Source organism: Cornus florida, unplaced genomic scaffold (genome assembly GCF_030987335.1).
Source record: "Cornus florida cultivar Cherokee Brave unplaced genomic scaffold, ASM3098733v1 CherokeeBrave_3.0.0_Hap2_Chr04, whole genome shotgun sequence".
NCBI classification, from domain to species: domain Eukaryota; kingdom Viridiplantae; phylum Streptophyta; class Magnoliopsida; order Cornales; family Cornaceae; genus Cornus; species Cornus florida.
In genome coordinates this window covers 22,346,437-22,418,525 of record NW_026775574.1, presented here as the reverse complement: position 1 = coordinate 22,418,525, position 72,089 = coordinate 22,346,437, and the positions used below count along the sequence as shown (strand labels likewise).

The window sequence follows — 72,089 nt, the reverse complement described above, 5'->3', positions numbered from 1 at the left end:
TTAATCTTAAGAGGATTGATCTAATGCATCACGATGCATGATAGTATGGTGCATGTTCGAATTTGAACCATGGATTAGGTTTGGTCGACAGAAGATTGATCTGGTGTGGGTGCATACATGTTAGCTCAAGTGAGCTAATCTGGTGTGGGTGCATTTGTGTGAGCTCAAGTGCGCTAATCCAGTGTGGGCGCGCTCACAGTAGCGTTTGAGCTCAACCAATTATTTTGCCTATTTGTGACATAAAATTAAAACAGTCATAACTTAGTCATCTTAAATCGAAATTGGGTCATTCTTAAGCTCAAATTCAAGGATTTTTCGTCCTCTTTCCAATGGTACCAATTTCATTATCATATTCCTATCATACTAAGAGATACTTATATTTTAGTGAAATGGTGTTGGAAATTTATTTAAACTGATATGGAGTATTTATGGGAAACCATTTGTGATGATATTTAGTGACGTTTAATTTGCGTAAATGTCATTAATTAATAGTTTGGTGATGGAAGGAGTTATATATATACTTAATTATATATGTGTATATATGAATTAATTAATTTATGTGTATGATGGAAGGAACTATATGTATATATATATATTCATTAATGTATATGTATATATGATTTTAAATAATCAAGGATTATTATTGAAGGTATTATACATATATATATTATATAATATATAGGTATATATATATATCATTTAAGATAATTAAATTATTATTCTTACTTGATATATTATATTAGGCTGGTTATTAAATTAATCTTATGCATATAATATGCATGAAATGGTTATGTGTGAATTAATTTATTTTTAAGTTTAAAGTTGATACATAGTTGAATTGTAGGCATGGATGAGTTGTCATAGGCGTAAGTATTTTGCCTAAGTATTTGTATGAATAAAATACATACACAGAAAGCATGGTTGAGTTGTTAATTTAAACGTATAAATATATATACTTAAAGGATGCATGGTTGAGTTGTCAATGTATAAATAAATATATTTATATTGGCATGGTTGATTTGCCAAATGTGTAAATAAATATACTTGTACAAGCATGGTTGAATTGCCAATGTATAAATAAATATATTTATAATGGTATGGTTTATTTGCCAAAGCATAGTTAAATTGCTATGTATTAGATGATTAAAATTTCATCTATGATTATTGAATGTGTAAGTTGGATTAGGATTAAATATTCTTATATTATAATAATCTAGTATTTAAAGGTTAGTACATTATTTTATATTAATAAAATAATATTGGTGCAAACATGAATGATTTGTCAAAACTTGATTATAGATATGTGATTTAAATAATGGGATTGGATTAAATATATTTTTCCTTTAATTATATTTTATTATTTAATGGTTTAATAATTGTTTATGATTGAATTAAAGTTAAAGGAATTTCTCTTTAAAAGAATTGTGATTTGGTCTAGGAATGATTATTAATTTAATCATTATTTAATGGTTTTAAATTTAATGAACCTATAAATGGATATGATTAGTATATTATATATAATTATTTATACATATGTGTATCATTGTTTATTAAAGATAAAAACTTTAATAGGATTGGTTTTGGTGAAAGATGATTTTCTTATTGGTTTTCAGAGGCCTGGTAGAGAGAACTTGCTCGCAGGGTTTAACCCATGATTTATTTTTCAGGTTATTAGAAGTTCAAGTCTCAGGGTTGAGGATCCGCAGCTGGAGGACATATCTAGTCTTTCTATTTTATTTCAAAGTAGGATATTATTACTTCAGTAATTATTAATGGACTTGTGGACAGTGGATTTTGGTTAAGGAGTCCTTGAGTTACGGGATTCCATAGTTATAACCATTGGCGAGTTATTAATGGAAATTTTTATTTAATAGTTTTTCTTCAGCGTATTATTTATTCTTTCATTTCATTTTGTACTCTGTGCTTGTTTAAATACTTTAATTGTTTTGATATCCCTTAGTTTTGTGCGCAGACTTGATCAACCCGTGTTTCGAAATTAGGGGGTATCACAGTTGGTATCAGAGCACTCCAGGTTCAAGTGTCCCTAGGGTGTATTTCGTTGTGTGATTTCCGTGTTGTATACTCTTTTACTTAGAGCTTAATTTAGGATTCATTGTATTATATGTTCAGTCCATTAGTGTGTCCTAACGTTTAATCGTTTAGTCTTATCAGAAAATGGTAAGCTACCGATTTGGAAGGTAGTTGAGGAAGAAGGAGCATATGCGCTAGAATTATATGCTAAATCAGTACGTAGGTAGACAATATTTATTGTGGAAACTGATTGAATGACATAGACTACAAAAGTCGATAGTCTACGTTCACATAGTAAACGTAGGTGTGGGATAGAGTAGATAACTGAATTGTAGGAAGTTATTACTTCTACACTCAGTATTGTTCAGGGAGGATGAATGTAGTTGCAGAATGAGTTTTTTAGTTCTGTTTTGAGGATTGGGATGTTCCAAGATTGTTTAGATCAAATTAGGTGAATTAAATAATTGAAATAGATTGATTAAAATCTCAGAATGCATAATATACATTAATATGCTAAGGACTTGAACCATATAGAATTTTAATTAACTTACATGTTGTGAATGAAGGATTTATTTGTTTAATATTATTCTAGCAATTTCAATGTTTATTTATGTGATTTTAATCATGTATTGGCATATAATATAATCATGTATTTATCAGATTTTAATTATAATTACTTCTGGATTATTTGAAGTATAATTATATATATTGCATGAAGTATGGGTTTTATGGATTTATACACCATTAAAATAATATAGAGGTATTGTAGGGACGGATTAACGAAAGAGTTAAGTCCTACCTATTTATTTATGGATTGTATGGTTTAATGCACCAATATGGGACAGTGGCATTTCAGGGACGAATTAACCAAAGAAGGTAAGTCCTACCTATATATTTATAAGGGAATGGATTAACCATAGAGTTAAGCCCTACTTATTCATATCAGGTCAACGGAATAGTTGGATGGCATGCCATTGAAATAATATGGTTGGATAGTTTACTTTTATGTTTGTATATAATGGATTATATATATATATGTGTGTGTGTACCACGATATGAGCTTGAGTCTCAGGATCAGTGGTTAGGATGGGGGCGTATATTGCCGATTGAGATGGGTAGCTGGATTTAAGGATGTGTGGGCCCTGGTAGAAGGAGGACTCGTGACCACCTTTGTGTGAGTTTTACATGTGATACCCACTATCCGGTTGAGACTGCTTTAGTCCAGTGAGAGTCTTTAGTGTGTACTTATATTTATCAATTATATAAATATGGAATTAGCTAATTACGAGATGTGTCTGCTAATTATGAATATGTGTAGATGGGTTAATTTCTACACGGATAAAAGGAATAATGAAATTTGAAATTAAATAATCAAAGTTTTCATTTCATGGATTCGTGAATTCCGAGTACGGAATTCCTTTTGTTAAGGGGGAAGGATGCAATACCCCGATATTTTAAAGGATTTATTAATTGGAATTAATTACTTTTATTTTATTTTTAAATGATTTATTTGATTTAATTTGAATTAATTGCGTTTATTTTAATTTTTAATTGATTTATTTTATTCAGTGCTTAAATTAATTGTTTTATTTTATTTATATTTCGTGAATTATTGATATGATGATTGTTGTGTGTGTGTGCTTAATTATTGATTGAATTGTTGGCGTATTGATTTTATTGGTATGGTGTGATTTAGTTGTAATTTATTATTTTGTTTATGTGCTTAATGTAATTAGTTTTTAGTTTTTTTTTTTATTTAAGTGTTTATTTAATTATTGGTTTATTTAAATTAATTGTATTTGAGCTTAAGGGAAGTTGGACCAAAAGATGTGGTCTAAGGCTTGTATGAAGCCTTATTGGGTTAATTAATAAAGGCTCATGGTTTTTTAATTATTTAAATGATCATTTTTGTATTAATTATATATATATATATATATAATTATATATAAATATAATTAATTAATAATTGTTATGGAAAGATATATATATTGATATATATAGGTATATATGATTTAATTAACCAATGGGTTAATTATGGAAGATATATATATATATATGTAATATAATATATGTTTATAGATATAAATTATTTAAAGATTATTATTTTAATTTATAATCCTAGTTGGAATAGGATTTGGATTTTAATGTGTATAAATATACACATAAGGCTTTAGGATTAAAAGTTTACGCATTAGAAAAATAAGGGAGATAGAGAGAGAGAGGAAGAAGAAGGACTGACAAGGAGGAGACCGAATCTGAGAAGGACGTTTGGTTTGGAAGAGACAATCAAAGCTTGAAGCGTCGGGTTCGTTTCGAAGCCTTCAGGCGTTATATATATATTTTAAAATCAATGTATAAGTGGAATTATGACCCAAGAGGATTAATTAGGGTTTTTATATTTTCTGGAATTTTATAGGATTTTCTAGAATTATTATAGATTTTCTGATGTATTTTTTTAGAGTTGTTTTATTTAATTTCTGGGCAAAAATAATAATATATATATATATATATATATATAAACTATTAAACTGTTAAGAGGCTTCTGTTCGTCGGCGGATTCCAAGGGCTTTGGATTCGGTGTGGGCGTGCGTATAAGAAGAGGGTGCACATGGTGATTTGGCCATTCAATTGTTTAATCTTAAGAGGATTAATCTGGTGCATCACAATGCATGATAGTATAGTGCATGTTTGAATTTGAACCATGGATTAGGTTTGGTCAACATAAGATTGATCTGGTGTGGGTGCATACATGTGAGCTCAAGTGAGCTAATCAGGTGTGGGTGCATTTGTGTGAGCTCAAGTGCTCTAATCCAGTGTGGGCACGCTCACAGTAGCGTTTGAGCTCAGCCAATTATTTTGCCTGTTTGTGACATAAAATTAAAACAGTCATAACTTAGTCATCTTAAATCGAAATTGGGTCATTCTTGAGCTCAAATTCAAGGATTTTGCATCCTCTTTCCAATTGTACCAATTTCATTATCAGATTCCTATTATACTAAGAGATATTTACATTTTAGTGAAATGGTGTTGGAAAATTATTTAAACTGATATGGAGTATTTATAGGAAACCATTTGTGGCGATATTTAGTGACATTTAATTTGCGTAAATGTCATTAATTAATAGTTTGGTAATGGAATGAGTTATATATATACTTAATTATATATGTGTATATATGATTTAATTAATTTATGTGTACGATGGAAGGAACTATATGTATATATATATATTCATTAATGTATATATATATATGATTTTAAATAATCAAGAATTATTATTGAAGGTATTATACATATATATATATTATATAATATATAGGTATACGTATATATCATTTAAGATAATTAAATTATTATTCTTATTTGATATACTATATTAGGCTGGTTATTAAATTAATCTTATGCACATAATATGCATGAAATGGTTGTGTGTAAATTAATTTATTTTTAAGTTTAAAGTTGATACATAGTTGAATTGTAGGCATGGATGAATTGTCATAGGCGTAAGTATTTTGCTTAAGTATTTGTATGAATAAAATACATACACAGAAAACATGGTTGAATTGTTAATTTAAAAGTATAAATATATATACTTAAAGGAGGCATGATTGAGTTGCCAATGTATAAATAAATATATTTATAATGGCATGGTTGATTTGCCAAATGTGTAAATAAATATACTTGTACAGCCATGGTTGAATTGCCAATGTATAAATAGATATATTTATAATGGCATGGTTTATTTGCCAAAGCATAGTTAAATTGCTATGTATTAGACGATTAAAAATTCATCTATGGTTATTGAATGTGTAAGTTGGATTAGGATTAAATATTCTTATATTAGAATAATCTAGTATTTAAAGGTTAGTATATTATTTTATATTAATAAAATAATATTGGTGCAGACATGAATGATTTGTCAAAACTTGAATTTAGGATATGTGATTTAAATAATTACAATTATTATTAGGGATTGGATTAAATATATTTTTCCTTTAATTATATTTTATTATTTAATGGTTTAATAATTGTTTATGATTGAATTAAGGTTAAAGGAATTTCTTTTTAAAAGAAATTGTGATTTGGTATATGAATGATTATTAATTTAATTATTGTTTAATGGTTTTAAATTTAATGAACTTATTAATGGATATGATTAGTGTATTATATATAATTATTTATACATATGTGTATCATTGTTTATTAAAGATAAAAACTTTAATAGGATTGGTTTTGGTGAAAGATGATTTGCTTATTGGTTTTCAAAGGCCTGGTAGAGAGAGCTTGCTCGTAGGGTTTAACTCACGATTTATTTTTCAGGTTATTAGAAATTCAAGTCTCAAGGTTGAGGATTCGCAGCTGGAGGACTTATCTATTCTTTCTATTTTATTTCAAAGTAGGATATTATTACTTTAGTAATTATTAATGGACTTGTGGATAGTGGATTTTGGTTAAGGGGTCCTTGAGTTACGGGATTCCCTAGTTGTAACCATTGGCGAGTTATTAATGGAAATTTTTATTTTTTAGTTTTTCTTCAGCGTATTATTTATTCTTTTATTTCATTTTGTACTATGTGCTTATTTAAATACTTTAATTGTTTTGATATCCCCTAGTTTTGTGCACGGACTTGATCAACCCGTGTTTCGAAATTATGGGGTATCATAGTTTAGTATACTTGTGTTTGTGTACTTGATTTATGAGTTTTCTATATTAAATGTATACTTGAGTAGATATGCTTGGACGTTACATAACTTATTTTAATATGGTTTAGTATACTTGAAAATGTATGCTTGAATGTCATATAACATGTTTTGACATTGTTTAGTATACTGAAGCATGTATACTTATATGAGGTAGATCATTTTAATTACATGAGTAGCTTAGGATGATCCCTGAATCTCACTTTGACATAGACGTTAGGTGGCATGATCATTTTGAATTGTTTCAAATTAATGTAAAAATCTGTGAAGAAATCGAGTCTATGCCTGCTCATTCCCTACGAGTAAACTTGTTTACTCACCCTGAAGTTACTGGGGGTTTTGTTCAAGTACGAAGACTTTTTTCGTGATGTTCGTCATTGCTTGGATGATTGTAGACTTGAAGGTTTTAATTCTTGTAAAAGTTGGCTTGAAATGCCACTTGTAGCCTTATTTGTCAAAATATGTATATTTGATTCCATTTATGTAATGTTTATATATGTACCCTCTATGCAATGTATTTGACTTGTATGTTATGAGGCCAAGGGTCAAAGACACTTATGTGATATGTATGCTAATTTTTAACTTCATTGTTGCTTATGGAAGTTAGAACATTTCATATATTGAAGGGTCATATTTTACATACAACATGCCATGAGGCGGTAGGCCATTATAGTACTTCTACTTTATCATATTACGTATGCTTGCATGTTCACTTTGGCACACAATACCATTCTTAATGAAATAAAAACTCAAAGTGGCATTTTTTTGAGTTTTTACCCTTTTTTGATCCAGGGGCATTTCAGGTATTTCATAATGTGTTTTTTTCTTCTTTTTTTTTCCGTCCACGTTGCCGGGTAGAAAACTCAATTTTGAGGAGGTTTCTTCTTCATATTTTTCTAGAAAATGTCGTCTTAGTCCCGGAAATTCCGCGCCAAGTTCATTTTTCTGGTTTATGTCATTTTCTTTAAAACTTGATATTTTAGTACTTGTTACTATTCATCGACTTTTTTTTGAAAAATGTGTCAACCGATCCGAAACTTTCGGGGGTCTTGTGGGTGTATTTTAAGATTGCATTTTTAATTTAAGCAATTTAAAAACCTCTCGAAGCCCCATTTCCTTTCCTTGGGCAGCAGCTCGGAAGGATTTTTACCCTCTTGACTTGATTTTCTTGGGGGCATTCTGGGCATTTTAAAATGTATTTTTTTTTTTTGTTTCTGTCCATGTAACTGGGTAGAAAACTTAATTTTATGGGGAGTTTCTTCTTTGAGTTTTTCTAAAAAAGTCCATTTAGATGCCCGTTTTTACTCTCAGTTGCAGCAGTAGTGGGTCGGCAGCACTGTAGCTGTCATGACCCTCTTTTTGTTTTTGACCTTTCTCCCTCGTCCGAACTCCAAATCGAGTAAAAAAAAAAATTGAACTTGACTAATTTTTCATCATCTATCCAAGGTGTGCTCGATTACACCTAGATCATTCTGAATAATTACCAGTTTACCCTTTTTGCTTTGTATGTCTGTTTTTCTTTATTTTGCCGTTTCTCCTTCGTCCAGACTCCGAATCATGCGATTCTTAAGTCCATCTTGATTAGTTTTTTATTGTATTTCTAGTGGTGTACTCGGTAGTACCCGAATCTATATTTTCATAAATGACCATTTTGCCCTTGGGCCTATTTTTGTCCGGTTTTCTTGTAATTCGCTTCCACTACTTTCTTTTGAGTTCCATGATTTCACGGGAAGTCATGGATGTGTCTCGGGAATAATATACATTCAAAGGACGTCATTTCCATATAAAATGACTATTTTGCCCCTAGGGGCTTATTTGTTATATTTTTAATCTTTTATTTCCGCGTCAGTTCTCATTGAGTTCCACGACCTCATGGAAGGTTATCAAAGTGTTTTAGAGGTGTGTTGTGCCTTGGGAGACCGTTGTCTTATTTCTTGCTTCCGTATTCTGGATTCGTCATCGGATCTACGTTCGGTTCATCACAGGACGCGCTGGCCTAAAAACCAGGACCGTCACTGTCTTTGAGTTACGGGATTCCCGAATTGTAACCGTTGGAGAGAGTTATTAATGGATTTACTATTTATTAGTTTTCTTCAGCGTATTATTTTATTCTTTATTTCATTTTGTAATCTGTGCTTGTTTAAATACTTTAATTATTTTGATATCCCCTGGTTTTGTGCACGGAATTGATCAACCCGTGTTCCGAAATTATGGGGTATCACAGTTGGTATCAGAGCACTCCAGGTTCAAGTGTCCCTGGGGAGTCTTTCGTTGTGTGAATTTTGCGTTGTGTATTCTTTTATGTAGTGCTTAAGGTTAGGATTCATTGTATTCCTTTACGGTCCGTTATAATCGTTCTAATGTTTATCTTTCTTTGTTAATAGAATGGTTAACGCTAGAAGAAGACGAGACATGCAAGGAAATAGGCAGCAAAGGAGAACGGCACGTAGGCAGCAATATCTCCTACAACGTCAACGAGTTGCGAAAGAGCAACAACTACCTAAGTTTCAGAAGAAGGATGGTCAGTTGCACATCGAGTAGGAGGAAGTACAGCAGACTCAGGATTCTCAGAATCAGGGCTACAATCGGGTTAGGGATCCAGAGTATCCTCCTCATATAAATGACCTCATTACTCGGGCTATAGAAGCAGGTATAGCAGCTGCACTTTGGAATGATCCACAGGTTCAACAGGCACATATACCAGCACCAGTGGTTCAAACAGATCCTTGGAAGAAGGCTAAGAGTTCTTTTACAAAGGGGAGCCTACCTAAATTCTTAGGTTCCATCGATCCGAAAGTAGCTCACTAGTGGAAGAAGGACATTGAGTAACATCTTCGCATAGTTCAGTGCACGGAAGTTCAGAAGCAAATGTTTGTTACCTTCAAGCTTGTCGGGAATGCACTCTAGTGGTGGGAGTTAGTTACTTTCGTAGAGGAGATGATTTCATTAACCTATGATCAGTTTAGTGTTTGCTTCGATGAAAAGTACTTTTCATATGCGATCAGGACCATTGTGAAGACGGAGTTCCTTAACTTAGAGCAGAAGAACATGTCTGTAGTAGAGTATGAGGAATAGTTTACACGCTTATCACTTTTGCTCCTGAGGAGGTGGGTACAGAGGAGAAGAAATGTACTAGTTTTGTTAAGGGATTGATGTGGTCTATTAAGCGATCTATTACAGGTAGTCCAACCTATACTACTTATGTTCATGTGGTGGACGCAGCTTTGCAGCTTTATTAGCTGAATGTGGATTTCAGATAAACTAGGGGCGAGAAGCGGGGTGGCAAAAACTCTGCTAATAAGCCAGAGAAATGGAATGATAGTGTGAAATGATAGAATGACAAGGGCAGATTCCAGGGCCACCAACCTTGGAAGAAGCACAAGGGTAATTCAGAAGTTCAGAGAGATAGAGTTCCTATTAAGCAGAAGGGAGCACCTCAGACTGGACAGGGATAACTACATGGTAATCACCAGGATGTGCTGTCAAATATATTTAGGGGTCATTGTTATAAATATGGAGATTATGGGCATTCAGCCAAACGATGTCCTGGGTTGGCTCAGAAACAGCATGGGCAACAGGGACAGTAGCAACCATTACCTACTCCATAGATTCCACGTGTGCAGGCTCAAACATTTCCAGCCTTACCAGCACCACCGCCACCGCAGAGGCAGCCTATACAGCAGTTGCATCAGGGCATGGTGTACAATTATAATGACTCGGTCATTTTCTTCCTTTTCTTTTTCCTCAGAATTTTACGGATGAATTTTTTTTCGTTGAAATTTCTTTTCTGAGTTCAGTTTCTCGTCGCTTAGTGTCATCTCGAGTGCTCGGAAATGGTTTCTGAGACTCTTTCCTTTGGATTGACGACTTCCTTTGAGGACCGATTCATTTCTACATTTTTCGTTTTTCGACACTATTCACTTTTCGTCCTTTTCCCTGTTTTGTCCTTTTCCCTATTTTGTCTTTTCCTCGTTTATCACTTTGTTGGCGTAACCTCACTCTTTGTATTCAGAGTTGGTTTTTGACTTCACGTATCTTCATTCTAAGTGATTTCCACGAAATACGTTTCTTTACTTTTCCAAGAAAGTACTGTGGTTACTCCCAGTATCCATAGGGGCATGGATGCAAAGTTCTTTGGAATTATTTTCTTTTCTTGGGGTGTTTTTCATAAATATCTTTTGAAGATATTTTATTTCGGGGGTTTTTAAGAAAATATTTTTGGGAGATATATTCATTCTGGGCCATTAGTGCAGTTTTCACTTTTTGGAGGGGCCATTGTGCAATTAATGAAAGTTATTACAAAATTGCCTCATTTTGATCCTGAATCTTCGTACGAGATTCATTTTCACTTTTCGTCGAGTCGTGTACTCATGGAATTTCCTTCTGGTCGTTTTTCTCTAGTTTCAAAGTTTCTGGCCCTAGTTGCCGCCGAACTTGTTCGGGGCATATCTCTCTGCTCGGAACTCAGTTTTTGACACCATTTCTTTCGTTGTTCATATTTTCTCATTTTGAATCTTTTTCGTTCATGAAGTTTCGCCGTTTGAGCACGTCTACTAAAATTTTACTTTTTTGGACCTGTTCGGAGCACTTTTTGAGATTTTCTATAAATAGGGGGACTTAAAATTAAAAAGTCATCTTCTCCCCTCTCCATGCACGACCAAAGCCTGGTATGGCAGCCCAAGGGGGCTGCCACCCTTCTTTCATTTGAACCTTCTTCCCTTTGTTAAAAAGTCGAAGTGCCTTCGTGTTTTGTATTTGTCTTAACCACGCGCATCTTTCCCCCTCATTAGAACTCGTTTTTGGCCAAATTTTGAGTTCGGGTTTGAAGTCAAGTTGTGATTTTGATGGGGCTTCTTGTGGGTTCATGTAGATCGTGTTGTCCCCAACAAAACCATTCGGTATCGTCAGATTCGGAGCACTTTTTTTTCGGTGGGCTTTTGAGATTTTCATCTCAAATTAATGTAGGGGATGTCTTAGGTTTATATTATTGTTATATTGATTATTTTATAAGCATATACAACTTGTGAGCATGCCTTGTTCAAGTTTTTAGAATTTATTTATTTATTTTCTTTGTCTAGGATTTAATTCTAATGATGGTATATAGTTTAGAATTAAATTGTGGCATGCTAGTAAATTAGGTCTTGGTGAGTTATGTAATATATATTAAATTTGGAGCATTTGAATAAGAATTGCAAAATTTATTTAATATTTATCTTTTGTGAAAGATTAATTCACATAGTTGTATCAAGCATGAAACCATCTTGTAATGTGATATTTAAGTAAGCCTTGGTGAGTTCTTTAACATATATTAAATTGAGGACATTTGGATATGTTTGAAAATCTAGAGAAAAATTAATTAATGAGCTTAATTAATTTTATTTTAAGTGTGTTGGTCGCTTAAATTGATATTGGAAGTAATAGGTTGATAATCCCTTGAAATGTAGTCTATTTAATCACCTTGTGAGCATGTTACTAATTTGATGTAGAATTAGTACTTGAGACATCTTGAAATAGTAATTGGACTTAGCATGATATAGAATATCATTGACTTGCATAACTTGTTAAGATATATCTTGTGTAGGTGTATACCTTATTAGAATATTATAATTGTTTACCTTGGAAGCTAGTTACTAAATTGGGACTTATTTAGTACTTGTGGCTTAGTGTGGTAATGTGGTTCAATTGTTGTAAAATATTCTTATTTTGGTGTATAAATTGCATATTGGAGGCTTGACATGTCATATATTATCTAAACTTGAATTTTAGGACATGGTTTGTGTGGATTCAACCTTATTTGTGCATGGAATATGGTTTTATGCATTAGTGGATTTGGTTTGAGTTTGGTCTAACTTATTGATTTTTGTATAAGTTTTGGACTTATTGATTTTGGAAAGCTTGTAAGGACATATTTCACGTGATGGCTAGGGTTTAGCTCTAGTACGAAGACAAAAGTCTTCTAAGTCATAAATGCGCACTAGGTAGTACCTTGTGGGTCATAATTGTCCGGAATAACTTATGCATGTGCGCACTAGGTAGTGCCTTGTGGGTCGTAATTACCCGGAAACACTTGCTTGGTCTAGTGACCACATGTCCTAGTCTTTCTACTTTGATTTGGCATTCAATTTCAAGTTGTTAATCATGGATTACTTGTAACTTGAGAATTGGTGCTTGCCTATGTATTTTGATCTCATTTAGTATACTTAAAACTGTATACTTGAACTTGTATCCTTGTTGGTGTATCTAAACTCTATCTAGTGTATTTACGCTTAGTATGTTTGTCTTGTGTGTGCGGATTTCATTTTTGTATACTTGTGCCATGTATACTTATCTTGTGCGTATATGTTTAGCTCAGTATACTTGTGTTTGTATACTTGATTTATGAGTACTCTATACATATATCTTATACTTGTGTATGTATGCTAGATATTGCATATCATGTTTAACATGATTTAGTATACTTGTGAGAATGTGTGCTTGAATGTCGTGTATCATGTTTTAATACGGTTTAGTGTACTTGAGCATGTATACTTGTATGCCTTAGTTCATTTCAATTGTATGAGTAGCTTAGGATGATCCTTGAGTCTCACTTTGACATAGACGTTAGGTGGCATGAGCCTCTTTAACATGTTTCACCTTAAGATGATATAATTGTAAAATGTTAGGTCGATGCATGCTCATTTTTTACGAGTAACTTTATGTTACTCACCCACGTAGTTGGGACATTTTTCAGGTACAAGGACCTTGATTTGGGATGCACACTATGCCATGGAAGTTTCGTAGACTTGAAGTATCATTTTCATGAAAATGTTAACATGAAATGCTATTAGTAGCTCATATGTCAAAACTTGTATTCTTTGATTCCAAATATATAAAGTGTACATAAGTACACTCTTTTCAATGTATTTGACATGTATGAGATGAGGCCGGAGGCCATTGACATTTATATTGTATTCTATGTAACTTTTAATTTCATGAAATATTATGAAAATATTGGAAAATGCCGAGTCATTGCTTCACTATGCTTGCATCGGGTATGGGAATTCCATTTTTATTCTTTCATAGGGTCTCATTAATGATGTATGAAGTGTGGCCAAGGGCCAAACGGTAGTTTGAAATCATTTGTTAATTTTAGTTTTCAAATTTTCATTTTCTTGTTTATTTTTGCCTTTTTGCCCGTTGGGGGGTCGGATTTTGCATCGGTGGTATTTTTAAGCCATGGACCATTGTAGCACGTCCTAATAGGTAAGTTACGTTTGCGTGCATGGTCGTTTCTGTGCAAACCTTCTTCTTTGGTGAAATGAGCCTCCCATGGAATCATTTTGAAACTTTGTTACATAATCTGATCTAGGGGCTTTCTAGACTTTTCACATCAGTTTTATTTTCTTCTTTCAATTTGATTGATTAGAAAATGTGATTTTAGGGGGGGTTTCTTCTTCGTGTTTTTTCAGAAAATATCATCTTGGCATCGAAAATCCCTCGTGAAGTTTCAGCTTCCAGTTTTCAATTGTAGCAACTTTTTGGCCTTAATGACCAGATTTCATGGAGGGGTATTTTGGGCACTTTACAGTGAGTTTTTTTGAATTCTCTTAATAATCACGTAGAAAACTCAATTTTGAGGGGGGTTTCTTTTTTGTGTTTTTCCAGAAAAATTCGTTTGGTAACCCATTTTCGATCTCAGATCCTGTAGCAGCTTTTTGCCCTCTTGCCCAGTTCTGATCTAGGGGCATTTTGGAAATTTTACAGTGAGTTTTTTTCGTTTCCTTCTACATAGTTGGATAGAAAACTCAATTTTAGGGGGGGTTTCTTCTTCGTGTTTTTTCAGAAAAACTCGTTTCGACCTCCGTTTCAAGCCTCAGTTCTGGACACTCAATTTTTTTTTTTTCTTGCTATCAACATGTGCATGCCATTGGGCGCGGGCATGGGCACCGGGCGCGCCATGGCCTTCGTCGGGCCGCCGTGACGTCACAACTTCAAATACTTATTTCTCCCTCTTCTGGACTCCAAATTGAGTGAACTTTTTTTTTAACTTGACTAATTTTTCGCTGTCTTTCCAACGGCATGCTTGGTTGCACTCGGATCTTCCTGAATAATTACAAGTTTACCTTTTTTGCTTTAAGTGCTCGTTTTTCTTCGTCATGCCGTTTCTCCTTTATCCGGACTCCGAATCATGCGATTCTTGAGTCCATCTTGATTAGTTTTTCATTATCCTTCCAGCGGTGTGCTCGGTGGCACCCAAGTCCACAATTTTCAAAAATGACTATTTTGCCTGTGGGGGCTTATTTGTCATATTGTTGGTCTTTTGCTTCCGCATCAGTTCTCATTGAGTTCCACGACCTCATGGATGGTCACTTTGACTTCTTAGAGTCTTGTTTTCTGTTTTCGCTTCCGCATTTCAGATCCGCTATCGGGTCAAACTACGGTTCATCACAGGATGCACTGGCTTGAAAAACCAGGGCCGTCACAACAATGCCACACCTTGTAATGCATGGGCACCTCAGAAGAATTGAGGGTATGTTTTCTATTCGAGATAGATGCAGACATGACTTATTAGATACAAGTGTATTATGTTCATTAATATCTGGATTGTTTTGACATATGATGGTGATATATATATATATATATATATATATATATATATATATATATATAATCCATTGACTGTTCGTATATTACACCACTAGGTGTTTGAGCAATTTATACATGAATGGTGGTCATATTACTATAGATATTTATATATTAGATATCTAACATGGCAAATATTTGGATAACGGAAAATAAAAATTTGGGATAAATAACCAGAGTTTCATTTCATGGATTCGTGAATTCCGAGAACAGAATTCCTTTTATTAGGGGGGAAGAATGTAATACCCCAATATTTTAAAGGATTTATTAATTAAAATTAATTACTTTTATTTTATTTTTAAATAATTTGTTTTATTTAATTAAGTTCATAGATAAATTATGATTTGTTTTATTTAATTAAGTGCATAGATAAATTGTCTTGTTTTAATTAAATTATATTTTGTAATTTTATTTGTTAAATTTATATGGTGCTTGATTTGTGGAATGCTATGAGTGAATTGTTTATTTTATTTGTGTGTATTTAAGCTTGTGTGATTTTATTGTGAATTATTTATTTTAATATGTTTCATTTAATTATTTTATTTATTTAAGTTAATTGGTTTCGACTTAAAAGGAGTGGGACCAATAGATGTAGTCTAGGGCTTGAATGAAACTTTATTGGGTTAGTTAATAAAGACCCATGATTATGAAGATATTTACAATAATTATCTTTCTATAATTATATATATATATATGAAAGGAATATGTATATACTATATAATATATATGTGTATAGATATTTCTTATTTAAAGATTATTATTTTATTATTATTTTATTTGGCAGTCATAATTGGAAAAGAATTTGGATTTTTAATGTGTATAAATATACGCATAAGACTTTAGGGTTAAAAAATTTTTACGTTTGAAAAATAAGAGAGTTAGAAAAAGAAGAAGAATGGCTGACAAAGAGGAAGCCGGATCAGAGAAATAGGACGTCGGATTTGGAAGAAACAGGCGAGTTCTTCTCTACTTCTCCCCTTAGAACTCATAAGTTTATCACCTTGATTATCAAAATTATAATTTTATTTTATTAAATTAAATTATTAATCAGATTAGATGAGCATGTTTATTCTTTACAAAATTATAGATTTAAATATATGAATATATATATGAATTGTTTTGATAATTTAAATATTGTATGTGAGGTTAGGTTAATTAAACTTTATTTCTGAAATTTTTATAATTTGCTTTAACTTTGCGTAGCATGATTAATTAGATTAAATGGATCATAATATAATTATATATATTCATTTATGCCCAAAATTAATAAAATTAAGCTTTAGAGATTTTTCTAGAATTTTCTGGATTTATTTTATATTTTTTAGAATAGTGTTAGAATTATTTTGGAAATATATATATATACACACACACACACACACATATACATTAAAGTTGTTTAACATTACACTGGAGGGTTAACACAAATCGGCGCATCAAATAGGGGTTTTGATTTCGTGTGGGCAGTATATCATAGCTTAGTGTGTGTGTGTGAATCTGAGCCATTGAAGTTTAAAAATAATACTAAAAGGATTGAGTGCATTGCGGCACATTATAAGTTAATACACATGCAGCATCTAATGGTTTGATTTAGTTGATGAAAGGGAGATGATCCAGAGCATCGCAGCTTACTAGAGCACCAAACAGCAACCAATTAGAAGCTGCCAACACGAGCCGAGAGTGGATCAGGCGCGTGGATGTGCCTGCCATTGTGTCTTTGCACGTGGGGGCACGTGCAGCAAGTGGAGGAGCTTGTGGCGGCGCGTGGGAGCGCGTGCGGGGGTGTTTGATGTCCTGGTAAGGTCCTGTGGGGTCCGGTACATTTACAGATTTAATTTTAAGTCTGTGAGTGTTGAAATCAGCCACTAGAGGACATATTCTTTGGGTTTTGGATAGCCGTTAAGTGTTACTAAAATATTTAGTAGCATTTATTTACATAAAACAATTAGTTAATAAGTTATTATAGAAGGAGGTATACGGTGTGTGTGTGTGTGTGTGTATATATATATATATATATACAATTGTTTATATATATACAGGTATATGGTTTAATTAATTTATGATAAGTATGGAAGATTGTATATATATATATTTATTGATATATATGTATATATTTGATTTAAATAATCAACAATTATTATGGAATGTATTATACATACATATATATTATAAAATATATGTGTATATTTAGATCATTTATGATTATTAAATATTATAAATTTTATTTGGTATATCTTGATTTGTAGATGGTATGGTTGATTTAAAATCGTAATAGAGTGGTTATTAAATTATGGACATGCTTATAATTTGCATGTGAAGTCTATGTATGATTAAGCTTATAGTTAAGTTTAGGGTTAGTACATTGTATGATTAGGCTTATAGTTAAGTTTAAAGTTAGTACATTGTTGAATTGTAGGCATGGATGAGTTGTGAAAGGCTTGAATATATTGTTTTATTAGTTATGAATAATTTCATATATGTGAAGCATGGTTGAATTGTTAATTAATTTTATAAGTAAATATGCTTAAGGAGGCATGGTTGGATTGCTAATAAATAAATAAATATATTTATAATGGCCTGATTGAATTGTCAATGCATAATTAAATTGTTATGTGTTAGATGATTTAAAATTTATCTATAGATATTGTGCGTATAAGTTGATTAGGATTGGATATTCTTATTAGAATAATCTAGTACCTAAATGTCAGTTATTATTTTATTATATTAGTAAAATTATATTGGTAGAGAAATGGACTAAATGTCAAAGTATAGACATTAGCAATGTGATAAAGATAATTGAGATTATTATTTGGTTTTGGATTAAATGTGGTATTCTTTTAATTTAAAATTTGTTATTTTATTAAATTACTGTGTAGGGTGGAATTAAGGTTAGAGGAGTTTTTTTAAAAAAAGAAATTATAAATGGGGGATGGGTTTAGGTATGATTAATAATTAATCATTGGTGAATGATTTTGTCAATTTAATGAACCTATTAATAGATAGGATTATTGTATTATATATATAAGTATTTATATATTTGTAACATTGTATATTAAAGTTTAAGCTTTATTAGGGATGGTTTTGGTAGAGATGATCTATTTATTATTTTTCAGAGGCTTGGTAGAGAGAGCTTGCTCGTAGGGTTTAACCTGCAATTTATTTTTCAGATTATTAAAAGTTCAAGTTTCAAGGTTGAGGATCCGCAACTGGAGGACTTATCCATTCTTTCAGTTTATTTAAAAGTAAGATATTATTATTATTTCATTTGACATTATTATTTGCTTCTGAAATTTTGGATAGTAACTTTTGGTTAAGGGGTCCTTGAGTTACAGAATTCCCGAATTGTAACCATTGGAGAATTATTAATGAATTTACTATTTATTAGTTTTCTTCAGCGTATTTTTTTATTTTTTATTTCATTTTGTAATATGTGCTTGTTTAAATACTTTAATTGTTTTGATATCCCCTGGTTTTGTGCACGGATTTGATCAACCCGTGTTCTGAAATTAGAGGGTATCACAGCGTCCAACCTTTGAACAAAAATTGTAGTCGGTCGCTCAAATTCTCCACAAAGTTCATCAACATCTCTTGGGGTTATTTCTTTCTTCCATGTTGCCTCCCAAGGCTTCCCTTGATTTTTAGTTGTAATCAGCTTAATAGGGCTGACATCATCCTCATACAATTGTGCTTTAGCCGAATTGACACTTGCCACAAACAATTGTTTGTCTGCCCACTCTATCTTTACTTCATCTCTATTCCAAAAGATTAAAAACTGATGTAATGATGAAGGGATTGCATAATTGGGTTGAATCCAATCTCGACCGAGTAAAGCATTATAAGTTGCATCGGTCTCTACCACAAATAAAACTGTCATAGATGTCTTGCTTCCAACCGTTGTTTCTAGCAAAAGAACTCCTTTTGTTTAAGCCACTGAACCAGTAAAACCGCTGACAGTCAAGTCAGTCGGCACAAAATCATCTTTTGTTTTATTTAGAAGTTTCATTATCTTTGTAGATACTACATTAACGGTTGAGCCATTATCAACTAACACCCGGGAGATTAGAATTCCTTCTAACCAGATTTTGACGTAAAATGGCCTTAAGTGCTAACCTGTGATGATGGTTTGGTTTCTCCAAAATTGCTCTTGTTGGGCCATTTCCTGCCAAAGTTTCCTCTAATTGGTACTGAACCTTTTTCTTCAGTAACATAACCTTTGATTGTTCAATAGGTGCTGAAAGTTTAGACTAGTGATTAGAACCAACAATTTTCGACACTTCCTCACTATCTGGTTCTTCAACATCACCACTTAACTTAGAAGATTGATCAGGTTTTGCCTTAAATATCAGTGGTAAAATAAATGTCATATTGTAACTAACAGTTTTTTTAATATAATCAAATTGAATCTCATTCATTTCATCATCAATCAAATCATCATTATGCAAATTAATATCAATCATTTCTTCATCTTTGCCTTCTAAGTTATTTTCAATATCAAGCTCAACATTATCAAACTTCTTAGCAAAAGATGACATACCTTAAGGTTGACTCTGATTTCGGCCCTATTTCTTTCAACCCTTCTTAAGTCATTATTGCATCAATCGTTTTTTGCTGATTTTCTTTGTCACTTCTTCTTCGCCAATTGACCTGCATCTCATCTGATTGAGGGGTCAAATCCCTTGCTTTAACCCTTCTTTATCACGTATATTTTCATATATACGTGTATATGTACATATATGTTTACTATCATCGTTTTTTAAATTTATTTATTTATTTATTTAATAATTTAAGAGCTTGCAAAAATTATTTATAGGTATATAGATCCATCAAGCAACTAATCAAGCAATTTAATTTTGTTATTATTTTAAATTTTTATTATTATTACTACTATCACTACTATTACTATTATTATTAGTTATTATTATTCTTATTGTTATTATTATTAATCTTATTTTTAATTCGCAGGGATTAAAAGTGATTCACATTTCTTGCAATCAAGCAATTTATTATTATTATTATTAATACTACTACTACTACTACTACTATTATTATTATTATTCCATATATTGTTTATTATTATTAAGCAAAATTGCAAACAAACCCCTGAATTATTGGTTAGTTGCAATATGGTCCTTCAAGATATTATGGGTATTGTACATTTATGATATTTTACCATTTTTATATAAATTAATAAGTGGGTGGGGGTATTTTGGTAATTTTGACCCTCTAGTCGCCCAAAAATGTAGTCAAGTGATCAAGAGGGTCCTTTTTGCAACCTTTTTACAGTTGAGGGTTCGATTTGCAACCCAAATAGTTTAGGAAGTATTTGTAATTTTAGTAATGATTGAGGATTTTTTTTTTTTTGAAATTTTACCAAAAATATATCACTCATTTATATATGAACAATGCTTCTTGATATTTTGTTGGGTCACCTTGTTATAAGAAGGAGATTTCTTCTTCTGCCAACTAAGGCAATTAGTATTATTCTTTATATATTCCTATGTCCAGACTCTACAGTCAAAAGTACACCAATACTGTTGCAGCTCAACCTTTTAAATTAAGAAACAATATTCTAGTATAACTTTCTCAGTATAATGTACAAAATCATAGAAAAAAAAGAATAAAATTAAAAAATTAAAAGGAAAGGAATATCATCAAAAGGGTACCCATATTTGCCAAACCTTAATATCACAATCCAAACTCCCACTGTAAACCAAATAAGAAATCCCAGATCCGGAAGAGTTTTTATTATCTATAGCTACAGTCAAAGACTTGACAGGACCATTATGCCCCTCCAACACTGCCAAACAAGAATAACTCCTCCCAACCCCTCTCTTCCAAACCCTAACTGTTTTATCCGCTGACCCACTGCACACCAAATCTGACACAACCGCCAAGCACAGTATAGCCTTAGTATGCCCTCTAAGTGCACCTGCCACCACCATATGCCCTCCTCCACCACCACCACTACCACCATCTCTCTCCCACACCATTATCGACCGGTCGCATGCGCCAGAATAAAGCACACTCCCATCATTGCTTAGAGCCAAAGCATTAACAGCTGACTTATGCTTCTCTAATGTATCAACAAGTTCATGTTTCTTCTCTCCTTCATTTTTCTTCCATACCTTTATCTTCCTATCAGCCGAACCAGTGTAAACAAACCCATCATTCGACAAGACCAGAGCGTTGATGGCGTCGTCGTGGGCATTCCAAACGGACTCCAAACACTTAAAATCTGATGTTCGCCACACTTTGAACGTCCGGTCCCAAGAAACAGAGTACAAAACAGAGCCATCTTTGGATAGAGCAAGTGCTGATATGGTGTCGACATGGTGAACCCATGTACACTTCTTGTGCCGGCGGACTTGGACGTAGTTCTTGGCCGAGAAGAGCCTCATGGCGCGGTCATTGAACGTTGGTAGCACGGCCAAGCACTTGTATCTGTGGTTTGGAGTGTCATTATCGACCTTCCAGACACGAATTTTGTGGTCTTGGTGTGCACTGAACAGCTTGTCACCCAATACTACCATGGACTTGACCGCGCTGTGGCCGGTTGCTACCATAGTCGAATGATTGAGGGTAGATGGATCACGGCTGCATACATTAATATCGCTGTTGGAGTAGCCGGTGTAGAGGTGTTTTCCGGCGAGGGAGAGGGCGAAGACGTAGGAGGGGCCTTTGAGGGTGGACAAGCAGTGGTGGTTGGCGGCGGCGGCAGTGGATTCATTTTGTTGTGGAGGTGGTGTTAGGGAAGGGACAGATGGTAGACTTGGTTGAGAGTAGAGGGAGGTGTTTGATGATGTATCTGATTGGAGGCTTTCAGACTGAGATCGAGGATCAGATTCTTCTTCATTTGTATGGCAAGGCAAAGGACATGGAAGAAGTCCCATTTGACACAGAGAGAGAATGAATGAATATTGAATTGAATATGGGTGGGTGAGGGGTTGAGTATAACATGCTTATAAATAAAGAGTCAATATGAAGGATAGGCGGATTTTAGCAAAATGGCGCATTCTAGCAAAAAATTGGAAGATGGGTTTCAAGGGCCAGGGTGGACTGACTTGACTATCCAATTTGAGGGGTGGAATCAGATTTTAGAAAATGGGTTGCATCACAGTGTCTGAATGGAACCAAAATTGCAGTGATCACAGCTATATATGTTTGCAATTTTTTAACACATTTGATGAAAGGGTATGAACCCTCTTTTTTGGTAACCCAAGTTCCAAGATACTTCCACAAATGGGGCGGGACAACAAGGAGATGGTTGTCTTTTGGGGCTGGCAGCAAGCCAATTCACATCAATTGGTGGGGGCTCATTTGTGTGGCCCACTAGTTTGTACAACTTGCTGCTTGCTTTTTTTTTTTTTTTTTGTAGCACATCTATAGCTAGGAAGGTAGATTAAATGTAAGCTCATAACTAATTGGGTATGTCCCACAACTTAGTTGTCATTTAAGATTAACCAAAGAATTTGGTAAATTACCATTTGGGATTGTTTGAGAAGACTGGTAAAAAATCTAGATATTAATATTGATAATTAATTAGGATTTTTTTTTTAATTAGGTTGTTGAGGATGAGATGGGTACACGCAGGGGAGTTGTTCTTTCATTATTATCATTATCATCATCATTATAATGTATGAGGCTGTGTAAAAAGGATTGGAAATGTTTGTGCCACTAGCTAGCCGCCAATTTTGGTAATTGGTAGTTCTAGGGACCAGTTGGACAACCCATTTTTGAATAGTCTAGTCCTCTTATCTTTAGAGAATTTAAGTTTGGAAAAACAAATAAAAGAAGCTGTGATAAACAAATTAAAGCAATAAAGCAATTTGATTTTTGGATAAGGAAGGTTCCATCAAAAGACATGGAAGCATCTCTCTCTCACACACTGAATTTAAAATGTATTGACAGAATGGCTCGTTTAGGGAACAACTAATTTAACTTGTGGAGTACTCTGTACTTTTAATAATATGTGGGAACACTTTGCTTATTCTCTTCATTGGTATTTGCCTTCCTTTGGGCAAATTCCTCGAAAGGAATGAGTCAATGACAAGATTAAAAAAAAAAAAATCAAATAATGTTTTTACTTACCAGGAAAATTTATAGCCCTTTTTAACATTTGACAGTGAAACTCATTTTATATATGAAAATTGAAATGAGGTCCATATACAATAAGATTTCATCACCACAATTTTGCTTTTGTTCCATAAGAGTAAGGTCGTTGGCATGTTATAATCGAAAATTGGGATTCAATGCTGTATAGAATGAGTCATGTGTAACATTCATGGGTGAGATTGAAACACAAGATAGTATATATTTGTATATGTTTCAATTACAGTAATTTGGTGTCCAAAAAAAAAAATTACAATAATTAATAATGAAAAAAATTAAAAAATTCCTGTACACATCTATGTTGTACAACAAGATCCGGATCCAATAATAGAAGCTCATCTAATAAATTACTCACTCCGTCTCAAATTAAGTGTCATCTAGCAGTGTCACTCACATTTCCCATCACTTAATGTGCGGAAGGAATATTTGATTGTAATGATAAAAACTAAGGTGAGTTGTTATTTTGTGACTTGTGAGTGGGTCAAAGGAATTTGGGATTTTTTTTTTTTGACAAATTAGTAGAGATGAGATTCGAACATAGGTACACTCACTCGAAGAACTAGACGCTCTATCAAATATACCACTGAGTAATGCCGTAATGTGTTTCTTCTATCTTATAAGGTCGCAAAATGTTATAATTTTTTTGTTCAACAAGTAAGTAACTGATTGAGATGAGATCCACACTAGGAAATTTAAATTATTAATTGAAAAAATGAGAATGAAAATAGAGAAATGTTCTCACGAGTGACATGGACCTAATGGGGCACGGTGGTGCACTTCATCTTCACATTTGTATTTAAGGCTAATTTCAAAAAAACTCCACTACTTTCAATTTTGGATCATAAATTCTTAACCTATTTTAGAAAACCCCCTATATTTTAAAAAGTGATTACATTACCCCAATATTCAAGTCCGACCAGTTAACCGAGCCGTAAAATATTGAATTTGATCCTACTATGTAATAATAAATTTAATAATTTAATACTTATTTGTGAAATTACATAAATACCCCCGTCTTCTTCCTCCTCTTCAACCCCTCCCTCTGCCGCTCATCTTTAGCATGGTTAGAGCCAGCACGAAGAGCAAATTCACGACGGCCTCGCCTTTGAACAAAGAATTAAGCAAAATCCAAAAACAAGGAAGAGGCCCAAGGTGTAATACCCCTAATTTTAAGAAGACGGTCCTAGAATTTATTTTAATTATTTATGTGCATTTTTACTAAATTTATTGTTTAAATTGCATTTTATTTGTTTAATTAATTATTTGCTTTAAATTGAATTATTATTTAATCGTGTTTTAGTTTAATTACTTATATTTTACTTGTTTTAAATTAAAATGGTAGTTTAATTAAGTTAAAGTGTTTTAGTTTAATTACTTGTATTAAATTAAATTGTAGTTTAATTAAGTTAAAGGATTTATGTATGTTTAGCCGACATAGGTTAAAACATAGGTTTTCTTGGGCTAACTAAGGGTTTCATTAGGGCTCTAATTATACAAGGATTAGGGTTGGAGTATTGAGCCTATAAATATATTATTTATGTGGGTTTACGGTTTTAGAAAACAAAACACATAAACTCTTTTCACATTACAGAGGGATACAGAGAGTGGTGAGGGCAGAGAAACAGAGAGAGAGTTTGAGTACACTACAGAGAGGTTCAATGAAGGTTGGACGGGGTGCTTCTGAGTCGACGGGTTGATGAGCAATTCAGAGACGGAAGTTTAGAGTTTCAAAGTCTAAAACTCAAGGTAAGTTTTGTTCTGCTCTATCTCTTTAATCTATGTTCTGTGCATGTTTAGGAAGATTCCAGGGATTAAACTAAGGCTTAATTATAACCTTTATGCATGTTTAATCAATGTTTCAATTCATGGAATTAAACCTATTCTTGGTTGTTTCAAAAAGATAGTAATAAAACTGTAACTTTGTAACCTTGCTCCGTTGTGTAACAATTTGTTTTCAATTCAAGTTTTGATTGTATATCATTGTTTTATAATCAATCTGGAATTAGATTAGACCTTAAAATATGTATTAAAAGTTACTACAGAGAACTGGTACTCACAGGAATCGGAGAAGACGACGAAACGGATGGAGGCTGTTAAGGGAAAAGAGAGCAGGCTCTTAAAATCCCTTAGAGCAGGCTCCTAGAAGGTTGGAACCGGCTCTTGGTGTTGTGGAGCCGGCTCTAAAGAGCCTAGAGCCGGCTCTAAAGAAAAAAAGAGCAGTCTCTTTAATTTCTAGAGCCTGCTCTCTCTTAAAACGTCCAGAAACTGATTTTTAAGGTTCATTTGGCTGAAATTGAATTTTCTGGAACTGTTTAAAGCTACTGAATGTTGTAATTAAGTGTTTGAGACTAATGATAATGTTAAGAAGCAAGTTCACATTCAGTTATTGAGGATGGGAATTAATCCAAGATCAAATAGAGGACTCGTAGGTGGATAATTGAATATTTAACTTAAACTGCTTACTGTTTTAGCAATTGGGTTTTTCTGCTTGATCTTAAATTATGAATCATGTTTTCAGCTGTGTTAAGAGCATATAACTGTTTAAATATAGGTGTTCTTAGATGGAATTAAACATGTTTAAAATTTCGGTACATTGCATTAGTTATGGTGCTGTTCGGAGGAGTTGGTTGTGTAGCCTAAGTTTATCAGATTCAAGGACTGGTACCTGTATTCTAAATCTGTTGGTGGATGCATAAATTTGTTAAACACATGTTAAACTATATTTGTGCTTATTTTGGAATAAGTTAATAGTGAGTTTCTATTAAACTGCATCAAGTTAAGTTTGATTTGAGGAAACTAAATTAATAGTCTTATTTCAGTAATATAAGAACTATATTGTAATATCTAAATTTTAAATTGGTTGCATAATTTGTTCATACATATAATGGACTGTATTTATGCTTATTTTGGAGTATGGTTGATGGTTAATTGTTATTGATTTATCAACTATTTTGGATGGAGGATGGTATGCACCGGTATGGGACGATGGCATACTAGGTCGGTATTAGTTTAAACACTATAACTTGCCAATACTGGATAGAGGGGTGGATTTAGCATAAAAGTTCAGTCCTACTCATATATGTCATATGAGCAATGAATTGAATGACCTACTCTGGATTGTGGATGGATTGTTATACAATTATTAGACCACTACTACAGATGGATGATATTTTGTATTAAGAGGAGTACAGACTTTTATATAATTATTATATAGTGCCATGATATGAGCTTGAGTCTTATGACCATGGTTAGGGCGCGTATATCACCTAGGATGAATAACTGGACATAGGTGTTGTTCCCTGGTAGGTCTAGGTACACATGCCCACTTTAGGGTGCGTATTTGCATGTTGCCTTCTATTCAGGCTGAGACAGACCTACTGGACTAGCGAGCGTCCTATAGTGTGTACTATATACATATATGGACTACTCTAGATATTGTTGAATCTTCCTAGGATGTATCTGCATATCAGATTACTGTTTAGATTGTAATAGATCAGGACTTGCATGTGGGTCTGACCCACCCTTTTATTTTTCAGGTGTTCGTTAGTTCCAGGGGTTAGAGCTTGGATGTGCAAAGCAGATATAGATATTCATTCCTCCGATTATGTAGGAATCTTCTCTATGTTAGCTTTGGATTTTATTTCTATTATTTCAGTTTTGGTTTGAGAATTTTAATAAGGGGTCCAATGGATGGATTCCCTAATTGTAAACTTATGGAGTTTTGGATTATCGGAATTGATTAATTATGATATAAGGATTTTCTTTTAGTTTCTTTCAGCTTAATATATTATTTCGTATTTCACTTGATATTCCGTGTTCGATTTAAAATACTTTAATTGTTCGATATCCCTCGGGTTTGGGCCTGGGCCTGATCAACCCGTGTCTCGGATCCGAGTGGTATCACACAAGGCAACCACAACACCTGAATTGAACTTGAAGACGGAGATCGTGATGAGGTGAGAGGTTGGGAACATTGGCAACACTTACCCTCATTTCATGCTTCCATTGCTTCTGAGTCTCTAACTTCTTGGAAGTTGGAGAAACGAAGCGGCAAGGTGAAAAGTGGAAGACGAAACGACCCTTGCACCAATCGCAACCAAATATAACCCATTTACAGAACTTAACCAATAACCTCTCCACCTGAATCGTGACATTGACACGGCCTCATTGTCATAGTTTGTGCTCGCACTCCGTCGCTAGTGATCCATTTCTCATCACCGGTTCAATTCGCGCGCTCGCTAGTAAGTTTTGTGTCTTATCCGTTCAGTCATGCTTTGCCTATTCATTCCGCGGCTACAGTTCAGACCTCCTTCGTGACGTCCGTCACTGCAACTCCCAACACTTAATGTGCAGAAGGATTATTTAAACGCCACATGATATTTGCGCATTTTGTATATGACATAAATAATAATAATAATAATACTAATTTACACTTTATCTTTTATTATAATATTTATATTTTATATAGAAAAATTATAACAAATAATAGGGTTGCAAAATGTTATAACTTGAGGTAAGTTTACTTATTGAAAAAACCAAAAAAATTAATTAAATTAAGGTAAGAACTATACTTAGATATATAAATTATTGAATGAAATAAATGAGAATGAAAATAGAGAAATGTTATGTCATCTCATGAGTGACATGACCTAGTTAATTGACATGATCCACTTCATCTTCTCAATTATATTTATCACATTTATGTTTCTATATTGAGTTTGTTTTGCAATACAAACAACACAAATAGGTGGCATGGTGCACTCTCTCTGTTTACCGTACATTGTAGTATTCCCATTGGACCCAGTGTAATTCGTCCCGCGTTAAGCATCCATCCTTTTCAAGCTAACTGTTATAGTTGAATGCCAAATTGTCAATTGGATATACCAATTCTTTCTTTTTGGTACCCCCAAATTTTTAATTTTCCTACCTCCTTCTAGTCCTTTACAAGTTGGGTAACTTTGCATTTGTAATCAACTACCATAGATTTTTCATGATGATGGTCCAACATGTATAACCCTTTCTTTTTTCGTTTTTTTCTCTGAAAGCATTGCTTCGATCGCGCACACAGAATTTTAATTCAGATTTAAAATAAATAAATAAATAAAATCAACTTATTCCCTTTTATCTATTCACTAGCGTGAAACACAAAAGGATCGTTTTTCCTTGATGACTTGGATATGATTTTTAAAAGTACATGTGTTATGGAATAATTCGGGTTTCATATCATATGCCTGGTGTGTTTTGGATGATTTTCTTACATCGAAAACTTGTAAGAATTTATTTTTATCAGTTTAAATTCCAAAAAAAAAATTATTTTTCTCGGTTTTCAAGTCGAACTGCATATGAACTTTACGTTCTTCAAAAAATTAGTCGTTTCACATAAACAACGCAAACTGTTGATGTGAGATTCTTCGCGATCTGAAACGACTTTATTTTCTAATTGAGTGAAGATAAGTCATTAATAAATACCGGTGTAATGTCAATCAAAGACCCTACAACGATCAATGATCAAGTTAGCAAGATATACCTGTAAGAATTAAATGAAATATAATTTTCTAACTTGATCGTTGGAGGGTTTTTGGAAGGCACAACACTAATATTCACTGACGATTTACCTTCCTTCAAACAAGAAACGCAATCGTTTCTGACCATGCAGCATCTCTCATCAACAATATATATCGATACCAACATTGATTTTAAATTTTTCATCTTGTCAGCTCAATTTTTCATCTTGTCAGCTCACCATGGTGACATGATGTTGTTATAGTCCTGGGTCAATGGTCCAATATTTTAAAATTTTTTTTTTAGAGGAGAGAATCTGAAAACTCTATTTGAGTTAAAGAAGTGATGGTAGTATAGCTTAGGTTATTCTATTAGTTTAAGGATGATATCTTATTTTCAAATGATTTTGTTGGTGAACAAAAATTTTGTACCCAATAGGCATAAAAATCACTTTTGTGAAATAAAAACAAATGAATCTACAAATTTGAACTATTTCCAACAATTTCTCACTCAAGTAAAATGATTATTGTGTATAAATACTTTCTTTCTTTTTTTTTTTAAATTATACAACCAACCATTTCACTGTATGTCACTGATTTACACTATATCTATATTAATAGCTAGAGTTCTTAACTCTAATGTCTAAAGAGAAAAAGTAAGTTAATGTTAACAGAACCCCTTCTTGTAAGTCATTTTTACAAAAGTAGGGCATTTCGAGAGTTCATATATGTTTTATGCTTCATTAATTAATGGTATATTCCAAAAATAAATTAAAAAAGTGATAGTAATAACAATAAATCAATTATAATAAATTGATCTAATAAACTTTTTATCTTTGACAGGAGGGCGATCACAATTTTGTGGTAGGTGGATTAATTTGATTCCAAATGAAGAAATACCCACTTCAATGATGTTAGTATTGGGTCTTTTTTCCGTATCGAAAATTACAGTAACTTTTAAAAATATTTTACTACAAGAATTCAATGAATCTAGTAGTTGGTAAAAACCACGACGTGACAATAAATTAAAGAGTCGTGCTATCACATTCATCACATTAAGCTTGTTTTTCTCTATACATCACATTCAAAGAAAGCAACTTCTATGTAGTTTAGTCTAGACCAAAATGAAGAATGTAGCTTTGTTTCTTGCTTTTGATTTTATTTCAATAGTGACATTGAAAATGGAATCTTACTAGTTTTTTCTTCATTTCATTTCAAAACCAAAATACAATCTTTTGAACGCTTCTTTATATATAATCTTACTTATCAAAAACAAAAACAAAAAATAAAAATAAGAAACCAAAATACTATAACAAATTCAAAGGTTCTTTTCACATCTTGTCTAGTGGACAGAATGGGAAATGGCCATTATGTCATGATTTTCTTTTGAACATAAGTGGTTTAAAACATGATATTCAACTAAATGTTGTTCTAAATTATCTACAAGCATATTGAATTAGGATCTCACTGGTTTTTTAATAAATGCTACCGTCACAAGTCTAACATGTACTACTAGTTCGGTTGGTTTGATTTCTCCTCAAATAGAGAGGTTAATGCTATGTTTGGTTGGAGGTTAGTAGGAATGGAAGAGAGGGGAGATAAAATAATATTTTTGTGTTTGGTGAGAGGAAAGGGAAGAGAGAGAGAAAGTAAAGAGGGATGAAACATACATCATTCCTTTGTAATTTTTTATCCGTCCAAAATTAAAGGGAAGAGGAGAGGGGAAAAAAAAGGACACTAACAATTATTACGTAATTTACATTTTTAACCTTTTAAAATTTTGAAATAAATATCTAATATTTATAATTGTATATAATAAGGGTATATTAGTACAAATAATATAAAAACTTTCTTTCCCTTCCTTTTAACCAGACAAGAAAAAATATTACATATTCATTTTTTTATTATCAATTCCATTCAACCAGGGACGGATCTAAGAATTTATATGAGGGGGCAAATTTATATAGAGGAGTTTTTTCATAATTTTAGTGGGGGCAATTTCAAAATTTTATTAGTATAAATGCAAAAAAAATATAAATTTAGAAATATAAAATATAATAATAAAAAATTTCAGTGGGGGCGGATGCCCCCATTAAGTCCTTTACAGATCCAAGCGTGCATTCAACCAAATAAAAAATAAAAAGGACATTTTTCATTCCTAAAGATGCCTCATTCATCCCTCTCTCTCTCTTCCTTTCATCCATTTTCCTATCCCTCCAACCAAAGAGATTAAGAGCTGTGGTGAGTATGTGTTTAAATTTTAAGAGGTGGATGCTTCAAATGCAACCAACTTAAGTCTATTACTTTGCGTTTGATTACTAATAAAATAATGATTCAGGTGATGTCATGGATCACGTCTATTGATTTTTTATTCATTACGGTCGCCGAACTCTGTCTGATTCGTTTGGTTGATGGCTTCATTAGCACTATAGTTACTGTGTAAGTGATTCGGTAAACAAACATTTATACCTTAATGATGTTTTAAACATGTTTAATTCTGACCAATATTAAGCTATCAAATGATTTCATCAAGATAGTTAAAACTAAAGACAATAATCTATTTGGTAATACTATGTTTCGCATGAGTAAGAAGTGCCAAAAAATTAAAAAAAATTTGAAAACTACAATTACTCCAATTGCACTCTATGTATATAAAAATATATAGAGAGAGAGAGAGAGTTTTCAATTAATTTAAACCTTGTAAATTATTATTTATTTCATTCATATATGATTGAAAGCAATTAAAAATGAAAGTCAAGTTGTTTAAAACCCTATCAATGATAAAATTACTGTTGGATTGCAATTCTTTAAAACCTAGTAAAAAAAAATATGATACAGTTGTTGTGTAAAATAACGTAATAAAATTGTTGAATAAAATAGGAACACAAAATAAAAAGATGTTACTTTCACGTGATAATAAAAATTTTCCTTTGTTTTATGCCGGAAACGTTTTGAGAAAAATAAAAAGTTATGAGAATCTTAATTTTCCAGAACTTTCTTTTTCTATCTAACCAAACTTTTAAAGGGTTTCATAATTTATTATTTGATTTCTTTTTAAGTTGATTCTATCTAATCAAATCTAGCTCCATACCAAGTTCAAGTGCTGGTCCACTTTTATTTTCTTGAAGGCCCCAAAATTTGGGTCAGGCTTGCTGTGAAGGCCTATAGTTATTAAGTTATAAAGTAAGCCTACCCAAAACTTATGGGCCTAACATGCTTATTCACCCTTGGGCTGCCCGGTCCATGCTCACCCTAGCCCTAAGCAAACCATAAACCCAAAAAAAACGAAAAAAATGATAAAACTTAGGCTTAAATAAGTAAATAAATAAAATAAAATTGAGTAGAACCAACTCTCTTAAAATGAGTTTTGTTCTAAGAAAATAAGAGAAAAAAAAAAAAATTTGAAAAATATGCTTGGTCACTCAAAACTATTTTCTGAAACTTCATTAGCTAATATACTCGAAGACACATACAACACGCGACATGACCACATTCCGAAATTTTTGGTTGGGGATTGACTCTAATATCACTCGTCACGACCAGCCCTCCGCATTATATAAATAAATATTGTTCTATTTGCATATTTTCCTCTTGATGCTCACAGTTTTGATCAAAATATGTCTACTATATTATTAAGGGGTGTCCACACATATATTTATAAGTAACATTATTTGTTAACTTCCTTATACTTCATATGGCTAGAAATTTGTTTTGACCAATATGACTAAAGGACATTTGAAGCCTTATATGCAAGAAAGTCCTTTGAAGATGCTAATATGTGTTGTTGTCTCATGAGAGATATGAACACATAAGTAAGAAAGTATTCTAAACTTCAGCCCATAATAAGATACTCCATAAAACAGCATAATCTTATTAAATCACCACTGCACTTGATTTAGATTTAGTCGTATATAAATTTTTTTTTTCAAAATTAAATTCTCTCCAAGAGTATTGTAAAAATTCTTTGATAAATAAAAAAATAAATATAAAATTAAAATTACACTTGTTTATAAAAGAAATAATGATTTATAGTTTAAAGTCAAATAATTTGAACTGATTTATGTGAGTGAAAACTAACATAATCGTGATGTCATTAAAACTCTTCACATAACATTAATTTTTATTCATATAAAATTAGTCAGATGTGTTAGGCACTCTGACTCAGAAACAAATGACAACAAAAATAAAGTGCTGAAGTACAAGTTTTTCCAAATGATATTTAAAAAAATAAATAAATAAATTTGCCGATCTAATATATAAGTATTACTAATTACGAATATATATACAAGATTCGGTGACCGACTCCACGGTTTGATGACAAAGATCTTGATAAGAAATATTCTTCATTTGTTAGGATTAAGCAAATAGATAATCTAACATTGGATTTGGTAATTTAATATGTATATGATTGGATTAAGCTAATATATAATCTAAATTGAATTTGGTATTAAGCTAGTATGATACCAATTGCCAACCTTGTTGACCATGTCACTTCGATTTTGTCAAACTATATGGTGTTCCACTCACCTAGACTTCCTCCTAAGCAGCCTGCACCAAAATATCTGTATATAATATCACACACACACACACACAAAAACACACAATGGAAGCACACAGTTCGTATGGGACATCATGGGCTGATCAATGGGACTACAGCAAGCCAGACCCTGTTCCTGATAAGAAGAAGAATGGTTCTGCAGCCAAATTGTCAAGCAAGGTGGGTGACAATCTTCACAGAACCAAAGTGGCAGCCTCAACTGCAGTGAAGAAAGTCAAGGAAGGAGTGTCTGGTGGTGTTCAATGGATCAAAGTCAAGTACCACAACACCACCCAAAATCACTAGAAAACAATCGAATATTTATTTTCCAGAGACCTCATCTTTAATTTACCATTTCTTTCAGATTTTATCATTGTTCTAACTTCTATGGGATTTGATTACATACATGGTGATTGATATGTACATGTTGATTAAATAGTATATAGTTTGATTTTCTTTTGATGACTCTCTTTCTCATGATATCCTTAAAACTGTTTCATGGTGTTATTTGTTTGTTTATTTATTTTGAAATATGTAAGTTTGCTCACATTTGTGGCAACAGACTGTTTTTCTTGTTCAATCTAAGTTAAAGAAGTTATCACAAGAGGGGTGTCACACATGTTGAAACAACTGTTGAATAAGGGAGTCAATGCATAAAATGGGATCCCCTCCTGTTTAGGGGGAACTCGTGTACCAAATGAAATTATTTTGGTGCATAGACATGGAGTCTAATAGGACACGTGTTGGGGCTCGTGTACAAAATGACGTTGGTTTAATGTACAACACTATATATAACATATATATAACATGTATAACTCCCGTCAAACATCGAATCTCTGATCCATTGTTGTCCCTTCAAGCAAAAAGAGATGCATTAAAGTGTCCATCCTATTTGATAACAAAATTATTTTTCAATAATTAATAACGTGGTGACACGATGGATAAAATAGTGACACTATTTTGAGGGGTGTCCTTGGGAAGAACATAAATAATTATGAGCAAGTGAGGATGAAATAATGTGAATTTTCTCCATACACTTCTTCGCCTAGCGTGAAACTTTAAATTTTTTAAGTATGTCACACATGTTGAAAGAAATAAGGGAGTCAACGCATAGAATTGGATCCCCTCCTAAACGAGGGAATCTCTGTACCAATTGACATCGTTTTGGTTAAATAGGATCTGTGTTGGGACCTATGTGCACTCAGCGTTGGATTACAAAACGATGTTGTTTTAGTGCACAAAACAATATACCCTTCAAACAAAAGGAGATGCATGTGAATCATGGTTGAGTGTTTGATAACAAAATTATTTTTTTAATAATTAATAATTTCGTGACATGATTGATAAAATAGTGACAGTTTTTGGAAGATTGCTTAGGAACAACATAAATAATTATGAGCAAGTAGGATGAAAAGTGCAATAATTATGAGCAAGTGAGGTGAAATAGTGTGGATTTTCTCTAAACACTTATTTAGCGTAGTGTTGAAGCTTCGAACTTTTTTATTTTTATTTTTTATTTGGCCAATTCAAAGTAATCCATAATTCACGGCACATGTGTGAATATATTAGAGGTATTATTACTATCTTGTATAATATATTTTACTATATTCTAACGGCACATGTAAAAATATCATGTCCAATCTGCATCCATAGAACGATTATAAAATAATATTTCTTGAATGAGAGGGTTGGGGAGAACTTTGATAACTTTATACTAAATTTTCTTCCATCATACTTTTGACGCCTTTGAAGTTTGAAGTGTTAGAATCTTCTATTTAACGCCCAAAATCCGTCATCGTCCTCCTCCTCCTCCTCCTCTACACTATCATTCACACACCCACTTGCCTATTTAGATATTTGATTTTTTATTATTTATTTTGAGAAATAAATAAAATACAATACCACTTAATTACAAGGCTCACACTAAATTCACCCTAATTAAATTTAGCTGAACTTGGCACGACCAACACAAAAAGTGGGTCCCACTTATATTCAGAAAAGGCAGGGCTTCCCATGATTGTCGTCTCCTCTTGGCTGATTGCTCCCACCACCCCACACATAATGTTCTTGTGGTCTCGCATCTCTTTCTCCACATATTTTTATCTAAATTTGCACAAAGATCCATGGTTTTCGAACATTTTTCAACCACTTCCAAAATTAACCCCACCCTTTAGATCTAACATTTTCTTGGTGATTAACATGTCCAAATAAGAGAAAAACTACCTTGTCCTGACCAAAATAATATCAACATAAGATAGTATATGATCTAGAAAAGCCTACACAGCAACTATTACTACTACCCAGATGAATTCAAGCATTCCAGAAATCCTTCTGAGCTCCGGTGACCAGAAAATGCCCGTCTTGGGCTTGGGCACCGCAGCCGACCCTCCGGTGGGACCGGAGATCATTAAACAGGCAGTGTTTGAAGCAATAGAGATGGGTTATAGACATTTTGACACAGCTGCTCTGTACAATTCAGAGCAGCCTCTTGGAGAAGCCATAGCTGAAGCACATCGTTGCGGCCTAATTCGATCTCGAGATGAGCTCTTCATCACCTCCAAGCTCTGGTGCAGTGATGCTCACCCCCAACATGTCATGCCTGCCCTGCAAAATACTCTCAAGTAACACCCCTCCACTCATATGATCGTTAGTTAAATTCCGTTTTTTATCTATGCAATTTCTAGTTCTATATATATATATATATATATATATATATATATATATATTGTGAGAGTATATTAGCTTCACCAGAATGCAACTCTACCCAAAGTATTTCCAAGTTCCTCACAAACATAAAATGAGAGAAAAAAATTCGGTTAAGATGGTTTTATCATATACAAAGACTTGGTTACTGTACGGGATGTGCCTATTTTGGGAGTGCACTGCCTTTTATTTATGGTCATTGGGCTTCATGTGCCCTTATTGTGTGGACGTGGTCTGGGATTATCTGGAAGGTAGGTGTACAATCCAGCCACACGTTACTTTTAAATGCGACAGTTAAGAAGAGTAATGTAGTCCAATATTAGGAAAAGAGTAGTATGGAAGAATATGATGGATGTGATTTGATTTGACCGAGGATACGAACTTAAATGAAGCTGAATTGAAACTTGGGATTCATGTAGTCAGCCTTTAAGTACTTTGAAAAAAAAAAACAAAAAAAATGCCTTCTTGTTGTTTCCTCACAAACATAGCTTAAATTCACTTTTGATGTCACTATTGTGCAGGAACATTAATTTGGAGTACATTGATCTCTATCTCATACACTGGCCTGTGAGTTCGAAGCCGGGGATTCACGAGTACCCAATCAAGAAAGAAGAATTTATGGCAATGGACTATAAGTCTGTGTGGGCAGCCATGGAAGAGTGCCAAAAATTTGGGTTCACAAAGGCCATTGGTGTAAGCAATTTCTCGAGCAAGAAGCTTCTCAATGTCCTAACCACTGCAACCATTCATCCTGCTGTCAATCAAGTGAATATCTAACACAACCCTTTTTTTTTTTTTCCTTCGGCTTTCCTTTCGCTAGTTTGATATGAAAACGAGTCTGGATCCTCTGCTGTAGCAGACCCTGTTGTAGGGTTTTTCAACATATTTGTTCTATATTTCAACACAGTTTCAACAGATAGAACAAATGCGTTGAAACTACAAATAATGATGTTGCAAAGAGATTTCAACACATTAAAATCCTTTTTCAACACGTTTGTTTTAGAATTTAAGTGTGTTGAAAAATTTTACAGCACCACTACGTACAGGGTCTATTATAGCAAAGGATCATGACACTATGAAGAAATGGTAGTGAAGGTGTTTAGATTTTTAAAAGGTGGAATTAAACCCATGTTGGCAACAAAGGAAGCTGAGAGAGTTCTGCAAGGCCAGTGGAGTACTTGTAGTGGCTTATGCTGCTCTGGGGGCCATAGGGACCTTTTGTGGCACCAACAAAGTTATGGAGAGTGAGGTGCTCAAGGAAATTGCAAATGCCAGACAAAAGACCGTCGCGCAGGTACTTTTAACATCGCTTCTCTAAGTAATTTGTGTCAAATCTTCGATTCAAATGAAGAGAGGCTCATTGTTGGTCGCGTTGCAGGTTTGTCTAAGATGGGCATACGAGCAAGGGATCGGTGTGTTGGTGAAGAGTTTCAACAAAGAGAGGATGAAACAGAACCTTGGGATATTTGACTGGGCATTGAGTGAAGAGGAGTCTAAGAGAATCAGTGAAATTCCACAAGGAAGAGCATGTCTTGGTAAGGATTACACCTCAACACATGGACCTTTCAAGACAATTGAGGAGCTCTGGGATGGAGAACTTTGATTTCATCATGTGTAATTAGCTACACTTTCTCTGTAATAAAGGACTTTGTTTCATTCCTGTTTTTACATCAATCAGATTTTACAATTTATTACACTAAGTTAGTTGACTTCCTAAGCAATTCATAACACTTAAAAGTTGTTGACATACTAAAGCATTTAGGAGTTGGAAGTTGGTTCTTTGCAGTTCAAGGAAGTAAGCATCTATGACAGATATCATACAAGAAGCAAAACAAGCAAACAAGTACATATATACCATATATATATATATATATAAGGGAACCATTTTCACACTTACAAACTCAGCCATGATGTACAAGAAGAAGTATGAATCTTACCATGGGCATAAAAACTGCACAGGGGACATTGCCATTGTTGCAATATGTATATATTCTTAGCGATTGTTATACACGCCTGATGTGTTCTACAGCACCATTGTCTCGGCTTATTTGCAGAAGATATGGTTCTTGCATACCACCAAAGGCATGTTTGATAGGATTGAGTAATTTTGATGCCAATTATCTCGCAATTATTGGAGATTTTTCACCAAAATTCGATTTCATGGCATAGCTGCCAGCAAATGAGTATTCACAACTTATAAAACATGTTATTACAATTTTAAAACAACATTTTTCTTTGACATTGTAACTTTGACAACAAAAATTGTTAGCCACTTGTCACACCCGCCACGCAGTCAATGTGTGAGTGTTGAGAAGAACTCTGCATCATGTCTGCATGGCAGACTTCCACATTATTGTAAGAAGATCGGGATCTAGAATCTTTCATATTATTTTAAAAAGATTGGGGAGTGTTGCAAAGTGGCGGAGGATTTTAGAATTTGGGAGAATTTATAGAAGATGACAGTAGAATTTAGAATTTTGGAGAATTTATAGAAGATGACAGTAGAATTCTTAGGAAGTAGATAGGAAGGGTTGAAATGAGCCTATATATAGGTGAGGGTAGCTAGACTTTCTTGGTAATAAGAAATTTTGTTACCTTACTCATTTCACATTATTTACCATCACATCAGTTTTTGAAATTTATAATTCAATCACATCAATGTTTTCAATTTTTAATACAATTACATCAGAAGATAATTGTTCACTTCCTAAAATATTTGATATTGACATAATATTAGAACAATCAACTGGAGCAGTGGTAGCGCCCGGAGGAGCGGAGCGGGAGGGTTGTATAGCCATGGTTACCAAACTTATAATGTAAAGAAATATTTGTTCTGAATATAGACATAAATTCGAATCTTGTCATTTCCAAACAATTAATTTTTTTATTTTTATTTTTATTTTTTAAATAATGAATTTTTTTAGAGAGAGATTTTACCTTTTGCAGTATTGATTTTTCAAAATCTACAGACTTTACAAAATATAACATACTATAAGAAACAAACAAATACACAATACTGTAAGGAGCAAAAAAAAAATTGCTGATAATATAACAAAAGACTTGTGAAAGATAAGTATACACAACTACTATTACAAATACCCAGATGGATGGCAATGGTGTCGCTTCAAGTATTCCAGAAATTCCTTTGAACTCCAATGATTGAAAAATACATGTCCTGGGCTTCGGCACTTGGCACTGCAGCCGACCCTCCTGTGGGATCAGAGACCATTAAACAGGCAGTGCTTAAAAGCAATAGAGCTTGGGTTATAGCCATTTTAACACAGCTGCTTTGTACAATTCAGAGCACTCTTGGAGAAGCCATAGCTGAAGCACTTCGTCACGGCCTAATTCCATCTCGAGATGACCTTTTTATCACCTCCAAGTTGTGGTGCAGTAATGCTCACCCCCAACATGTCCACCCTGCCCTGCAAAAGACTCTGAAGTAACACACCTAATTTCTAATTCTACTTTTTTTCTTTTTTCTTTTCTGTTTTTTTAAGTTCACTTTTCTCACTAGCATAGCTTAAATTCATTTTTTGTGTCATTATTGTTCAGGAACTGGAGTACATTAAACTCTATCTCATACACTGGCCTGTGAGTTCAAAGCCAGGGATTCATGAGCACCCATCAAGAAAGAAGAATCTATGGCAATGGACCGTAAGTCTGTGTGGGCAGCCATGGAAGAGTGCCAAAAACTCGAGTTCACAAAGGCCATTGGTGTCAGCAATTTCTCTTGCAAGAAGCTTCTCCATGTCCCAGTCACTGCAACCATTCCTCCTCGAATATCTAAACACAACCCAAGTAAATTTTATTTATTTATTTATTTTTATTTTTTTCAGTTTCCTTTTCCTTTAGCATATAAAGATTGGTAGTGAAGCAGTTTGGATTTTAAAGGTGGAAGTAAATCCATGTTGGCAACAAAGGTAGCTGAGAGAGTTCTGCAAGGCCAATAGAGTGTACTCGTGGTGGTTATGCTGCTTTGGGAGCCATAGGGACCTTTTATGGCACCAACAGAGTTATGGAGAGTGAAGTGCTAAAGGAAATTGCAAATGCCAGACAAAAAACCATCGCGCAGATACTTTTAACATTGCTTCTCTGAGTAATTTGTGTCGGAAGAGAGCCTTACACTTCTCTAAGTAATTTGTGTCAATTCGACGATTGAGCCTTCCCTGTGGAAGGCTCGTTGTTGGTCGTGTTGGAGGTTTGTCTAAGATGAGCATATGAGCAAGGAATTGGTCTGTTGGTGAAGACTTTCAACAAAGACAGGATGATACAAAACCTTGGGATATTCGACTGGGCACTAAGCGAAGAGAAGAAGATTGGTGAAATCCCACGAGGTACATCCCATGGGCCTATCAAGACAATTGAGGAACCTTTCAAGACAATTGATAAGATTCATATTCATATTGATCGCGATAAAAGTTCTACGTTGGCTGTCCAACAAGCTAAAGCAACCCTCCTCCTTTATCCGGGCTTGGGACCGGCTGTGTAAAGAGCACAGGCGGAGTTGCAATAACCAATAAGATAATAGAATTCTTAGAATTCTGTTACTAGAATTCTAGAATAACAAGTATTTACAGATACTAATATTTCGTATTTCAAGTGGAATACTTGAAAAAGAGAACATAGTGCTTCAGCGAATAACAAAAATATATCCTTGCAGCTTAGAAAATGACATAATACAAGCTTCACTAACAGCATTACATTCATTGAAATATATTGATATACTAAGATGAAGCCTCCAGAATTAACAACGATGAGGCCTCTCATAACTTGGAGGTAGAGAGGGGCAATTCTCATTCATGTTGGCATATGGCTCTAGGGTGTTATACTGCGGCAACTCCATTCTATACTCACCGAGAATCTGGCAGAACTTGAGCTCACCACCCTCAATGCCGCACCAACTTGGCAGGCGTGTTAGGTTATTCTCAAAAATCTTCAGCATGTATGCATCTCGAATCTGTGGTAACGTATCCAAGTCATGTATAGAGATCATGAGGTCAGAAGGGGTTCATATACAGATCAACTTAATAACGAACAACCTGATATACTTACAGTGAACTCAGTTACTTGAATTGAGTTGGAAATAGGACCAAATACTCCAGCCTCTTTATACATTTCCAAAATAAAGGCAACGCATGTTGTTGATTTCCCATCACTGTATACCCATTCATCTTGTTCGGGAATTGTAAGTATTTGATCAAAGGTGAGACCACGCCTTTCAGTCTCAGCTAGAATTCCATACAAATCCAAATCCTGTAAGAAAACAGACCAGCAATCAACTACGATGGCAACAACAATTATAATAATAATAAACTTTTTATGACAACCAATAATAATAAGGGCCAAGTATATAAAACACCCTAAGGTTTACTTTTTGAGCAACTAACACTCTCTTTTACTTTGGGTATATAACTCCCTTAAAATTTTAAAAATATTGCAAACTAGGGATTTTCGACAGTCAACCATTAGAAAAAGAATTGTTAACAAACGTGTCTCGCACATGACTAATTAATTGTATTAAATACCGAAAATAACCTTATTTGATTTCGAAAATGCCCTTACCCTAATTGTATATAAAGGCCATAATAGTCATTTTACATTAACTGAATTTTTTACTATTTTTTATTTTAATTGTAGGAAGGGCATTTTAGTATTTTTATCGCTCCATTAATGGCCTAATGAGGGGAGGTCCTTGCTTGCCCGTAAAATAAACGTTAGGGGATTTTCAGAACCTATAGGGGGCTATATGAGCTATATGCATACTCCAGAGTGTTAAATGCTCGCGGCCCTAATAATAATAACAACAACAATAATAATGAAATAAAAACACAAATTTGTGCAAAATTTTACATCCCACTGAAACTACATAGTTGATTGTCTCTGATAATGAGCAAAGGATATCCTCTTTCTGCTAAAGAGGATGCATTGAACTCCTAATTCACTAGATACATTTTATGAATATCAACTATTGCAAGTAAATTGCTCATGTTTAAGTATCTGCAACATTTCACATAATGTGATTAGAAAAAAAAGAAAAAGACATTAATTCAAGCACCTCAAACTTGAGTATAGGAGTTTAAATAGCATATTTCTCACATGTTTGTAATATTAACCATATATATATATATATATATTAAATATTAGGATAGTATGAGACCAGTATCCACTCCTATTTAGATTTCCCTTTTTTCTGTTTCCAACCACCTTCTCTTTTCTATCGCATGAACCGACTATATGACATTCTTATATGATACGAAGGCCTCTCAAAACCCCGTTACAAGGGGTTGTTGGAAGGTCTCCAAACTCCCAAATATTGTCCTCTTTCATTGGAACTGTTTGTTAGGCTGTATTTCACTTACAAAGCCATCTCTAATCTGATCTGAGAGACCTTCCCTTGCAAGATGCAACTTTGTGCTTGGGTGAAATATTATCTAATCATTTCCTCCTTCCCATTGACCAGCATGTCTAACTTTATTAACACACAAATTCATCAACCCAGACCACCTTCAGTTATTTGAAGTCACATTTGCTAGACTACTATCCATGCTAACTAAAACTGCTCAACTGTGGGATTAATGTATCATCCAAAAGGAGATAGAAGGGATTACAATACTTGGCTTGTCATCGTGCAACCACCACCATTTCTTTTTGGTGGGGTTAGTTTTAAAAGATACAAACACGGATTAGAGCAAGCTGACAGGAATTTTTGTCAAAAAAAATGGTATCCATGAATAGGCTAGTATTACATTATAGAAGATTTTGAATTACGATTGATCACACAGAAAGAAACTACACAGCACGACAAAGCCATACCCCTATTCCCAACTAATTAGGGTCAATTATGTGAATCTGTTTTGCAATACTGTAATGTCTAAAGGCCGTAACTCATGTTACACGCCATCGTTACTTTCTCTGCTCAACCCATTCAGTTTTGGTCTTTCCCTGTCCCCTATCAATAATTTATATGTGAAGCGCATCACCATTCCTCGGTAGCAGTAATTGGTTTTCATTCATTACATATAATCAAACACCTTGGTCAATTTTCTCTCATTCGCATGTCCAACAAGTGCTACTTCAACCTTTTTTTGAATGTAATTAATTCTAATTTTATCATTTCTTATAACCACACATCCATCAGAAAAACTGTATTTCGAGCACACAATTTATGAACATGCCATTTCTTTGGGGTGAAGTGCAGAACCAAAAAACTAAGCTCTCGCACATCAAGGTGGTCTGGCGACCCACAGTAGCCGGCAACGGCGACCATGCTCGCCGGCCTTTGGTCTGGTGGGTCGCCGTCCTCCGGCAATGGGCCAGCAGTGACCTTCTCTCTCTTCCTTTTGCTCCAGTTTTCATTTTTTTTTTTTTAAATCTTCATCCCCCACCTTACCTCAAAACTCCATTTTCACCCCTCCTCTCTCTCTCTCTCTCTAACCACCTTATTGGAAGCAAATCAACGGAGACCAACGGTGTCATCGGCATTCGGAGACCATGGCGGGATAGAGATCGGGGAATGTCACCGGCGAGAACTTGAACGACGGTGAGGACAAAAAATGCTATGATGGATCGAGCAGATATGCATCGGAATCACCTCGAGCGTGGATGCAGACAGCCAAAACAAAAGAAGATAGAAAAAGGCGGAAAGCCCTTATTTTGTTGAATCTTTTTCATGGGATCAGCAGAATTCTCAAACTGCGTCGGAACCAACAGGTTTCGCGCCGAGGGAACAACACCCGAAGCATTGGGATCAAATTTCATTCTTCTTGCTTTTTACAGCGAATCAAACATACTTTCTTTTGTAGCTGATCAAGTGCTTCTTGCCGGTGTTCATGTTGATGGGGCTTGTCTGATTTTGTCTGTGTTCGTTGGAAATGGAAGTTTTTGTTAGGTTTGGCCAGTCCGAAAATGGTGCATCTGTTCTAGGTTGGTGAAACTCCCATCATAGATAGGTTTCTGATCGTCGTTGGTGAAGGTGGAGGCCACATTTCTGTCCACCGATCTGGGTTGGTTATACTTCATGGCTCTCTGATCGTTGTTGGTGAAGGTGGAGGCCACGTGTGCAAAAGAAAAAAAAAAAAAAAAAATCTCAGGTCGGCAGTCTAATCACTGACACGTGGGCAACCTGCTAGCACTCCTCACTGTTTTTTTTTTTTTCACGTCAATGGTGCATATCATAGGTTGTGCCTTCTTTGGTCGTTTCACAAAATCATATATTTTTTTATATAATTTATAAAATGTCTTAGTAAGGGCATTTTAGTCAAATTCTACCTTAAATATGTCCAGTAGGACTTATTTGCACGATGTGATACTTTAGGGGCATTTTTCGCACATGATGGTTGTGATACGCACTGTAAGCATACTATGGGGCGTTTTCTGCACTTGACCCTATTTCTTTGCACCCAAAAATTTACCACTAAAGCATGATTGGTCTAATAACCGTTTTATAGAATTTACCTTTTAATTTTAAATGTATACATTGAAATTGACCAACCAATATGCCAAAAGCACGCACCCAGTAAATCCATCCTTCTTTGACTCTATAAGCAACATTATCTCTAAGCTCTCATTCTTTTTGTTAAAAAAAAAACCCTGGATAATGATATTGTTCACCTTTTGTTACATATTGAACTTAATCCTCACTCTTAAATTTCTATTTTCACTAAAGTTAAATTCCATATTTCTAATATTAATCTTACTTACAAAACTTCTCAACAAACCTCTAATCTAGCACTTGGTACTTTGGTTTCATAAATCAAAATAATATCATAAAAGCATACACCAAAGAATGTCATCCTGCATGTGTGTGGTAGTCAATTCATGAAAATAAGGCAAAAGGATAAGAGCTTACTGCTGACCCCTAATGTAAACCTAGAGTACTTGAAATTATTTGTCGTACAACTTTTACTGCATGAAAACTCAATTTTTTTCTATTGTTTTTCATTTTAATTTTTCCATTCTTCATGAACACTCCCGTTATTATACGTCTCCACTGCAAGCTTGCTTCTTTGGGGCAATGCTCCGATGAACTGAAAATGCTCATCTACACATTCATTAGAATGCAGAAATCATACCTCACGTATCCATAATACTTTAACAAGTCTCTTTTATATATATTGAAATCAAAATAGAAGTACAATTTTCTAACCCTATCCTTGATTTGTAGGTTCAGAAGTTCATTATATATTTATTTTTAATGTAGCACAAGACTTTGCACGAGAAAATCATTTAAAATAATAGTTGCTCAATTATAATTGATTAACAGAGACTCTAGAGCAAGAGTGTTTCTATATTCAAATTAATCCAACCAAATGTTTTGGAGGAGGAGAGGGGAAGAGATTGGATTCAGGAATCAACACGCATACCTCAGTACCAAGCCGCTTATTTAGAGCTTCATTCCACATATTTGCAGCATATGCTGGCTGCACTCTAGTCCACATAGACATGACAGAAATAACCTGCAAAAAAAGGTCTGATACTTAAAAATGTAGAAACCTCTCCATATCTATCCTATATTATTGAATGAGTGGTGCAAGAATAGATTTACATAAACTATTTTTCTTAGAACCGAAGGAATTGTGAACATACTTATTCTTTTACAAATAAATAAGCCATGAATTCACAAAAATAAGCACAAATGCACCCGTCGCTTATTTAACAAAAAATTTATAATCCCACAGCAATCACCAACAAGGAAAGATGTCACCATTAACTGCACATTAGCCTGAATTTTAAGAATAGGCAGTCAACAAAGACCTACTATAATAGGTAACAACCGCACAAATATTTAATAGCATGCCACATGCAACATGGGGAAGCTAATTTTGATAGATTATATTAAGATTACAAGCAAACTAATGAAATGCATACCAAGTGAGCATCAAGAGGTGGGGGATAGTTGTCACCAATGGTGTCAATCCAACTAAAAATCATGTTGTGGTAACCATATGGCTTGCCTGACATGCTTCGAGCATATTCCCATGCTGCAGTAGAATTAAATTTAGCACGCACTTCCGGATGTAAAGGCAACAATGCTACTTGAGGATTAGAACTATCCTTAAGGGTCAATTCCCACCATTCATCCCATGGAATTACCACAATAATTTCTTCACCCTGCAACACAGCTAAGACACTATATAAAACATATAAATTTAATAGGATATTCATAAAAATAAGGTGTAAAGACAATTCAATGTTCAGGCTGCCATATGACTGATAAAAAAAATACCAAAGCATTTAAATATAACTTCTCAATCCAAAATTCAATTAATCATTTATGCATACATAAACCAAAAATAAAATAAATTTGCGAACTCACTTGATTGTCAATTATTTATGCCACAAAAACCAAAAAGGAAATTTCATTCCAAAAAAAAATTGCAAATTTACTTGATTAAACCAAAAAAGGGAAGTTCGTTCCAAAACAAATTTACATGATTGTCATTTCATAATCCAACAGTCTTAAAAAAACTGTCCACACACATGTTAAAAAATATAAAGAATAAATTGCGCTTCCAATCGAAAATGACAATCCCACCTCAAGAAATCTTACAAATGGTAAGAAAATTTTCCTTATTGTAAAGATTTTTTTTTTTTTTTTTTTAACCACCAAAAAGTGATTGAAGATTAGAGTAATGTGATACAGAAATTCCCTCCTCCCAGCCCCATTCTCACACAAGCACTAAATATCTATGGTTTTCTAGTTACGGTATGAACAACTAAAATTTTTCCTTTGCCAGTTCTAGCTCTTTATGCTTCTAAATTTACAGACCATCGCTGCATAAATGTAATACAACCCTCCAAATGTATGATCCGTAGGTCAATTGCATGACCATGCTGAAAAAAATAATGTAAGACCAAAAACAACAATAACTTGTGAGGAAAAAATGCTAACTTTTTGATTGCATACCTTTTCATTCTCGTGTCCTGATTCACCAACCCAAAGTTTACCATAATCATCCTTCAAACAGACTGCAGTGTGACCAGCAAATGCACCTGTTACCCACTTCTCCAATGTTTCAAATCCACCCCACCGACCACGTATCTTTGACACTGCTAAAAAATCACCAGAATGAACATCATCCGGATTGATAGTTGTAAGCCAAGGCTGAGGACGCTTTTCGAATGATGCACCCATATGATTCTTCAGAAATGCTATGTTAGCATTCTGACCCCAACCGGTGTTAGAGAACAAGGGCAAGACATCTACTAAGGAAAGCAGGGTCCCTAGCATTCCCGATGGCATAAGAAATACAGAGATTCCGTGCTGCTTTACCTGCTCAATGGTTACTCCGAATGTCAACTTCATATGATGGGATTTATAAATAAGAATAAACCAAAAACAGAAGAAAAGAGAAAACAAGCTTACATATTCCAACTCTGCAGGTTCCTCCCATGATTCAATTTTCAACGTATGATCTCGGGCAGAGAAGTAGTAATCCCAAGTAATCCTATAGGGTGTTGCAAAAACATATAGATCCATACAGGTCCAGCTGTGAGCTGCATTTGTCTGTGGAAAGGTAAATAAATTAAGAAAATCAAACTTGAAATTGCATCATCCCAATCATAATGAGGCAGAATTACAAGTCATATGGTAAAAACAGAAATTGCAACAGCATCTGGTAAGGAAAGATATGTGACATGGTCCACATTGAGAGTAATGCTAGGGCGGATAGAGAGTAAGGAAAAATATGGCAACATGTGGCTTGACTGATGGTATGACCTTAGACAAAGCAGGATGAAAAAATAGGATTCATGCAACCAATTCCAAGTAGTTGGGAGAAGAGTTTGTAGAGTTAGAGTTAGACAGCATGTAGTAAAACCAGAAAACCACAAAAGTTAAAAAAGATTGCATTGCATGATTGTGCCCTCAGTTTCTATGTATGTATATGAAAAAGTTGTGCCATAATTTTAACTTCTCTATTAATAATTGAAAAATAAAAATAAAAATAAATAAAGTTCATTAGTTGCATTAAATATGAAACCATTCACTCTCTCAAATCAGTGTTTTATTAACAATAATAAATAAATGAAAACTCCTAAACAGATTAGAGAAATCTTATTCAACGAAGGCGTCTGTGGACCGGTAGAGAAATACAATGTATGCTTCTGTGATAGTAGCTAATAACAAAAATTCCATATTCTTAAACACGTATCACTGTAAACATCAGAAACCCAAAATTGAAAGGAATGATTAGACTGACACAGATTCAGTAAGCACGTCAACTGTTCAAAAACCTCAACTTATCTCAAATACAATTCAAATCAAACAACATGACTAACAAAAATAATTCCACATTCTTAAACACATATCAATGAAAACATCAGAAACCCAAAATTGAAAACAGTGATTAGACTAACACAGATTCAGTAAGCACATCAATTGTTCAAAACCCTCAACTTATCTCAAAGCATAGAGCAAAGTACGAACCGTGAGATAAATAATACCACCCCCGAGACCTCGATCATCGCCTTCAGTCAACTCGAATCGAGCTTCGTTGCCATAAAAGCAAGCCCCTTTCCACTGAATCGACCCATTGTTGGGAGTCACCGTTCCAACGAAGGACGGCAACAAATCAGTAGGGCTGTGAAGATTGTTGAGCACAGGCCACGATATCTGCCGTGGAAGAACCGGAAGGACATCCTTAACCCTAAAGGGGACCTTCAGAGCGTACCCGAAGTCGAGACCAAACCCTAACCCTAACCCTAGAAAGCATAATATCTTTAGCAACTTCCAGAAATTGCGAGCTAACATCGTCGTTGATGGATGTGGATAGTTGTATTAGCCCTAGTTTGGAGAGAGGGATGGTCATGGATTGTTGGGGTGAATTTGATCCATAGTGGGATTGAATTGGGTTTGATCAGATGATTTTAGTTGACTTTTCGGTTCGTTTGAGAGAGAGGTCCAGTGAGACTTCTTCGTCCGTACCCAACTTCGATCGGGCAGGGGAGACAAAGTCCCGAGTAATGAAAATTCTTACAAGTGTCCGTTATATATGTATATATATGTGTGTGTATATATATATATAGAAGACGAACGGACCTATGTTACAGGTGTCCGCTTGTTCATAGTTACGTACACGCACTTGAAAATTATTTTAATAATTTAATTTTGTTATATATTATTACTATTATTTTCAAGCAAGTGAAAAATGTATATTGGACGCTATGATAATATTTTAATTTATTATATTATTGTTTTTAAACAGGTGGAAATTGTATATTGGACGTTATGTTACATAAAATATTATTTTACTCTAACTAAAGAAAAAATGTTAAATAATATGAATTATTCTGTATGTTCACTTATTTGAGGTTTAATGCGTCCATTTATACTCCTTGAGGTTATAAATTGTTATAAATAAATAAATACGTTTGCAGTTGTTACAAAAAAATTTTAATTTTTTAGTATTATATGCTAGTGATCTTTTAAAAAAATTATATATTCATGAAATTTTAATATTATTCTCACTGAAAGTATTTTGAGTTGCATACTTATCATATATTTCTAAATTCAAGATAACTTTGGATTAGGTTAAGATTCATGAAAGTTGTCAGATTGGAGTTACTTATACTTCAATAACAATGTTATTTATTTAGGCTACGTTTTGGATTCGAGGCTTTTGTCCAATTTAACGTAGAGATTCAATTGGAAAGTTTCAGAGCAACATAGACATGTTAATTCAAAATACCATGTTGGGTTGGATTTTTTTTTTTTTTTCACATCTTGGGTTGGATTGGCTCACCCAAATGTTGCACTTTTTAGATTGGTTGAAATTGCCAGAACTTTTCTAGAAATTAAATACAGTTTTTAATCCGTTATTAGACTTTTCTACATTTTTTTATGATCTTTAATATTTGAAATTATAAATTTTGAAACTTACATTATATGTGAAGTATATCTATATTTTGTTTTAATTTTAAATATTTCCTTTTAATTTATTTATGATTGAAATTCTTCCATAAAAGAACATTACAGACTCACTAATGTGTATTTACCTACTCACTTGCCAGAATGTACTCTCTAGTGACCACTGATGTGGTCCTCTTATTATATACAAACTTTTTTTTTTTTTTCTCCCTTAGCGGTGCTAGAGGGTTTTCTCCTTCGTTCTCCAGTCGGTGAATGAGATAGTGTCCAGAACGAGGGTTTTGGTTCATTCAAGTGGCTTCGGTTTTTTTTTTTTTTTTTTTTCTTGTTTAGGGCAAGTCACTTTCCCTTTTCTCCTTCTTGATCCGTCCATGGAGGATGACCTCAATTCCCATTTGGAATTCTGCAAACTTTCTGAGGAGGAAGAGCGTAAAGTGGTTATCGCAGATGCGGCAGCCGGCGCAGGATCAAATTGGTGTGAATACAGTCTTGCGGGGAAACTTTATTCGGAGAAGCCCCTAAAGTTGTTTGGTATGCGAAAAGCCCTAAGTGAGGCTTGGGATAATGAAAGCTTACAAATGTACCATATTAAAGATTTTATGTTCCAATTCATACTCCCTAGTGAAGAGGATAGAGAGAAAATTCTACTTAATCGTCCCTGGTGTTTTGATGGAGATCGTATCTCTATTGAAATGTGGACATCGAAGTTTGAATTCACGGCCGCCTCTTTTTTCAAGTTCCCTTTTGGATTCGTATTACAAATGTCCCTCTGGAGCTTACAACAGAGGATTTTGCTATGGATCTCGTCTTCTCTTTCCTTTCTTGCAAGAAGGTTTGTGATACCCCTCGATTCTAGAGCCACGGGTAATCAAGTCCGAGCACAGATCCGAGGGATACCAAACAATTAATATGTAAATGAACACGGAATACAAAACAGAATTTAAAAAGAAATAAATAATATAGCTGAAAAGAAATTTAAAATAAAATCCTTATAGTTTAAAATTAAAATAACAATAATATTCCAAACTTCTAATCTCTGTACAACTCGGGAATCCATCTACTACACCCCTTAGAATCCAAACTGAACTAAACAACCGAAGATTAAACCTCAATCTAGAACATAAAATGAAATCCTATATTATCGGAGGAGTGAGTGTCTGCATCTGCTCTGCACGTCCAAGCTTTAGCCCTGGAACTGACGAACACCTGAAAAATAAATGAGTGGGTCAGGCCCACATGCAAGTCCTATTCTACTACGATCCAATCAGAAACCCGATACGCAGATACATCTTAGATAGCTCAACAATATCTAGAATAGTCCATATATATATAATTACACATTATAGGACGCTCACTAGTCAAAGCAGTACATCTCAGCCTGAGTAGAGATACCATGCAAATCGCACATATTGTGGTCATGTGTATCTGGACCTACCAGGGAACAGAAACCACCGTCCAGTTATCCATCCTAGGCGATATACGCACCTTAACCATGGTCCTGAGACTTAAGCTCATACCATGGCACCATAACATAAATATATAAAGTCCGTTCAAGGTGTGTCATTCAAAAGGTTTATTGACCTGACACATAGTTATAAGTAAGACTTAATATTTTGTAGTTAATCCATCTTATTTCAAAATAGGTAGGACTTAGTGTTTGAACTAATCCATCCCCAATATAGGTAGGTCTTAGTGTTTTGAACTAAGCCGTCCCCAATATGCCACCGTCCCATACCGGTGCATATACATACATATAAGTAGGACTTAACTTTTATAGTTAATCCAACTTATTCCAACATAGGTAGGACTTAGTATTTTAACTAATCCATCCCTAGCATAGGTAGGTCTTAGTGTTCTGAACTAAGCCGTCCCTAGTATGCCACCGTCCCATACCAGTGCATACAAACCTCCACATAGTATAATTAATTAAACAATATTAAGCAATTCATCAACCATACTCCAAACTATGCATCAATACAAATTAATACATATATATCAATATTAGGCATTCATTAAAGGGCCTAAAATAACATTCCAATAATGTAAACTGCTAAAATAATCTAAGCATTTACATTCTCCAACTTGTCTATAAATTGATGCAGTTAAATAACAAACATATATCAATTTTTAATCCAAACCAAGCATAAATAATTTTAGGTAAATCACTATACTTATAACTCCATCTAAATATGATTTACAGCTTTAAATCATAAATAAAAACAATCTCCAATTTACAGTAATAAATTTCTTAACCGTAACAGTGCACAACCTACAGGTTTTTCCTCAAGTTCACCCTACTCCATTCCTTAATCAAATTATGAATTGATGTTTCCCTATTATTTTTACAGGTTTACAACATTCATACACATGATTTAAAATAGTTTAAACCAAGTAGAAATACCCTGCACCGACCAAACAGACCCTAAAAATACATAACAGTGCGTTTCAGAGGAAGAGAAGGCTCAGAAAAATTTAGAGCCTTCTCCAAAATATGGGAGCCGGCTCTAAGGTCTTGGGAGCCGGCTCTTGCTTTGTGGGAGGTGGCTCCCTTCTTTTTGGGAGCCGGCTCTCTCACCCTTAAAAGCCGTCGTCCGTCCCTACTTCGTCTTCCTTGCTTCCGGTGATTCCCAAGCCCTCTGAAATATTTTTAAACACTTGTTCTAATGTTCACTCAGTGTCCCAATTCATTTTAAAGACATCAAAAAGCATCAACAAACTCTATTAAACAAGGTTTAACAACTTTTACAGAAGGATGTAATTAAACGGTTTAAGAGTTTCCAAAACAGTTTAACTTAACAGAGCAATTCCAATTTACCCAAGTCTCTGTAAAACTTGTAATACATGATCTAATGTTCAATCAATGTCCCATAGTAAGTAAAAAGCATCAATGACAACAATTAAAATAAGCTTAAACTTAGCAAAGCGCACATCCGTTAACAGAACGGTGAGAACTTGTAATCGAGTTTAATTCAACAAAATTACATATAGTTAAAGCATGCATAAAAACCTGTTTTAGCATCCATTAATGCCCTGGAGTCTACATAGGCATGCACATAACACGGGTAAAAGGGAAAGAGTAAGAACAAGACTTGCCTGCAATTTCAGATTTTGAAACTATAAACCACCGTCTCTGAGTTCTCCGTCAACGTTGTCGACTACAGTTCTACACCTCCGGCACTCTTGGTTCAATCCAGAAGCAACCCCGTTCCTTTCTCCTTGAACCTCTCTGTTAAACCCTCAAAGATCTCACACTCTGCTGCTCTTTGTGTATCTCTCTTTTTCACAGACGTGACTATGGTGGCTAGGGTTTTGTTTGTAACCCTAAACCAACGTATAATATGTATATATATAGGCTTCACACCACAATCCTAATTCTAATATAAAACCATCCCTAAAATCCACTCCCTAACTATTGTCGGCGTGTAAAACTAAACCCTAATAAAACAACCACAAATAACATTTAAATGCAAACCCACATAGGCACGTAAATAATAAAAACTCAACAATACAATTCAGTGAATAAAACATAGCAAAAATATATTTTAATTTACCAATTAAAACAAAAATAATTAATACAATAAAATGAGCAATTAAACAAATAAAAACAAATAAACAGGCAATTAAAACAATTAACTTAATAAAACGCAATTGAAATACAATAATTAAATTCCAGAACTGTCCTTTTTAAAATTAAGGGTATTACAAGGTTGAAGTCAGAGATCTTGGCTTTAATGGGGGTCGTTACATCCGGGCCAGAGTTGGGGTGATATTTCTAAGCCATTTCGAAGAAGGGTTAAATTTTTTCAAAAAGGCACGTAGAAGTGGACTAAGTTCAAGTATGAGCGCCTTCCTTCGCTATGTTTTAATTGTGGCCACATTGGCCACGATTGGCGATCTTGTCCGATGCCGCTTGATGATCCCATTGATGTGCGGCAGTTTAGTTCATGGTTAAAAGCTTCTGGTACGACGGGTCGATTAAATAAAAATCAAAACAGTCGCCCATCACATACTTCTTTTTTGTCTCAAAGTTCTCACTCAAACAACATCTCCCTTCCGGTGGCCGGTGTTTGTCATGGCGAGGCTTCTAGTGGCCTAAAGCCCCTTTTCAGTCCCTCAATCCCAGTGCCCAAGATTCTCCTGTTGCCCATGTGGGTTCTGTCACAGTGCCATACCCCTCTCCTCTAGGTGTCAAACCTATAGTGGTAGGGGATACTGTTGAAGATTGTTTCCTTCCTCACCGGTTGATTTCTGAAGGGGTAATTATTTCTTCGGAGGGGCGTAAGGCCATTAGTCTATGTCCTAGGGATAGGTTATTTCATACTGAGAGTCCGAATGATGGGTTATGGGCTGAGCACGTTTTGTCTATTTTGGGCGTTGGGCCTGATAATGATAGGCTTGGTTCTTCTGGTAAGCATTTGGCCTATCCAAGCAACCCCATCATTTTTTCTAACCCCTCTTTCGGCCCACATCATTTGGAAGTCCATGGCAAAGACATTCTTGTCACCTTAACTGTGTCCCTTTTGTTACAAGTCCTGGAAGCGAAAGGCTAGATTGAAGGCAATAGTTCCTGCTAATGGGCCGATGCCAATTTGTAAGAAGAAATTCGATGATGATGTGGGTGCATTGTCTGAGGATTTTAAGATTCCCAAACTAGTGGATCCAGGCGCAGATAATATGATCACTATGATTGCGTCTTATGTCCCTTCATCCAATTTGGTGGTGGTAGCCAGCCTTGCATGGCCCCAACCCCCCCCCCCCCCCCTCCCCTCCCCAATAAAGGTTCTGGTGCGGATTTGTCAGGGTTTGGGGAACCCCCTGATAGTTTCCTAGTTGAGGAGGTTAGTTCACCTCCATTCCCCACCTTTAATATTTCTTTCTAAAGTTAAAAACACTTCTGACTGTATGGAAAAAATTTGTGAATTGTTGGGGTTGTACAAGTAGTTTGTGGTTCCTTCAGTTGGAAAATCCGGTGGCTTGGCGTTATTATTCTCTAAGGAGTGGCATATTCAGATTATTGACTTTATAGAGTTTTAGATCACCTGCAAGGTTATCGGTGGAAAAGGTGCTAGTTCATGTTTTTTATTGTGTATGTGGGTCTTGTTCGGAACGAGAACATGTTCATCATTGAAGTTACATTCATAGTCTTAAATTCCAGTTGGGGCCTCGTTGTATTTTGATGGGTGATTTCAATGCCCTTCTTCATAGAGATGAAAAATGAGGTGGGCAGTTGAAGCAAGGTTAGATGATTAAGTACTTTAAATTATTTTTGGAGAATTGTTTCCTTCAGGAACTTCGTTTTAAAGGTTTCCCTTTTACATGGCGGAATAACAAAGACACAGGTAAACTTATTTTGGGAATGTCGGATCAGGCTCTTTGTTCTTTCTAATGGTCCCAGCTATTCCCTTGAAGTATGTTGCACCATATTACGGTCTAAAGGTCACACCATAATGCTCTCTTGCTTTGCCTGAATGATACTTTTTCTCATGTCCGGAGGGATTTCCACTTCGATGCCAGATGGGTTAAGGATGAGGGTTTTAAGTGCACGGTGGCTAAGGCTTGGGTTCATCCTTTCTCAGGTACCCCTATGCAAAGTATCCATCAAAAGCTCTCCCAATGTAAACAGGATCTAAAACTTTGGTGTCGGGGTAAATGCAATAATACTTAAACTTGAATCAAAGAGTTGGAAGGGAAGTTGAAGTCTCTTAAAGAGTTAGTTGACTGGTATAACAAAGCGCACTTCTTTCATCTGGAAATAGAGCTGGGTGTTGCGTGGCACGACGAAGAACTTTTCTGGCTTGAAAAATCCAGAATTGACTGGTTGACCGTGAGCATAAGAACACAAATTTTTTCACCGAAAAGCGTAAATTCGGCGAAGGAAAATGAAATTGTTGGCTTAGAAGATTCACATGGCCAGTAGAAGGATTATAAAGATGATATTCGTAGAGTTGCGGAGGAATATATTCTTAATCTTTACGCTTCCACCCCCAGACAAGGATAACGATGATTTTTGGAATGCGGTAAGGCCCAAGGTTATTTCGGAAATGAATAGCGACTTATTGAGAGTGGGTACCATAGATGAGCTTAGGGAAACGATTTTCGATATGGGTCATTTCAAGTCCCCAGGCCTTGATAGTTTCACTCCACTTTTTTTCCAATCTAATTAGGATGTTCTTAAAGGATGACCTATTAAGTGGGTTCAATTCTTTCCTTGATGGGGGTTTACTGCCCAGTAGCCTTAATTTAACTAATTTGGTTCTTATTCCTAAGGTGAATCATCCTACATTCATGTCTAATTTTCGTTCAATCTCTCTGTGTAATGTGTTATACAAAATCTATTCGAAGGTCCTTGCTAACAGGCTGAAACCTATCCTCCATATCCTCATTAGCGATAACCAGAGTGCTTTTGTGCCTTAGCAACTCATTCATGATAACATAGTCATTGCCCATGACATCTTGCATGTGCTCAAGGAAAAGAAAAAAGGAGAGATTGGCCATATAGCTTTGAAACTTGATATGGCTAAGGCTTACGATATAGTGAGCTAGTATTTTCTTTGTAAATTTATACGTCAGTTGGGGTTTAATAGCCGTTGGGTGGACTTAATGTTGGAGTGTATTAGCTCTGTTTCTTATTAAGTGCTTATCAATGGAGAGAAGGGTAACAGTTTCATCCCTTTTAGAGGTCTTCGTCGAGGGGATCCCATCTCTTCTTATCTTTTTCTTTTTTTTGTACAGAGGGCCTTTCTATCTTATTTTAAGATTGCGCAAGGAAGAATAAGATTGTGGGGTTAAAAATGGGCAGAGGATGTCCTCTGATCTCTCATCTTTTATTTGCCAATGACGCTCTTATTTTTTGCAGGATAAGTGACCCTGAGGTGAGACTTGTCAAGGCTCTTCTTAACTGGTATGAAACATTAACCGGTGAACTTGTTAATATGGATAAATCCTGTCTTTACTTCTCTCCCAAATACTTTAATGGATCATAAAGCTTTCTACAGGCAAGAGTTAGGCATCCATAATGTTGACTGGCATAATATGTATCTCGGTCTTCCATCATTTCTTGGTCGCTCCAAGGTTGCCTTTCTTAATTTTCTCATGGAGAGAGTCAAGGCCAAGACCAAAGTCCTGAAGGGTAAGCTACTCTCTAGAGCTGGGCGAGAAGTTTTGGTGAAAGCTGTTCTCTAGGCCCTCCCAATGTACTCTATGCACTGTTTTAAGCTCCCAAAATAAACTGTAAGTATTTAATAAGCCTTTTCAATAATTTTTGGTGGAGGGGGTTGAGAAATCCACTAAGATTAAGTGGATTAGTTGGGAAAACCTTTGCCAATCTAAGGATTTGGAAGGCATTGGTTTTAAAAATGTGGAAGCTTTCAACTTGGCGCTTCTTGCTAAATTAGCTTATAGTATGGAGATAAGAGATCAATCCTTGTTGTATAAATCTTTCAAGAAGAAGTATTTTAAGAATTGCAACTTTGTGGACTCTCCTACCAGATCAAATGCCTCTGGGGTTTAGAAAAGTATCCTTTCTGCCCGAGATGTGATCAAAAAAGGTTTGACATGGTGCATTGGAAATGGCTCCAGCATTAATTGTTAGAAGGATAATTGGTTGTCTGACATTTTTCACCCTTCTATTACATCACCTCAAGTGGGGTCTGAGATATCTACTGTTGCCGAGCTTATTGACCAATCTTCACATAAATGGAATTTTAGCTTGGTTAATCCTTTGTTTAATCCTCGTGATTTGAATCTCATTGCTCAAATCCCCCTTAATGTCATTGGAGGAGCTGATCTCAAGATATGGGGTGCCTCTCCCGACGACAATTTTTCTGTTAAGAGTGCCTATAAGGTAGCTCTTTCTCTTCTTCAATCAAAGTCTTGTTTATCCAAAATAGAGGGCTGTAATTTTGATGCTAGTAGAGGGAATCGTGGAGAAGTATATGGAAAATCCATGCTCACAAGAAAATAATTCTTTTTTTGTGGTAAAGTCTTCATAACTGTCTTACAGTTAACTCTTAGCTTCATCTTCGTGGGGCGTTAAAAGTTTCTTTTTGTCCGACTTGTGAGAGTTCGATTGAAATGGTAGATCATCTCCTTTGCACTTGCCCATTTGTTTGCTTGGTATGGAAGCTTTGCCTCCTTCGTGTGGATTTTAGTGGTCATCAGCCGTCCTTTTGGCCGAAGAGGTGAGGGGATTTATGTGATGGTTAGGCGATGTCTGATGCTCCTGGTGATTGCATTAACTTGGCGGCATTCATTTGTTGGACCATTTGGAAGTGTCGTAATGACCTTGTGTTCAAAAGTAAAAAGTAGGATCCTTTTGATGCGGCGCAAACAGCTCTTACTGTTTTTCATGAATTTTTGGAGGTGTCTCGTCAGCACCAGCTGCTGTCCATTGCCCCTGTCCAGCCTTCGCCATCTGTGAAGGGGTGGTCGATGCCAAAGTCTGGTTATCTGAAACTCAACTTTGATGCAGTGTTTAATAGTTCTCATAAGACTTTTGGAGGTGACATAATTTTAAGGAATATTTTGGGTCAGTCTATTGAAGTGGCATCGGTGTTCCTTGTTAATGTTTGTGATCCTATGTTTACTGAATGTTTTATGTTGAGAGAAGCATTGGCGCTTCTTAAGGTTTGGGGTTATCATCATGTGGTCGTTGAAGGAGATTGCCAATCAGTTATGAGGCTTCAGGCCTCAAGTGCCGTCCAATTGAGGGCATGGTTGTCAAAAGAGCGCCTAGGCGCAAGGCGCCTACAAGCGCAGCAGTTGCGCCTAACAACAGCCCAGGCGCAGCGACCTCTACTAGGCACGCTCCTGGGCTGCGCCTTGAAGCTTGTATGAGGCGCGCTTCATGTAGTATGCGGCATATATGTTATTTGTTTGACTGTTTGTAGTTTATATTATTATATTTAGTATATATATACAGCTTTGGAAACTTAAAAGCAAAAAATTGGAATTTTGTCATCTTGTGAGGCAACATATCAGATCAATAAAAATCAAGCTGCAGAAGAAACGCGGAATGCCACTACCCAGTCAAAAGTGGGAAACAGAAGAAAGAGAAAGAAAGAAAAAAAGAAAAGAGAAGAGAAAAGAAGAAAAGAGAAGAATCTGGAATCTATTCGTTGCCTCCTTCCTTCCGACCAAGCCACTACCCAGGTCAGTAATTTCATTTAAGGTTTTTTTCCCCTTCCTCTTCTCTTCTCCTCTTCTCTCTCTCATCTGGTTTTTTTTTTTTTTTTTTTTTCCTTCTTTATGGGTCTCTATTTTTCTTTCTTTTTCTTCAGGCTCTGTTAGGGGCTCTATTTTTTTTTTTTTTCCTCCTCCTCTTCTCTCTCTCATCTGTTTTTTTTTTTTGTCCTGGCTCTCGTGTTTTTTTTTTTTTTTCCTTTCTTCTTTATGGGTTTCTGTTTTTCTTTCTTTTTCTTCTGGCTCTGTTTAAGGTCTCAGACTATTTTTTTTGTTCTTTATGAGCTCGGTTTTTTTTTTCCCTCCTCTCCTCTTCTCTTTCTCATCTGGTTTATTTTATTTTTTTTAATTTTTTTTCTGGGTCTCTGTTTTTCTTCGTGTAGGGCCTCTGTATTTTTTTTTTTGCCTCCTTTCTAAGTCTTCTCTCTGGCCTAAAATACTGTTGTGCTATGATGGACTAAATATATGCCCTTCATCTAGCTGCTGATCATGCCAATTTTTTTTTTATATAAAAAATGCTGCTGTGTTATGATGGACTAAATATGTACTATTTTTTTTCTTCTTTATGGGCTCTGTTTGCTGGAATTTGCTAGATTATTTAAATTTTGAATGTTTGTGCCTGAATATTGTTTGCTGAATTGCCTGAATGCTTATTTGCTGAATTTAACTTGGTCCATTGACTCCATTCTATTTCTCATTGTAAATAGATAGGAAAAAATGTCAAAGGATCCAGGTTGGAATTATTGTCACCTGTAAAACCCACAAGATAGGAATGTAACAACGTGTAATTTTTGTGAAAAAGTAATGAAATGAGGTATTTATAGGGCTAAGCAACACATTGTAGGGGGATATAGAAACGTAGAAGCATGTAAAAAATGCCCTGAACATGTAAAAGAAGAGATTAGGGAATACATGAGCAAGAAGAAAGAAGAAAAGGAACACACAAATTTGTTGCCTGATTTTGATGATATGGATGATCAAGATGAGGATGATGTAACAATTATTGATATTAAGGGTAAAAGAGTGGCAAGTGGAACTGAAAGCAATAATATTCAATCAAAAAAACAAAAGCAGAAAGGTCCTATTGATTTGCACTTCTCCCCTCCTCCGGAAGTAGTTGTGCAAAATAGAAAAAATGACAAGGGTAAGCAAACAACAATTGATAATGCTTGCAAGAAAGAACTTAGAAACCGAGCATGTCAACGATTTGCAAGATGGATGTATGATGTTAGGATATCATTCAATGCCCCTAATTATGATAGTTTTGCACCAGTTGTTGAAGCTATTGGCCAACATGGTCCAGGAATGAAACCTCCTTCTTATCATGAGGTGAGAGTTCCCCTCCTTAAGAAAGAACTGGAGCATACGGACAATTTAATGCGGGATCATAGAGAGGAATGGGCAAAACATGGATGCACAATTATGGCAGATGGATGGGAGGATAAAAGACACATGTGTTTGATTAATTTTCTGGTGAATTGTCCTAAAGGGACAATTCTCATTCAATCTGTTAATGCTTCCTCTTATTCAAAGACCGGTGAAAAAATGTTTGACTTGCTTAACAAGTTCGTGTAGCAAATTGGAGCATCAAATATGATTCAAGTAGTCACTGATAGTGCCTCTTCTAATGTTATGGCAGGTAAAATTTCAATATATACTTGATGTGGAAATTTTAGGTTTATTGCTTCTAGCCTTCTATTAATCCACATTTTCTTTCTTTAAAATAGAGAGAATGTTGGAAGGTAGGCACCGACATTTGTATTGGTCACCTTGTGCTGCACATTGTGTGGACCTGATGTTGGAGGACATTGCTAAGATCCCAAATATAATGAGGACCATAAAGAGAGCTATAATGTTAAATGGTTATATTTATAACCGTTCGGGTTTGTTGAACATGATGAGGCGTTATACTGGACATAAAAAGTTGTTTAGACCTGCAACGACTCGATTTGCCACTTCATTTATCACATTATCAAGCATCTATCATCAAAAGGATTGCTTGAGGAAGATGATCACTTCGTAAGAATGGATCTCCAGTAAATGGGCGAAAGAGATAGAAGGGAAAAATGTAGCACAGATTGTGTTCATGCCTACATTTTGGACAAGCATTGTGTACTCTCTCAAAGTAGTAAGCCCTCATGTTCGTGTACTTAAGTTGGTTGATGGTGAGAGAAGGCCTCCAATGGGATATATTTATGAGGCTATGGAAAGGGCTAAAGAAGCAATAGCTAAAGCTTTTGGTGAGAATGAGGAGAAGTATAAGTACATCTTTAAGATCATTGATACTAGGTGGAATATCCACACTCCATCGCCCTTTGCATGTAGCTGGGCATTTCTTGAACCCATAATATTTTTATAGCAATTCAAATATTGAGCAAGATTAAGAGGTGATGGGCGGTTTATATCAATGCATAGAAAGACTGGTTCCAACCACTGGAGTGTAAGATAAAATTTCTTTGGAGTTGAGTAGATATATGAAAGCTGATGGTCTATTTGGCTCATCAATTGCTGTTAGACAAAGAAAGTCAAGGGCACCAGGTAAATAAGTCAATTAATCATTTTTTAGTATATTTGAATTTTAATTTTGTTAATTTTTTACAAATAATATGTAAATAACAGACAGTGGTCCGCATATGGTTCTACAATACCTAATTTGCAAAAGTTTGTTATTAAAGTGCTTAGCCTCACATGTAGCGCATCTGGGTGTGAACGAAATTGGAATGTATTTGAACATGTAAGTTTGTAGTATTAGTAATTCAATGATAAAAATTAGATTATAAATAGTTATACACTTATACTTATTAGTTATTTGAATTAATGCAGCTTTATAGCAAGAAGAGGAACCGGCTAACTCAATGTCGATTGAATGATTTGGTTTTCATCAAGTATAATAGAGCACTAAAACGACGATATGACATGCGTGATAGGATCGATCCCATCCTTTTAAATGATATAGATGATAGCAATGAGTGGTTGGTTGGAGTAATGGATGAAGATATAGATGCTAAAAATGAGTTGGTGTTTGAAGATGACTATTTGACATGGGGTGCACTTGCTAGAGCTACCCGGGTTGGAGAGTCAAGCCATAATTTAAGATCAAGATCAGCTCCAAGGGCAACAAAGAGGACAACACCTTCATGCTCGTCTTCATTACGAATCATAGATCATGACGAGGCAAACTTTGAGGAGACAGAAGAGGAAGAAGACGTTGAGGGTTACAAATCTTTTGATGGGGACGATGATAAGACTATGTTGTTTGGTGAAGAGGATGATATTTAGGTCCCTTAAGATTGTTTGGTAACTTTGGTTTTAGGAGTCCTTGTCAAAACTCAAAACTGAAACTAATATTTTGTTGCTTAGTTTATAGATTTGGTAGGCTACTAAGTATTGACTATGATATTTTATAGATTTGGTAGGCTACTAAGTATCTTTTGATGGATCTGTTTTGAAGTCAAATGATAGCTTTTGCTTAAGACATCAAGTATAAATTTATAATATATGGTTAATTGGTTTATGTTTTGCTTCTTTTGAATCTTTCTTATGAATAAATAGCTTTATTAGTTTAATTGTTCTATTTTACTGGTTGCTTTATTGGTTTAATCGTGATATATTTAGACTAATTTAGTATTTTTATTATTGAGTGTTCATTGTTTAATTGTGTTATTTTTACTAAGAATTATTGTTTTAAAATTTTACCTGTTCGCCTCACATCACTGAGGCTCACGCCTCGCCGTGCGCCTCGCGCCTAGGCTCCAAGGACCTCTAGCGCCTCGGTGCACCTTGGGCTTTTAATAACTATGATTAAGGGTTTTCAATGATATTGTCTTGCTTATGAAGGATTGCATTGGTTCCTCTCTTACTTGGATTCCTCATACATGAAATGGTGTATCTCATTTATTGAGCAAGAAGGCTTTAGAAGCCGAAGTTAGTGATCTGGAGTGGAGTATTTGGCCCCCGTGGTTGTTACACGCTCTATTTCTTGAATGTATTCTCCCTGTTTCCTTGAATGAATCTCTCTTGTTGGTGTTAAATAAATAAATTATATACCGACATAAATTTTAGTTCTGAAAGTCCCGTCAATTAGGGTTTATTTTCCTTTCTATTTTTCAGTGATATCTATTCACCGGAGTAGGTAAGTATTCACAATATAAATATGAAATATCCCTCACACATGTCAGATTTCTTTGAATTTCAAATTGGCATAGATGGGTAAAAAATATAAGTCTATCAGTACATAAACATGAAAGTCACAAAAATTTAAACCTTCCTTCTAATAATCCCAGTTTTCCTTTGTTTTAACTTATTGTCTTTGAAAAAGGAAATGAAAAACATAGAAAAGAAAAGTGAGAGGAAAAAGGGGTAACAGCATGGAAACATGTGACATGTGTGTCACAGTTAATTGCAAAGGTACTTCCTCACCTTCTAAAGTAGAAGGTTGAGTTTTTACGGAAGCAATGTGAGGGCGTGAGTTTCTTGTCAAAATCAGTGTGTGTGTGTGTGTGTGTGTGTGTGTTATATAGCATTTCTCGGTGAGATTGCCCAAGTATTCCTCACAAAGGAAAAATCTTATAAATTACTCCGTGCTTAGAATTAACCTCTCCATCAGCATCCAAAATTCATGCACATATAAACAGTTGTCTATGCCCCTGCCGATTCAGTATTCATTTGACAAGAGAATAAACAGTCCCCTTCAGATGCCACTTCACATCCCAAAGAGAAAGCAATTCGAGTAGCAAGGAAGAAACAGCGGACTGTCTTCCACGGCCATTGGCTGCCTGAATGGATTTACCTGAATCTGTAAGCATGACAATCAATTTCGATGCAATCAATTAAGATTATTGTCCGCTGATCTTTGAACAGTAAGAATAACAGAAACATACAGGAATCATAGGAGGACAGCCAGTTACGGTGCTTATGCAAGAAGCTCCCAGATGAGAAGCTTCTTCGCAGTAATCGGAGAAAACTGCTGGGACATTAATCTCCTTTATTAGCTCCTGAAGCACAAAGAGGCATCAATTTTAGCAAGTGAAAGTGACAGCTCAGTATTGCGTGAAACGTGTGCACGCACAAGCACACACACACACACAGAGTATTGGGGTATCGGACATACAATAGTTGGTAACCAGCTTGTGTAAGCAGCAACACCAGCATTTGGAGCAATGATTAAGTGAGGAAAGGTATCCTGTCCATGGATATGATCTCATAAGAAGCTTTAGGTAAAAAACAAAATGCAAGCTTTTAAACTTATGTGACAAACTATGATGGATAACCTTTGCTATATCTCTGAAACGGTCATGATAATAACCTGTATGAAGCCTTAACACGACCGCTGAACTTTTACTAGTTGATGTACGAGAGCTGAAATTCTCAGTTGAAGATTTGCAAATGCAATCTGTCTCAATGCAATGAGCATAACTGTGAAGATTGATTCTTTCACCGTCCCTGGTCATTCAAATGGGAAATAACAAGAATAACTAACATGTTTACGAACAAGGTAATAGCTGCAAATTCCTCCACATCCCCATCTAAAACCCAAACAAGATATATTTTTTTTAAAAGTATTTGCATTATTAAGCCAATAACCAACCAAATTATTCATTTATCTAAGGACATATAGTATATACTTAATACACACACACATATGAGAATGAGGAGATTGAACATGCATGATGAGTCAGAAGTAGCTGGTTGTGATATCATGTATAAATCATTGGGAATCCGTCTGATTTATTTCATCATCCATCATCATGGCTCACATAATCCCCTTTAAAACTAATAAAATAAAAGGAAAATTCAAACTTAAAAATACAATAATATATATATATATATATATATATATATATATATATATATATATATATATATATAGAGAGAGAGAGAGAGATACAAAAAGATGTATCGACCTTGTCACCGAGAAATCCTATTTTCAGATGAAGGAATAGTTGGAGCTAAAGGGAGACATATATATATTTATGTGTATATATATGTATGTATATTTATTTAATATAGCCTAACGAAAGATCCCTTGATCCACTCAGAAGTTTGGCATACAATCAAGGAATTGCAATATTAGGCATGCTTATATATCTATATGCAAATCCCAAATCATTCGAATTAAAACATATAGAATCAGAAAAAGAAAGAAGACTGAAGCTATTGAATCCAAACACAGAATAGAGAACAACAAAGGAAGTGATAGAAGGAGCTGAACAAAACCCTGATGCCTAATCAATTCTCATGGCTGAGCATTCCTACTGCTCTCGATCAAATGGTAATTAAAAACAGGAAATTGCAAATAAAAGAAACAAAAGAACAAAGAAAAAGCCAAAAGAGATAACATATCAACAAGCAAAAAAGAGATTCACTTTGAAAAGTCAGGCTGTTCAGCAGTCACAGTTCAGTTTTGAACCACTTCCAACTCAAACAATCCCCCTCGGCTTGCCTTCAAGGAAAACAATAACAAACTGAAAAAATCCATCACAAACTATGCACTGACCTATATTGTGGAATTTCAGGTCCAACAAACTCTATATGCACTTGCACTCCGGGAAAAAAAGCATGCAACTCCCCAAAGACAGCTAGTTGAAGAAGCTCTTTATCAGGCCCTTTGTGAATTTGATTCATTAATTACAACTGAAATTCAGTATAAACCCAACAATTTGCTTTAAACATAGAGAAAAAAGTTTTTTGCCAAATAAAGAAAGAGCAAAAAACAGTAACATGCCACTAGCGAAAAGGAAACACAGAAGTTGTTTGGAGACATAATAGAATATATATATACATATATAACACCCATGCATCTCTAAATCAAAGCCTTAAAGTGCTGCAAAATAAATAGTTATCTTTTGCCGGTAAAGGTGATTGTTAGACCCTCTTCTGCATAGACAAAGACTGGAAGAGGTAGTTAAGAGTCTAAAAAGAAAAGGACACCTTCAAGGAGCAGCCATGTCCCATCCTTGTCTGATGTTTGAGGCACTGAAACTTCTTGGACACACTTGACATGTCCAACATATTTTGAACATATTCATAATTCTAAATAAAAATTATTAATTGTAGACAAGTGGGTGACATTTCCTGGACATTCCCTAACATGTCAACAATGAACCTCTTGACATTAAGTATACTTTCTTTCAACATGGAAAAGTTGTATAATTGTAAGGAAATATAAAATTAAAGATCTATATAGGAATTTATGAGAATTTTGGCCATATTTTATAAATAAAATTTGGATATTAAATTTATGGGCTTGGATAATAAATTTAATCATATAAAATAATTTATACATAAAAACATATATCTCTGTAGCCATGTCCTACTTTTTAAAAATATGCCAAGTTGGCCTGTCCATGTCTAGTGACCATGTCCATGCTAAATGGCAATTAATCTTCGTAGGAATTAATGTCTTAACATGATTACTGAATGCATCATGGTTAAGAATCTTGTCTAGCATCGCAGTTTAACCATTATTACTCCTGTTTGGTCCATTTATGCTAGATAACTCATCAACTTCATGAATACAAGTTCAAAGACCAAGGAAGACCAACAACCATAGCGTGAGAAATCTGATACAATTGTGCACCAAAAAATTGAGAGAATGACTTGAGTAAACCCCGCACTTAACCTCATACAAGAAATTTTTTTAAAAGGCATATGTGAGTCCAAAATATCATACAAAATGCAACACTTGCCTATATGTCATGTATATCTTTTATTTCTATATCCCGTACAACATAAAATAGATTTAGTAAATACTGGATCTCCAAGTGACAACTTTTAAAGCTATTCTTGAAGTGGAAATGAGAACCAAAAACCAAGTCCTCTGACTTTCAAGAAGATAAACCACCTCTGCCTCCTAAAAAATTGAACTTCTTTATTACATGAAACTGTTTTATTTTTCAAATGATTAGAGCAGTTTTGGGGATCTTGGGAGAAAATTTCGAATCCTCCAACTATGTAAGCAACACTAAAAATCCATAACAAGATACCGACTTAACAAGCTTATACCATTTGCATAAACAACATGCAGTTGGAAAAGTCAATCAAGTTCAGGGAGGAAACTGTCTAAGTTAAAAGTCTACTATAAAGCATGGCACTATCAATTTTGTAAAGAAATTGCAACTATTAAAATGCAATGCTCACAGAGCAGAAAGTCGAAGGAGACATGATACCAAGGTAGTGTATGTACAGTTCATTGTTGTCTTCAGGAATTAAGTTTCTCGTTGCAGCAAGTTGGATGGCCTGATATAGTGTAAGCGGCTGAAAGAAAAAACATTAAGGAACCAAAATTACAGCCTGGAATTCCTTGACACATAATATAATGATCTTTATGCAGCTTGAAATTACTTAATTCTAGAAGTAGGAGATTCTTTAACTTCAATATTTCAACATACAGATTCATACACATGAAGTTGGGTGTCCATCCATCTTAAATACATCTGCTCTTGCTATATCAAAAGTATCAAGCAATCAACAAGGTGGTGGATAGCATAAATGGGTGGATGCATAAGAATGCTTATACAATACTGAATTCTGAACTACTATTAATACACATTAAATATATCATACCCAATGAAGAAGCAAAGCAACAGGAGAACATAGTGGGATGCATCTCCATTCATAGTAGTCCTTCCAACTACTTAATTGCTTAGGTATTGGAGATAAGGGCCCTGAAGATTTATATTTATATTAACTTCAAGAAATGCTAAAGTCATTTTGGGGGAGGGGGAAATGGTTGAAAAGGAAAAAAAAATAGTACCTTTACATGGGCACAAAGTCCTTGAAAGATTCCATCCCTCAGTTAACCTACCAATAAGATCAAATGTGGATGAGATGACATTGCATAAGTTAGTAGAACTGCCAGCTATCTTGTATCTGCACTGACAGTCTGACACATTTGATTTTTACAAACTACTGCCAAAAATATTTGCCTGAATTTCTTATCATGGCCCTCCCTCCAATTCTTGATGAGTATTGTGCACAAGGTCATTGCATCAAGTGAATCTTTAAAATTAATCTTCTTAGGACTAAATACACTTTTACACCGTTCGCAATATAAATTTTTTGGATTGTTAAATATTACATTATGGAGTATTACTGATCGTATTGAGTAATTGGAATTTGTTATAATAACAAATAGCAGTTAGTATTCAAGTTGATTGGACAAACTAATCACACCCACTTTGATTTCTTTGACAGCCCCTATTATCTTTTTTTTCCCTGAATGACAGCCCCTATTATCAAAAATTAATAAGCAGGAACTTTATTTTGCAATACTTAAAAAGGTCCAAAATTAGTGCAGAGGCAGAATACTAGGCTATCTGACCGAACTGGGTCTAATGGAACAAGATCACCATGAGCATATACCTAAGTGATCTTGGTTAATCTATTGCATAGAACTGAAGTTTCTTGCAGTTGAAATACGAAAGATCTTCAAGCAAATTTGATAGCATCATTTATCCAGCAGCTTTTAAACCCAAGATCTCCTTTTAACTGGTATTATTTGCCCGAATGACTACAGCAACAATGATCAACATACAATAATGTTGCATATTAAGTATCTCAATAGTAACCCTAGTATTTAAGAAAGCCATTTAAATAACACAAACCTTGAATGATCTAAAGAAGCAGCAGCTGATGCCCAACAACTACATTCACCCATCCACATTCCTACACAATGAATCCCAAGCTTCGTCAGAAACGAACACCTAGTCTCCTGCTTTTCACACACCTAACACAAATTACCCAACATAAATGCATCAATCAGATAACTAAGATGACATAAACAATGAGAAATATCAAAAACACCACGAACTAGTTTTCACCAGGCGTATTTTCGATTACCTGAACGGTAGCTTCTCCAGAAAAAGTAAAAGGAAAATTATTCAACTTTTCAGCATCCTTCATTTGTTGTTCTAACCTTTCACACTCATTTTTATGATCACCCCAGTGCGCAATCTAGATAGAAATGTAGAACAATCAAACACTAGCTTAAATTTAAAAATGAAAACACTACGAAAAACTTATCAAGTGAGATAAATTACTACTGAATGTCGCACTATATCAGTGTTGCTCAGTTGCAGTTGTAAAAAATTAGGGTTCAATATAAAAGCATATAAATACAATTTCATGTTTTTATAGTCCCCCTCAAACACATATCCTTGACATGAAGAACATGAATTAGGGTTTTATAGAAACCCAAACAGATACGTGTATACTGTATGCATAAATATAATATATATATACACACACACAAACACAAACATATTTATAGACGTATGTATATAGTTGGGGACCTGGTGAGAGACAGAGCAATAGGCAACGGCTCCGCAGCGAGCACAACGTCTGGTGGGTGGGCCCACACATCGAGTTCTCCTTCCCCTTCCCGCACACTCCATTCTCACAGTTGAGAGAGGTCTCAGACGCTGATCACTCCCATTTTTTTTTTTTACTGTAAATAGAGGAAAGAACCGAGCTGAGCTCAGTAGTTTGGGCTGGGTTCATTCGTTGGTCTAACTTGGATTGGGCTAGAAATTGTAACGAGCTCAAAAGTTGAACTTGGGCTCGACTCATTATTTAAAGCTCGTATGCACACGCTTAATATCAAAGTCGGACAAAACCAACTATTTTATCCGAGTAAGAAATGATGTCATTATGATGACGTTTCGTATTCACATAAATTTAATCAAATGTATCAGACTTTGTATCATTACTATAAAAATTAACATTCATATCATATCCCTAATTTAGATTCGGTTTAAACTCGTGACTCGTTTATAAACTTATAAGAAATTACACAACTCTAAGTGTTCATAAACACGCTAATTTATAAGTTAAGCTCATTCAATGACGTCAATTTTTTAATTCAAACTTGGCTCACTTGCTTAATAAATTAGTTCGAATTGAGTTTCAAATAAAATTGTTCGTCAAGAGTTTGGTTCATTTGAGTTCTAATCAGTTTTTGAATTGATTTTGACTAATAATTTTGAACCCAAGGCCCAACCCAGAACTGGCATGTGACCAAGGGGTCCATGTCTGCCCTCTTGGACCATTGGGCCATTATAGTAGTGGTGGGCCGATGTGTGATATAAGGGTGAACGAATCTAATTAAGCCCATTTACATCTTCCTTAACTAATGGATAATTTTCAGAGCAAACACTGAATGATCACTTGTAATATTTATGTTCACTTAATAGCTATTCAACTGAAATTTCCTCCTACCAACCTGTTAATGAATACAATGGGGTGTATTGGACACATAATAGCTATTCAACTGAAATTTTCGGCTATAAGGAGACATGGAATTAGTATTATTTGGCTGAATAAAAGGTTGATTAAATTACTGCTACTTGCCGTCACACTCTTTAAACCAATGCCACTAATTTCACAATAAAAGCATGCCTCAAAAAAAAAAAAGAAAAAAAAGAACGTGAAATATTTTTTCGATAACCAGGTGTCCAAGGCTTCGCCTCATTTAATTCACGAGACCCGTGTAAAGCGATCCCTCTACATGAATCGGATAAAACTCGAATTATATCCGCGATCATAATCCCTAAAGAATTTATTGCACTAGAGACTTGATGTTTCATGAGCCACTAAGTCACAAGGTTTCACCATCGAACCAACCACTGCTTGGTTGTTCTAACAGTGGCTTTTATCTTATGTAGCTATTATCATTCTCATAATAATTATAGCTTATCCTAAACTTTATGCCTCCAATATACTACAACCGTTGGTATTATTTGAAAAGACTTGAAGATTGATTAAATACCCTTGAATGGTGCATATGTTGTAGGACCGATGCATGTGTTCAAAAAATAAAAAGTGAATTTTTTTTTTTTTTGATAACCGGAGTGTCCAGAGCTTCGCCCCATTTAACCTACGAGATTCATGCAAAACGATCCCTCCGCATAAATGTAAAACTCGAATTATATCCATAATAGTAACCCTTATAAAATTGAGGTTCCAAACTTATGGGGCATTAAGTCACGGCTTTACCCCTGAAGCCAACCACTGGTTGGTTGTTTCAATAGTTACTTTATCTGATGTAAACTATTCTCGTAATTATTATCGCTTATCCTAAACTTTATGCCTCCAATATCCTATAACCTCGGTGGTATTGTCTGAAAAGACTTAAAGATTGATTGAATACTGTTTCTTAAAGTGGGAAAAGATAGAAAGCTTTTGTAATCTTGGCAGTACAAGAGACCTAAAGAAAAAAATGCCCTAGAACACATAATTTTTGCAAAAGCAGATGCCAAATCTGAAAGAAAAAGGATAAAATTCAACTTCACAGTAGTGTTTTCAATATCTTCTTCTTTTTTTGATACCCTTTAGAGATGATGATATGCAACTCTCCTTTCTTTGTACTGCAAAGCATATCATCCTTCTAGGATCCCCTCACTTCAATTTCACCCACCTGACCCATAAAACTGTGTTTGTTTGCCATTTTGAGTTCCTTTTTCTTTTCATTGGTTTTTATGGATTTTCACCTTGGATTTGCAGGTTCAAACCCTAACATTTATGAAAAAGAATGGACATTAATATAGTTTGGTGATTTGAGTAACGACTTGTGTCAATGGAGGATGGAATTTTGACATCATTAATTAAATAAATATGGAGTAATCATACAAGCCGAAAATTTAGGACGTCTAGACCATGTGTGATTTGAAAGTAACAAATAAATATATTCATGTGAGGTTCACATGATGTCATCTCTTCGACTCAAATAAAAGTAATCAATAAATATATTCATGTGGGGTCCATATGATGTCATTTCTTCTACCTAAATTAAAGATAACCAATAAATATATTGATGTGGAGCACAGATGATACTATCTTTTCAA

General features: G+C 34.7%; 4 protein-coding genes and 1 non-coding gene across 9 annotated transcripts; 1 reads left to right on the top strand and 4 right to left on the bottom strand.

Annotated features, from left to right (window-relative positions):
• Positions 1-20,513: 20,513 nt before the first annotated feature.
• LOC132302208 (protein JINGUBANG-like) lies at positions 20,514-22,300 on the bottom strand. Its single transcript, XM_059799077.1, has one exon. The coding sequence runs from the start codon at positions 22,235-22,237 to the stop codon at positions 20,999-21,001; it is 1,239 nt and encodes a 412-aa protein (XP_059655060.1). The 5' UTR covers positions 22,238-22,300; the 3' UTR covers positions 20,514-20,998.
• Positions 22,301-35,568: 13,268 nt separating this feature from the next.
• On the top strand, positions 35,569-37,889 carry LOC132302982 (non-functional NADPH-dependent codeinone reductase 2-like). The gene is made up of 4 exons (XM_059799998.1): positions 35,569-36,115; positions 36,719-36,962; positions 37,312-37,491; positions 37,576-37,889. The coding sequence occupies exons 1-4, from the start codon at positions 35,799-35,801 to the stop codon at positions 37,798-37,800; spliced, it is 966 nt and encodes a 321-aa protein (XP_059655981.1). The 5' UTR covers positions 35,569-35,798; the 3' UTR covers positions 37,801-37,889.
• Positions 37,890-40,770: 2,881 nt separating this feature from the next.
• LOC132302981 (uncharacterized) lies at positions 40,771-49,197 on the bottom strand. The gene is made up of 7 exons (XM_059799997.1): positions 48,628-49,197; positions 47,566-47,706; positions 47,107-47,472; positions 46,068-46,310; positions 45,563-45,655; positions 41,253-41,453; positions 40,771-41,157 (listed from the first exon to the last, which is right to left on the bottom strand). Exons 1-7 carry the CDS (start codon positions 48,949-48,951, stop codon positions 40,945-40,947), a joined length of 1,581 nt encoding a protein of 526 aa, XP_059655980.1. The 5' UTR covers positions 48,952-49,197; the 3' UTR covers positions 40,771-40,944.
• A 14,229-nt stretch (positions 49,198-63,426) lies between these two features.
• Positions 63,427-69,672, bottom strand: LOC132302979 (uncharacterized). Of its 5 annotated transcripts, none has more exons than XM_059799993.1 (12): positions 69,540-69,672; positions 69,088-69,201; positions 68,853-68,974; positions 68,003-68,049; positions 67,813-67,913; positions 67,638-67,691; positions 67,416-67,503; positions 65,744-65,852; positions 64,518-64,689; positions 64,358-64,429; positions 64,128-64,241; positions 63,427-64,042 (listed from the first exon to the last, which is right to left on the bottom strand). In XM_059799993.1, exons 1-12 carry the CDS (start codon positions 69,639-69,641, stop codon positions 63,950-63,952), a joined length of 1,188 nt encoding a protein of 395 aa, XP_059655976.1. In that variant the 5' UTR covers positions 69,642-69,672; the 3' UTR covers positions 63,427-63,949. The 5 variants fall into 5 exon arrangements, 4 of the variants coding, with proteins under 4 accessions (XP_059655976.1, XP_059655978.1, XP_059655977.1 ...); XR_009481028.1 differs by having other exon boundaries at positions 64,024-64,042; positions 64,553-64,689; XM_059799995.1 differs by lacking the exon at positions 65,744-65,852 and having other exon boundaries at positions 67,433-67,503.
• LOC132305961 (small nucleolar RNA R12) lies at positions 64,917-64,993 on the bottom strand. Its single transcript, XR_009481760.1, has one exon. It is a non-coding gene; the product is annotated as a small nucleolar RNA R12 (small nucleolar RNA).
• Positions 69,673-72,089: the final 2,417 nt, after the last annotated feature.

What these genes read in the sequence shown, in the direction of transcription:
- LOC132302208 (XM_059799077.1), bottom strand. Translation starts at nt 22,237, where the DNA reads ATGGGACTTCTTCCATGTCCTTTGCCTTGCCATACAAATGAAGAAGAA.
- LOC132302982 (XM_059799998.1), top strand. Translation starts at nt 35,799, where the DNA reads ATGAATTCAAGCATTCCAGAAATCCTTCTGAGCTCCGGTGACCAGAAA. An exon ending in GCCCTGCAAAATACTCTCAA is followed by an intron (nt 36,116 to 36,718) that starts GTAACACCCCTC and finishes ACTATTGTGCAG; the next exon opens with GAACATTAATTTGGAGTACA. An exon ending in TTCATCCTGCTGTCAATCAA is followed by an intron (nt 36,963 to 37,311) that starts GTGAATATCTAA and finishes GATTTTTAAAAG; the next exon opens with GTGGAATTAAACCCATGTTG.
- LOC132302981 (XM_059799997.1), bottom strand. Translation starts at nt 48,951, where the DNA reads ATGTTAGCTCGCAATTTCTGGAAGTTGCTAAAGATATTATGCTTTCTA. An exon ending in GTGGTATTATTTATCTCACG is followed by an intron (nt 47,707 to 48,627) that starts GTTCGTACTTTG and finishes ACCTTTCCACAG; the next exon opens with ACAAATGCAGCTCACAGCTG. An exon ending in CAGGACACGAGAATGAAAAG is followed by an intron (nt 46,311 to 47,106) that starts GTATGCAATCAA and finishes GCTGTGTTGCAG; the next exon opens with GGTGAAGAAATTATTGTGGT.
- LOC132302979 (XM_059799993.1), bottom strand. Translation starts at nt 69,641, where the DNA reads ATGGAGTGTGCGGGAAGGGGAAGGAGAACTCGATGTGTGGGCCCACCC. An exon ending in CTGGAGAAGCTACCGTTCAG is followed by an intron (nt 68,975 to 69,087) that starts GTAATCGAAAAT and finishes AATTTGTGTTAG; the next exon opens with GTGTGTGAAAAGCAGGAGAC. An exon ending in TTGCTTTGCTTCTTCATTGG is followed by an intron (nt 67,692 to 67,812) that starts GTATGATATATT and finishes CTTTTGATATAG; the next exon opens with CAAGAGCAGATGTATTTAAG.